Source organism: Triticum aestivum, chromosome 4B (genome assembly GCF_018294505.1).
Source record: "Triticum aestivum cultivar Chinese Spring chromosome 4B, IWGSC CS RefSeq v2.1, whole genome shotgun sequence".
Lineage (NCBI taxonomy): Eukaryota > Viridiplantae > Streptophyta > Magnoliopsida > Poales > Poaceae > Triticum > Triticum aestivum.
In genome coordinates, this window is record NC_057804.1 from 665,992,956 (window position 1) to 666,065,044 (window position 72,089).

Genomic DNA, 72,089 nt, shown 5'->3' on the forward strand with positions numbered 1-72,089 from the left:
TATTTTTCCTGCGAGAGAAGTATGCCATCTTTAATTCTCTTTACTTCTATTCCAAGGAATTAATGGAGGTCACCCAAATCTTTGAGAGCAATCTCCAACTTTAAATCCTTAAGCAAGCAGGTAGTAGCTTCTGCACTTGAACTAGCAACAATTATATCATCAACATAGACAAGCACAAAGATAGTAATACTGCCTTTTTTTAAAAGAAGAACAATGATGTATCTGCCTTGGATGGTATGATCCCAAGGTGTTGTAACTGCATGCTCAATCTGGAATACCAAGCCCTTGGTGCTTGTTTCAGGCCATATAATGCTTTATCCAACTTACAGACATACTTTGGTGTGCTGTGATCCTCATAACCTGGTGGTTGCCTCATGAACACTTCTTTCTCAAGAACACCATGAAGAAACGCGTTCTGAACATCTAGCTGTCTTAAACTCCAACTTCTGGAAATAGCAATAGACAAGACAAGTCGAATAGTGGCAGACTTAACAACAGGACTAAAGGTATCTTCATAATCAATTCCAAACCTTTGTTTAAATCCTTTGGCAACTAATCTGGCCTTATACCTGTCTATGCTTCCATCAGACTTTCTTTTTATCTTGTACACCCACTTACAATCAATAATATTGTCTCCATGTTTTGGTGGTACCAAGTGCCAAATTTTGTTTTTCATAAGTGCATTATATTCAGTATCCATAGCTTCCTTCCAATCCTTATTGGGAAGGGCATCATGCAAATGAATTGGTTCACCAGTGGTGGTAAGAAAATCACGTTTGATTTTGTCATACCTAATTGTACCATCATTGTACTGTTTTTCCTTCACAATACCTGTCCGTGCCCTTTTTTGCCAAAGAGAGGGCGTAGAATGCACAGGAACAACCGTTGTAGATGGTAGTACAAAAGATCCTGGTGAAGCCTCATCTGCCACAGAAAATCCCGCCGGCTCCCGATCCGATGCAGGGAACGAATTGGCCAGTTCCCGATTTGAGGCGGATCCTGGCACGGATCTTGGCGACTGGTCGGCCGCTGAGGAGGCCCGTGCTGAGGTGGGACCGGCCATGCGCCCGGGGTCGGCCGCTGCTGAGGCCCGCGGCACGTGGCAGTAGGGGACTCGCCCTCTCCCGCACATGCGCTGGCGTGCGAATCGAAGCGAGGAGGCGTGGCGTGAGGCGATACAACGAGGCCAGTGGGCTCCACCCTGGCAGAGCGGTCGGCCACAGGCCCGCGCGAGTCCAGCCCACGGGCGAATCAGCCTGGGATCGTGCATCGACAGCGGCAGGAGGTTGAGCGCGCGGATCCGCCTGGGATCACATGCTGTCAGCCAGATCAGCAGCATATTCCGTGCCTGTTTTGTCTGTTTCTTCACACATACAGTGACGATTCAAATTAGCACAAATATCAGCTGAATCAGAATTTCCTTGGGATTTTTGCACATGATCAACCTTAGTTAATTCGCCACCGTGATCACAAGGTGCAGAAAGATCAGGTAGGAGTGCTATTTCAGCACGAAGTAAGGCTCCCGCATTTGGATGTAGTTTGGCAAAAGGAAAAAGGGTCTCATCAGAAACAACATCTCGGGAAATATAGATGCGTCTAGTGGATATTTCAAGACATTTATACCCTTTATGGAGGTTGCTATAACCAAGAAAAACACACTAAGTGGATCGAATTCAAGCTTGTGATGATTGTATGGACGCAAATTGGGGTAGCAAGCACACCCAAAAAATTTCAGATAGTTATATTCAGGTTTTTTATGATACAAACGTTCTAATGGAGTGGAATTGCCAATGACTTTGCTGGGAAGCCTATTGATGAGATAAGTGGCAGTAATGAAAGCTTCATCCCAATATTTAAGAGGCATAGAGGCATGAGCTAAGAGAGAAAGGCCAACTTCAACTATGTGACGATGTTTGCATTCAGCAGAGCCATTCTGCTGGTGGGCATGAGGGCATGACACATGATGCTCAATCCCAATGCTACTAAAGAAAGAGTTGAGTTTCTCATACTCCCCTCCCCAGTCACTTTGGACTAACAGAATCTTTCGATCAAATTGTCGTTCAACGAGTTTTTGAAACTCTTGGAAGATAGAAAAAACTTCAGAATTATATTTAAGCAAATAAATCCAAGTAAACTTGCTGTAATCATCAATGAAACTGACATAATATTTTTTCCGTCCAAAGGAATCACGGGCATGGCCCCATACATCACTAAAAATAAGCTCTAAAGGAGCATGAGACACACTATAAGACTTAGGATAGGGAAGCTGATGACTCTTGGCACATTGGCAAGCTTCACAAACAGGCTCACTAATGGAACTATGTGACAAAGGAAGAATCTTTATTGACTACTTGTTTCACAATGACCGTTGATGGATGTACTAATCGTTGATGCCATCTTTCCAGAGAGGGTTCGATGGCGGAGTAGACTTGACGACATCGGCGACTAAGTGCTCCGGATGTGATGGGGTAGAGACCCCCAATGCATCTACCGTGATGGAGAAGTTCCCTCGTTGCCCGATCCTTAATGAAAAAATAACGAGGGTGAGTTTCAAATAAGACATTATTATCGGTGGCTAAATGAGACATGGATGCAAGATTTTTGTCAGCTTTTGGAACATGAAGGACATCCTTAAGAACTAGATCACGTTTAAGGTTAGGGGAATTAATTGAGGCATGACCAATGTGGCAAATATCCATACCTCCTCCGCTTGCGGTGTGGATCTGATCAGCGCCATGGTACCTCTCGTGAAGAGCTAGTTGCTCGAGTTCATTGGTAACATGGTCGGTGGCGCCAGAATCAACATATACCAGACGCCATCGCCTCCCTGTTCACACATGGCAGCAGCAACATGGCGAGCATCAGGGACAAAGTTCTCGTCGAAGCGATGCCAGCAATCCATAACCTCATGGCCAGACTTCTTGCAGAGCTGGCAGCATGGACGAGGACGGGTGGCAGGGGGACGACGGCCATTGTTGGAGTTGAAGCCGCCGTCGTTGGTGAAGTTGTCGCCGTTGTTGTTGTTGTTGTTGTTGTTGTTGTTGTTGTAGCTGCCCCCGTTGTGGTTGTTGGAAATATGCCCTAGAGGCAATAGTAAAATGGTTATTATTATATTTCTTTGTTCATGATAATTGTCTATTGTTCATGCTATAATTGTGTTATCCGGAAATCATAATACATGTGTGAATACATAGACCACAACACGTCCCTAGTGAGCCTCTAGTTGACTAGCTCGTTGATCAAAGGATAGTCATGGTTTCCTGACTATGGACATTATATGTCATTGATAACGGGATCACATCATTAGGAGAATGATGTGATGGACAAGACCCAATCCTAAGCTTAGCTCAAAGATCATGTAGTTCGTTTGCTGTAGCTTTTCTGAATGTCAAGTATCATTTCCTTAGACCATGAGATTGTGCAACTCTCGGATACCGTAGGAGTGCCTTGGGTGTGCCAAACGTCACAATGTAACTGGGTGACTATAAAGGTGCATTACAGGTATCTCCGAAAGTGTCTGTTGGGTTGGCACGAATCGAGACTGGGATTTGTCACTCCGTATGACGGAGAGGTATCTCTGGGCCCACTCGGTAATGCATCATCATAATGAGCTCAATGTGATCAAGTGGTTGATCACGGGATCATGCATTACGGTACGAGTAAAGTGACTTGCCGGTAACAAGACTGAACAAGGTATTGGGATACCGACGATCGAGTCTCGGACAAGTAACGTACCGATTGACAAAGGGAATTGTATACGGATTGATTGAATCCTCGACATCATGTTTCATCCGATGATATCATCATGGAGCGTGTGGGAGCCAACATGGGTATCTAGATCCCGCTGTTGGTTATTGACCGGAGAGTCGTCTCGGTCATGTCTGCATGTCTCCCGAACCCGTAGGGTCTACACACTTAAGGTTCGGTGACGCTAGGGTTGTTAGGAAGACTTGTATGTGATTATCAAATGTTGTTCGGAGTCCCGGATGAGATCCCGGACGTCACGAGGAGTTCCGGAATGGTCCGGAGGTAAAGATTTATATATGGGAAGTTGTCATATGGTCGCGGGAAAGTTTCGGGGGCATATCGGTATTGTACCGGGGCTACCGGAGGGGTTCCGGGGGTCCACCGGGAGGGTCCACCTCTTCCGGAGGGCCTTATGGGCTGTATGGAGAAGGGAACCAGCCCAAGTGGGCTGGGGCGCCACACCCCCCTAGGGCCCATGCGCCTAGGGTTGGGGGAAACCCTAAAGGGGGGCGCCCCCTTGCTTGGGGGGCAAGCCCCCCTCCCCTTGCCCCCTCCCCCCTCTAGATCTCATCTAGAGGGGGCCGGCCCCCTTCCCCTTTCCCCTATAAATAGAGGGGTGAGGGGAAGGCTGCAGACAACATCCAAGGCGCAGCCCCTCCCCTCCCCAACACCTCTCCTCCTCCATAAGAGCTTGGCGAAGCCCTGCCGGAGTACTACAGCTTCATCACCACCACACCGCCGTGCTGCTGTTGGAGCCCTCTTCCTCAACCTCTCCCTCCTCGCTGGATCAAGGCGCGGGAGACGTCCTCACTCCGTACGTGTGTTGAACGCGGAGGTGCCGTCCGTTCGGCACTAGGATCTTCGGTGATTGGATCACGTCGAGTACGACTCCATCAACCCCGTTCTCTTGAACGCTTCCGCTCGTGATCTACAAGGGTATGTAGATGCACTCCTCTCTCCCTCGTTGCTAGATGAGTCCATAGATTGATCTTGGTGATGCGTAGAAAATTTTAAAATTTTGCTACGTTCCCCAACAGTGGTAGCCGTAGGTGTCACCAGAGCGAGCGCCGTCGCCCTGAGGAGCACCGCGTCCACGCCCACCGCCATGACTCTGCCCCTGGTGACCGCGCCCATGGCGGCGGCCATGGGACGCGGAGTTCGCAGACGACTGCCGAAGATCGCCACCATGAAGGAGGGTGAGGCGGGCATCAAAACTCGGAAGCTGATTGTACAACTCCTGGACGGTGATGGGTTCCACATGAGCGGTGAGTGCAGAAACCACTGGATTGTACTCCATGTCCAAACCAGCGAGGATCTTGGAGACGATTTCCGGATCGGAGAGTGCCGCGGCAGTGTACGCGACTTTATCAGTAAGGCTCTTGATCCTGCCAAGATAGTCAGCCATGGTCATGTTACCTTTTTTGAGATTGGTGAGCTCGATGCGGGTGTTGATGGCCTAGGCTTGACTCTAGGCAGCGAACATGGCATGGATGGCGCTCCAAACTTCGGCTGGCGCCTGTAGCGTCGCAACCTGAGCGAGGATATCGCGGGAAAGAGATCCCATCAAATACCCTTGAAGCTGTTGCTGTTGTGCGTAGGTGAGGGATCGGGCGTAGTTGAAGACTTGTTCTTCCTTGCAGTCCTTGGTAACGGTGAGGGTGGCCGGTGGTGGCGGGCTCGTCCCGTCGAGGTGGTGTTCCATCTGAGCGCCTTTGATCTGAGGCAGCACAATGGCCTTCCATAGAAGGAAGTTTCCCCTCGTAAGCTTCTCCTGTGGTGGCGATCTGAGATACCCCACGGTGGTGGTGGAGGAAGACGACGCGAAGGCGGAAGATGACGAGGTGATGAGCGCGCCAGCGGTGGTGGACAACGATGCGGCAGCGGTGGTCGACATGCTCTCGGTCGAAGGAGGAAGATTGGTATAGTTTTGGGAGGTAGCTAGATGCGATCTATGATCTTTGAGGAAGAGACTCTGACTACCATGTAAAATAGGTTGGAAGCGTTAAACCCTTGTCTCGGGCCGCATTGATATATATTGGGCATAAGCCTTGGCGTACAAGTTTAGGAGAGATCGATCTGATAGATCGTTACAGGAGACAGAGAATAATTGCTATGGGAGAGAGAAGAAGAGATAGAATAGGATTACAGGTTTAAACACAAGTCCTATCTCTATCCAACTATTCTAACAAGATGATCATGATGATTCTATTACATACCAAAGGTAACCAGTTAGATTGAGGTTGCTCCGACGGTCCATCATCAACCAGGAATCTCTTTTCTCCAACTATGTCGCCACCACAGACGATCACGCCATGTATCGACCATCTTCTTGCAGCACGCACGATCACACCATCTTCTCGCAGCACGAACGATCGCACCATTCTAAAAATGCACCATATGAAGAAGAATAAATATGTACTATCATTTAGCTTATATCTTTGGAACTCCGTCATTTAGCTTATGTATAGCGGTTCACTCAAAGGAAACTTAAGCGTACCAAGTAACCCTTTTCCTAGAAGAATTTCTCCCGTTGGCTACCACTTGTTCACAAATGTTCACACTTTCCTACACTTGCTCTCTCTATTGTTTTCCAGTTTTCGTACTTTAATTCATGCAATCTACTTAGTCTCTTTCAGTCTAGTAGTAAAATTAATCATTGTTTATATATCAATGCATGAATGACAGTACAAGTTTGTTATAGGGCTTAAAGAATAGATGGTTTACATTCAATTCCTCGTCGGACCGGCACTCAGTACTTATCATTACATGGTAAAACTATCAATTGCACTTGGTGGTTATCACAGAGTTGAGATCAAGATACTAACACAAAATCATAGTTTGGTGGTGGATTACTTCATATTCATCATGGAGGCAGCGGAGAAGTTAATGGAGAGGTCGGAGATGTGACCAAGAGAGTTTCTGGTTGCAGTTTCCGGTCTAATCTTCGTTCGGCGGCAGCCTTCTAGGTTTTTTGTCTCATATTGCCCAACCTATTTTGCAAAAAATCCTGAGGGATATATATATACTGGGTTTTTGGTTAAGACAGACTCGTCGCGCTAGGGCAGTGCTCAACGTTGATATAGTGCACTTATTCGCTCCATGTGGTGGCTGGGGGATGGCCGCATTGATTGGACCTATCATCCACCAGATCAACTCCTTGTGTGGTTCTTATTTTCTCCTCTTCATTTACAAAATATAGTTGTGTGATTTTTTTTCCCAACCAATTTAGATCCAGGAAGATTTTTGAAACGCAAAAAAAGAAAAAAAATGGATGAGTTCATGCCTTCTAGAATTTAATCACGAAATAGTGAGATTTCTTGGAAAATCCCGTAAATCAATAAAACATTGAAGGGAACAATACAACATTGGGAAATAATAGGGAAATTAATACAATAAACTTCAAAATGCGTAGATAAGTTTTAGATGTATCAACACAACATATTGATCGTCGAATATATTTTGGTCCAAATTCCCCGGAAGAATTCTTCAGAGGTTGCTAGGGTTTGTATGTATGAGAGTCCTACTTTCGGAGAAGTTCATTTGGTACCCCCAAGTGGGAGGGGTGATGTAGACTTGTAACAAGTATTTCCTCGATTGAGAATTAAGGTTTATTGAACCAGTAGGAACTAGTGAGACGTCGGCCAAGTTAACAACAACTGCACACGATCACAAACAATCTTGTCCCCAGCATCTCAAACTGCCCATGCTGCTAGTTGCCATAAATAAGTACTCCCTCCGGTCCTTTTTAGTTCGCATATAAGATTTGACTGAAGTCAAGCCTCGTAAAGTTTGACCAACTTTATAGAAAAAAGTGCCAACATTCATAATGTGAAATCAATACCACTAGATATCTCATGGCTTAAAGTTTCATACTATATAACTTTAGCATGGTAGATGTTGATATTTTTTCATATAAATACGGTCAAACTTTGTGAAGTTTGACTTCAGAGAATTCTAATATGCAGAGTAAAAAGGACCGGAGGGAGTAAATAAGTAAATTGACTAATATGCAGATGATATGCACAGGAGGATGGAAACTACGCAATGATAAGAAAAGATGGGCTGCGGTGGCATAGGTTCACTAGAGGCATCTCTGAAAATAATCATAGCAAATGTTGGGTTAACAAATTATAGTTGGGCAGCGATTAAATTGTACTCCGTCCGTCCAGAAATACTGTTCCAAGGAATGGATGTATCTAGATGTATTTTAGTTCTAGATACATCTATTTGTATCCATTCTACTACAAGTATTTCCGGATGGAAGGAGTACTTATCTTTACTTTTATTACTATGATTATTTTTTTTGCAAAGCATTCATAATTCTATTATTCATCTGCCAACATATTACAATCATTTTGGATACATCTTGCAAGGAAAGGAGGGCAGTACCAGTCCACAAGCTACACACGTTCTCACTACTAGCATGGTGCGCACATAAGTGGGCAGCAAAATTATCCTCACGTCTTACAAAGATTAAATTACAATGTAGCAATTGTGAAGCGATCTCTTGAATCTGATGAAGGATTCCCATAATTTCAGACCGCTGATGTTGACGAGCCTCCCAAAGCTGCACCAAATTATGACAGTCAGTTTCGACCGTTACCCGCTGGAAGTTCAAAGTATTTGCAAGATCAACACCATCACGGTATGCGAGCGCTTCCACCGACAGAGCATTGGCCACAGAATTGTACCAGCGACTTCTTGCAGCAAGGATTCGACTCATACTATCTCGTGCCACACATCCAGTAGCACCAGGATTAAAACTTCCATCTACATTTATCTTTATAATATTTTCAGGAGGAGGGTTCCACTTAACTAGTTTCTTCTCATGGTGATCAGTGGGATGAGTGGCACTAGATACCTCCTGTAGCACCTCTGCTACCCATCGGGCAACTTTGCTTGGTGAGAAGTGCTGATCTCCCCTTTTTCCATGTTTCGGCTGGTCCATATGGCATACGCCGCTGTTGTAATAGTCTCAGCATCCTTCGCAGAACATACCTTCCCGCTGATGATATCTGATGCCCATGTTTTCGGGTGAAGACGAGGGAGTTTGACGCCCGTTGCCTCATTTACAGCTTTCCATATTGCTTTAATAGATGGACACCATATAACCGCATGGAAGATAGACTCGTCATTATTTCCACAGAATGAACATGCCCCAATATGTTCAATATGTCTTCTCTTTAAGATACCCATGGTAGGAATGAACTCATGAAGTACTCTCCACCAGAAATGTTTTATCTTTGGGAGAACTTTGAGTTGCCAACATAGCCTCCACATAGGGTGATCATAACCTCGTGATGATGTTGGATCAATGTGCCGGCGTGCAGCTGCATTACTCGATAAACAGTGATAAGCTGAGCGCACTGAATACATACCATGTTTCTCGAATGCCCAGGCTAAAGTGTCACAGTCCAAACCACCAAGAGGAACGGAGAGAATTGCATTAGCATCCAATGGGAGGAAAGAGTTTCTTGTGAGATGATCATCCCATGTTCCATCTTCGTGAATGAGGTCACACACTAGAGTAAGGTGAGTATTATCAGGTTTCCACAAGGGGCGTAGTGACAGATTAGACGGGATCCATTTATCTTACCAAATATTGATGTCTGTGCCCGTTCCCACCCTTTTGATGAGACCCATGTTTAGGACAGTTCGCCCACTAATAATCGCTCGCCAAGTATGCGATGAATGTTTCCCTTTCTTAGCTTGCATAAAATCGCAATGCGGGTAATATTTTCCTTTTAATACCCTAGCAAATAATGATTGTGGCTTCATCATTAAACGCCATCCTTGTTTCCCAAGCATCACCAGATTGAATGTAGGGATATCACGAAAGCCCATACCACCATGCAGTTTGGAGCGAGTCATGTCCGGCCAATTTAACCAATGCATTTTCCTCTTCTCTGGACATCCCTCCCAATAGTAGCTGGCTATTGACGATGTAATTTTCTTACATGTAACCGAACTAAGCTTGAAACAATTCATTGAATAAATTGGCATGGCTTGCGCCACTGACTTGAGAAGAACATCTCTACCGGATGCATTTAGCTTCTTTTCACACCAACCTGATACCAATGAGCGTACACGTTCAGGAATATGCTCGAAGGCTTCCTTAGTGGATCGACCAACAGCCGTAGGTAAACCCAAGTATTTAGCACCAAGGGCTTCATTTTGGATACCCAAACCGTTACACACTTCCATCTTAACATCATGTTCTGTATTTGGACTGAAGAAAACTGATGATTTTTGTTTATTGACTAGTTGGCCTGAAGCTCGGTTATAATTCTCGATCACAGTCTGAATTCTGTCCGCTCCTTTCTTGGAAGCTTCAGAGAAAGTAATGCAATCATCAGCGAACAAAAGATGTGACACCCGGGGGGCATGGATGCCAATTCTGATTCCTTTCGCTAAGTATCTTGGACCAGAATTCTTCAATAAAGAAGACAACCCTTCAGCGCATAATAGAAATAAATACGGTGATATAGGATCACCTTGTCGAAGTCCTCTAGATGGCTTGAAGAAACTTGAATATTCTCCATTCACACGCACAGAAAAAGAGATCGTACGTACACATTCCATTATTCGTTGTGTCCAAGCTTCACTAAAACCCAGCGCAAGCATTATTTCTTGAAGATATTGCCATTCTACACGGTCATAGGCCTTGGCCATATCAATTTTGATAGCACATCCACCCGTCTTTCCTTTCTTCCTTTTAAGGTAGTGAATACATTCATATGCCGTTAGAACATTATCATCTATGAGTCTTCCTGGTATGAAGGCACTCTGTTCTTCCCCAATAATATCATCGATAATTATTCTCAAGCGATTAGCGAGCACTTTTGAGCAGATTTTATATAAAAGATTGCATAAAGAAATAGGGCGATACTGTGACAGAAATTGCGGGTGTTTAACTTTAGGAATAAGAACCAGTACCGTCTTATTAATATCTTCGGGCATCACTCCACCATTCAAGAAATCTAGCAGAGCTGGTACCACGTCATCTTTGACTAGATCCCAATGTTTTTGAAAAAATCCGGCCGTGAATCCATCTACACCTGGGCTCTTATTTGGTCCCATACTAAATAGAGCTTTTGAGATTTCATCCTCTGTAAATGGTGCATCCAGGATCAAGTTCATGGCAGTAGTCACTTTCTTCTGAACAAAACGAGTGACTAATGATGGGTTCAGTTCCTCTTGAGCTTGGAAAAGTTGAGCAAAGAAATCCTCAGCCATTGCCTTAAGTTCAGATTGATTAGTAGTGAGAGAACCATCTTCTTTAGTTAGAGGACCAATACGGTTTTGGCGGCTGCGTTCTTTTGCTTTGGCATGAAAAAATGCAGTATTTCTGTCTCCGTCTCGAAGCCATTGCACCCTAGACCGTTGCCTCATCATTGTTTCCTCACGGCTTAACATATTATTTAGCTGACGGATAAGGTTATGCTCCTCCACTGTTGGTCCTCGGTAGGAAGATACAGAACGAAGCTCCTCCAATTTTTCCCGAATCACCTTGATACTTTTACGGACTGAACCAAATTTATCATAACTCCAGTGTTGCAAATCATTCTGAACTCTCCGTAAGGTGGATGCAATACCATTCAAATCATTCTGAACATTGTTCCTCTTCCATGCACCCTTAACAATATATTCATAGTCCTCATATGAACACCACATATTTTCATACCTGAAGGGTTTAGATGCCCTTTTATAAGCACTTGGATTATGGCCTCTTTTAATTTCTATCACCAGAGCTTCTGACATAGTGGTCTGCACATGCTGAACCCATGAATTTGGAAAAGCATCTACAAATTCAACATTGGCTAAGGCTCGGTCCAGACGGATCTTAACATTTTTGTTTCCGTGTTGCCGATTATCCCAAGTATGTGGAACTCCAACATAACCAAGATCAATGAAATCACAGTAGTTGACGGCCTCACGAAAACCATCCATTTGCCATTCCTCCCTTGCCCCAGAACCAAAATATTGAGAATTGGAAATCACTTCATTGAAGTCCCCAACACATAACCAGGGGCTTTTGAACTGTCTCTTTAAATACTTCAGCAAGTACCAACTATCTTTTCGATGTTCGCGACGAGGCTCTCCATAGAATCCTGTAAGCCTGAATTCTTTCCATTCCGAATTATCCAAAGAGATAAACACATCTATATGGGCTTTAGCAAAAGATTTCAAGCTCACACACATTTCTTTTTTCCACCACAGTGCAATACCACCACTTCGCCCGTCAGACTTAACACACAGTCCATGGGGAAAACCCATCATCCATTGCAATTGTTCACACTTCCCCTTGCTCATCTTTGTCTCCATTAAGAATATGATATCAGGACGATGGTAATTCACAAGATAGCGGAGTTCTGGAACTGTTTCAGATTTCCCATTATTCATGGCATGATTCATATAGGCATTACGTCCAAGATATATAGATTGTTACTGAACTGCATTTATAACTAATACTCCACTCGAAGACCCCTATCGAGCATGCATCTCAAGGTATTATGTTCATCCGGAGCCGAGGCCGGATGTGTGCTCGTTCTGTTTGTATCCATTTAATAATTCATTTTAAGTTATCGACAAACTAAAAAAAAGGGACAAATTATATCAGGTATTGTTTTTGAAAACCCGAATTTATTTCAGGTAAACCCGAACGCCCAGCTGAAAGAAGTAACTCTGGCCATCAAGTGGTACGTACCTACCACACACCTATGCATATATAGTTGGCAGGCAGGCAGGCGACTCATAGCCAAGGCAGGCATTATGGAGTGCTCCAGCCCACTCCTCGGGTCACCTAGCAGCAGCAGCCATGCCGGGAGTCGTGAGCTGGAGGTGATTCTGAGCAACACGGCGGCATCGTGGGGGCGTCGGGCATGGGCGGGCGCCGCGGTGGAGCTGCCGCTCCTGCTGCGGCTGGCGCTGCCGGCCGTGGCTGTGTACCTCATCAACTACCTCATGTCCATGTCCACGCAGATATTCTGTGGGCAGCTCGGCAACCTGGAGCTCGCGGCGGCGTCGCTGGGGAACACGGGCATCCAGGTCTTCTCATACGGCCTCATGGTACGTACCAGTACCACACCGATCCAGTAGTAGAGTAGCTAGAGAGATGCATGCATGCATGCATGGCGCTTATCACGACCAACCACTGTGCCACTTATTGATCGAGTCTAGACAGGAGTCTCATACGTTTGCCCGTGAGCAACAAACACTTCCTTGTGATTTCGGTTACTGTATGATTTCCACGCGATTCATTCGTTCGTTAAAATGCTACTTTCATCTGAAACGCTTTTATATTATGGGATGGAGGGAGTACTTTCGTCTGAAGAAATTTATCGCTTAAATGTATGCCTGTATCTAAACGTATTTCAATGCTAGAATAGCTTAATAATAAGAAGATGGGCAAAATTAAAAGAAAATAAATGTTCATGTGCAGCTTGGGATGGGCAGCGCGGTGGAGACTCTATGTGGACAAGCCTACGGCGCGCACAAGTACGAGATGCTGGGCGTGTACCTGCAGCGCTCGACGATCCTCCTTGCTGCCACCGGCGTCCCCCTCGCCATCATATACGTCTACTCGCGCCCCATCCTCCTCCTCCTCGGTGAGTCAGAGCGCATCGCCGCCGCCGCTGCCGTCTTTGTCTACGGCCTCATCCCACAGATCTTCGCCTACGCGACCAACTTCCCGATCCAGAAGTTCCTCCAGGCGCAGAGCATCGTGGCGCCCAGCGCCTGCATAGCGGCCGCCACGCTGCTGCTCCACCTGGCGCTAAGCTGGCTGGCGGTCTACAAGCTCGGCCTCGGCCTCCTGGGCGCCTCCCTGGTGCTTAGCCTCAGCTGGTGGCTCATCGTGCTTGCCCAGTTCGCCTACATCTTGGCCGCCCCTAGGTGCAGGGAGACCTGGACAGGGTTCACCACGCAGGCTTTCGCCGGCTTGTGCGGCTTCGCCAAGCTCTCCGCCGCGTCTGCGGTCATGCTCTGCCTAGAGACGTGGTACTTCCAGGTCATGGTGCTCATCGCCGGTCTTCTCCCCAACCCTGAGCTCTCTCTCGATTCCCTCTCCGTCTGGTAACTACTGCTCCCTCCCTCCGTAAAGAAATATAAAAGCGTTTTAGACCACTACTCTTATACAGCAGTATTTACTACTTTGATTTCCTCATCGATCACCATCTGGTATTCATTCTTTGTTGACATCTTAATTAATTTGCCAGCATGGCCATATTCGGATGGGTCTACACCATCTCCATCGGGTTCAACGCGGCAGCAAGGTACTACGTACACTACATACATACGGGAGTATAACAATATTTATTTACTCACCTCCGATCATGTCCTGGCTGTTGTCCTTATAAGATAGTACCTTTATTTTCCTAGTGTCAAAGATTTCCATGTCAGACCAGGCTAGCTAGTACTCACTGTCTAACATTTTATAAGACGTTGTTACATTTCATGTCTGTGTCAAAAAAACGTCTTTTATATTATGTTACGGAGGGAGTAGATGCAAAAAAAAAAAAATACTACGTACCAAAATCTACAGTATGAAAGCGAAATCATTAACCTCATATATTTTTATTTATTTAGTTTTACAGATATTGATGGTTCTTCTTATAAACTTGATCGAAGATAGAAAAGTGGATTTTTTTTATTCCAATAAAATATTCACCTTCAAAGTAAAATAAGCAGTGTGAATTTATATAGCATCTGTTTCATGTTTCATTCTTAGCGTTCGCGTGGGGAACGAGCTTGGTGCCGGCAACCCGAGGGCGGCAGCTTTCTCAGTCGTCATGTCGACAACAATGTCGTTCATTCTGGCTGTTGTCGCGGCAGTCATTGTGTTGTGCCTCCGTGATCGCATTGCCTACGTCTTCACAGGTGGCAAAAACGTTGCGGAAGCAGTGTCCGACCTCTGCCCGCTGCTTGCCATCACCCTCATCCTCAATGGCGTTCAACCCGTGCTTTCTGGTAAGAACCATGTCTGTTGGTTTCCTTTTGGCAAAAGGTAAGAACTGGTCGATGGTAACTAACTTGCTATCTTCTTGTGGCATGCTGAACCGTCGTGACAACCTATTTGTCGTGATAGCTAAGAGACTCTCATTAATTAAGTATAAGAGACCTCAAGTTCAAAATCTAGCCAACCCACATATCAACCAATGGCGGCACCAGTGGCGGGCACCAATGGGGAACGATAGCACATGTTTTTTCCTGCCACAAGAAATGTTGATTTGAACTATAAACTAGTAGAAATCTCTTCCGGAAGAATATATAACACAATTGTTAGCTACGTGGCTACATAATATGCATTGTGATAGCAATCTATCCTTTGATAAAAATACCATCTTAATTCGATGTATAATTATTTAAAAAAGCATTTTTAACCAATCTAATCTATTTTGATAAGCAGCATAAGTTAGTCATTGTTCCTGGTCAAACGTTGTAGTGGTGTACACTAATTTTTATCTCAACTCATGAAGTATTCTTGAGCCACTAGACAGGAAATGAATTTTTTTACTCAAAAACATGATATCTTTTTTTTTCTTAGAAGAGAAGTAGAAACACATGTATGTTACTAGCTAATAAAAAAGACCAGTCAAACTATGGGCAAGTTTATGTCGTACGACTTAGAGTGGATTTGGCGATTGGCAAAGTCCTAAATGACTCCAAGGAGACACATTGAGATGCTGTGACATAGCCTATATACACATCTGGTGCTGAATTTGTTTTTCAAAAAGGAGGATAGCCACAAGCCTCTGCAATGATTGATGCACACAGCCATATATTATTCATTATTCAAAATGTCGCAGTGCATACAAAGTCGACCGAGAAAAGAAAACGCGACGTCGTATGCGTTGTGACAATAACACCACCAAGCAACCACTGACCGTATGCTAACAGGCTAAAACAAACAAAACATACACAACTCGTAGTCTAAGCCTTCAAGAATGAATGGTCGCACTTGCGTCAATGATGACGAGTCCAACCATAGGTCCATCTTTCGATTTTCATTCCCAAAGCAGAGCTTGGCATGCCATAGCCTATTTGCAGACCTAGTGCTGAATGAGAAGAATTGATAGGATACATGAAGGTGAAGGCGCGATAATTTGTTATTAGGCATGGAGAGAGAGAGAGAGAGAGAGAGAGAGAGAGAGAGAGAGAGAGAGAGAAGAGAGAGAGAGGAGGTAAAGGAATGAGGGAGTCAGTGAACAAATCAACCATTTTAGAAGTCCCTTGCATTACTTCATCTTCGTTATTACTAGCCCATACTTGGAAAACGTTTTTTATTCAAATAATTCATTTGATAATACTTTTTTCTTTCTAACTTACTCCCTCCAATCCAAAAGAAAAAAGTGTTCTGGCTTTAGTTCAGCCTTAGGTCAAATTTAAACTAAAGGCACGCCACAGTTTTGGTTCGGATGGAGTATTCTTTAAAGTTTTTTCATTTATACAACTATAAATCTTAGAAAACTTTTCTATGAACTAGTTTGTACTCAGTTTATAAGGAAAATATAAAATTCTCCCAAAAAGAACTACTTTCGGGCAATGTGTTCCATGTTATCGGGCGACTGCATATGACGTTGTTCTTGCCTATACAGAACCATACCTATATGCAATAAAGATACCAGGACACAAACTCATTGCACCATCCATGATTCCCTTGAGAAGGCCATGGAATGTGTTATCGGTGTGCTGCAACTTCGTGTCACGTCTACTATATATTAGAAGTAATATACGGACTCACCAGAAAAAAGAGAAATTATCTAGAAATTATCACAACATTAGAATCATCTGACTTTTTATCTATCTATTATATATTAGAAGTAATATACGGACTCACCACAAAAAAGAGAAATAATCTAGAAATCTAGAAATTATCACAAAATATAGAAACATCTGACCGTTTATATAATAGACCAAGATTTTAGAGCCATTAGATATACTTAAGTGGAATAATTACCCACCAATGCCATTACTAATGAAAAACTGTTTTGTTCAGCTATATACCTTGTACTAATACTAACTGAAAAAAATAGGATGTAGAAAAAAACTAACGGACTATTCCCTCAGAAAAAAACGTAGTGTGGGACTGTTAGAGTACGTAATGGGCCTAATAGCCTGGGCCGGCGGTATAGCCCATTAGTCTTAGAGTTAATTAGAGATAAGGGTCGCTTTCCTAGGGGTCAAGTAAGCCTTACTTGGAGTCAAGTAAGCCTTACTTGGGAGTCAAGTAAACCTCTCTATATAAAGAGAGGAGATGTATAAATCTAATCAAGCAAGAATTAAGAAGGAAATCCCTTCCATCTTGCCCGGCCATGGGCAAAAGGCCCCCGGCCGGCCCTCTCGCGCCCTCCTTCTAGCAGCGCCATAACAATTTGGTATCAGCTAGCTTCGGTTTGATCATGTCTTCACCGCCGCCCAACCCGTCTCTTCCGCTACCGGTCACGACCGTCGCCCCACTCCTGCCCGCGCCGGGATCCTCCGTCGCACCCGCCCCCGTCGTCCTCACCCCGGAGGTGTCCGGGGCGCTGCGGGACCTAACACAGGCGGTCCAGGAGATCCACCTGTTCTTGGCTGGGTCCTATGGGCCGCACCCGGCTGCGCCGCCCATCACCGCCACTGCGCCGCCGTGGCTGCCTTGGCAACCGCCGCACCAAGCGGCCCCCGCCGCGCTCGTCGGGCCGCTGCAGCAGCCGCTGCAGCTGCCATCCATCGCCCCGTCCTGGCTGTCCTGGCAGCCACCGCACCAGGCGGCCTTCGCCGCGCTCGTCGGGCTGCTGCAGCAGCCGCTACAACTGCCATCCACCGCCACCACCGCCCCGTCCTGGCTGCCGTGGCAGCCGCCGCACCAGGTGGCCTCCGCCGCGCTCATCGGGCCGCTGCAGCAGCTGCCATCCACCGCCCCGCCCTGGCTGCAGTGGCAGCCACCACTCCTGGCGACCTCCGCCACGCCCGGCGCTCCGCCGCAGCAGCCGCTGCAACTGTAGCAGCCATCACCAGTCAGCTCCGGCTCCGCATGGACCGCGCCGACGGGAGTCCCGATCCACCATATCAAGTTCCCACCGTCGCCATCACCGCTTCCCCAGGGCGTCCCCATCCAGCAGATCAAGCTTCCGCCGTCGCCGTCACCGCTTCCAGCTTGGATCACTACCCGCCACGTGTCGGCGACGGTGAGACTACAGGCTGCTGCACGCGGCCTCCTAGCGCGTCGGCCTATGCGGGAGTTGCGTGGTCTGCAGCTGCCGCTCTTCCCAGTTGCGCTTCACTGCGCAAAGGACCTCGATCTCGTCCATTGCGTCGGGGATCTTGGGCATGCTGTTTTCCCCACGGATAACGCCCTCAAAGTCTGCAACATCGGCGGTTGGGGAGGCGCACCCCTCCTCGCCATTGTCCATCGACAACCCTCCACTCTTCTATGTGCGGTGCCGACCAACAGCCGTCCGGCGGGGAGAAGGCATGGTGTCACTGACAAGAGCGCACCGCGTAGCACCATTGCATTCCGCCGCCGGCCGCCGCGAGGGCGCCTCTGCTGGTCGCTCTTGCGACCACTTCCAGGTGGCCATACACATGCACTCCTTTTGTCCAGATGGTGTCCATGGGATCCAGGTGGCTGTACACGTGCACGTCCGACGTGCGGATGGTATCCACTTTTTGTTAAGAGGTCCAAAATAAATCATCCCAGTCCATTTCAGGTTGAGAGTAATAAAACAAGCCGAGATGTAAAAGGCTTGTTTCTAGGTGTTAGGTTTGTGTTGCCTCGAGTCATGGTTATAAGTTAGTTAGGCTGCAGCTTGAGGACAAGCTGCATATCCAGGTGGGGTGTAGTGTTAGAGTACGTAATGGGCCTAATGGCCTGGGCCGGCGGTATAGCCCGTTAGTCTTAGGGTTAATTAGAGATAAGGGTCGCTTTCTTAGGGGTCAAGTAAGCTTTGCTTGGGAGTCAAGTAAACCTTTCTATATAAAGAGAGGAGATGTATCAATCTAATAATCAAGCAAGAATTAAGAAGGAAATCCCTTCCATCTTGCCCGGCCGTGGGCAAAAGGCCCCCGGCCGGCCCTCTCGCGCCCTCCTTCTAGCAGCGCCATAACAGGGACTAAGTTCCTTCAAAACAATCCACGTCAAAAAAAAACAGTGTGAGGCTAAAACGTGGCGGTCAAAAAAGGATTATACGGACGTGTCGCTATCTGGCAAAAAAAGATGTGCCGGTCATAATATTATTAGCGTGGGCTGATGCCTTATGCATGCACACATTCATTCCACCATAATGGGCGCTTCATAAGAAAACATACATGCATTTTCCTGAATATTATTGGCTGAAGAATCACACGCACGTACAAAACTAGCGATGCATGATCAGTCCACCAGGCCGCTAGCTAGCAATGTATGTACATGTACACAACTAGCAATGATGATCAATCCACCAGGCCGCTAGCTAGGTTGTGCAACAAGCCGATTGTGTACACGGGGCAGCTAGCTTTGTACTATATTGTATCTGGCCGCAGAAAGCATTCTACATGCCTAATAAATTCGTGTACAAACCGCGCCGAATAAAGTCCGCCAAAAAGTGTTCTGAATGCTGGACCTTCGCCAATAATTTCTCGATATTTGAATTTTATTATGTATTGTGCAGTTCAAGGAGACATAACATATTCAAAAGGTGTGTACTACATGTAGCTCACAAAAATGTTCCTTCAGGATTGATTTGACAAGTATGAATCTGATTGAACCTTGAACTCGAACAATCGAAATATATGATATAATTTTTAAGGAGTGTGTTCAATTGTCCTATTTTGGATATTGTAAGTATTTTACAACAAAAATAACTACTTAAAGTTAACCCCTAAAATGCTTAAAGTGATGTCTAATAGATGTCAATTGACAACAAAGTGGAAAATTTATAGAACGGGAAGGATTACAATTTGTTAAACAAAGGATCATTATAAGGTATTGGTATTAATTAATTAAAGAATCATTATAATATGGTGCATACGGCTGGCTACGTAAAGGAGAAAGTTGAATTAGTCTTTTGAAGTTCTATAGATGAAATTTGGACGGCAATTGTCCATACCTTGGTCCAATGTAAATGATTATGAAGGAAAAAAACACATAGTAAAATCATGCCACATGAGCAACAAATACATCCTCGAGAGAGCATACTGTGTGTGAATTGAATTGGCGGGTTAAATAGCATTGAATTTAAAGGAAATCGATAAAAATAGTACTACGTGCTTTACCACATTAAGAAAATAGAGGAAATCCTAAAAGGTGTATCATGAAACCTTTTAATTTCACCAACTATCAATAAATATGTTTATTTTCATAAAAAACATAGGTGGAGAAGGGCATCACTTTAGTGTATTCAAAGTAGAGTTCATGTTATAGGTCTGGTGATTATTTGCGAGGGCATTCTATAACCATCCCATATGTGGAATACATATCGGAGTCGAATGACATAAATAATTCCGTACCCGTGATTGTTGGATACACCATATTAATTAATGGCTCTATGTGTTGTGCGTGCATGATACTACTCTAATGCAGAGAATTGAACTTTAAAAAGTGACCTAGCTGATATTTTGTATGTGACACATATTAGATCAGTAGGTGCAGCTACAACTCAACTTATGTTTGATATAGTTCCTACACAACATTAGATGTAAAAATATGAATATTTATGTGTTGACGTCTATTAATAATTAGATTCCATGAAGCAACACCCACACAAAGTTCATAGTCATGAACACTATAGATTGTGATCCAAATACTTCCCTATGTTCCTTAATTGTAGTTGCATTTCTTGGGCGTGGTAACCAAGATAGGGAGGGTAGAATGATAATTCAGGGGAAAGAAAAAAATAAACCTAACAAATTAGATTTTGCCTTAAAAAAATACAATTAACATCATGGAATAAAAAGAGAAACAATATCAAGCAGATCTATATCATGAACCTACTTTGAATACACTAAAGTGATGCCCTCGCGTTGAGAGGGCCATTGTGCTAGTTAGGGAGAAGGTCGGATGAGACTACGCCCTACAACAATGGAGGCTTATGGCCTTGAACTTTTTCCAGGAGTATGCATGTCCGATGCTTTAAAAGACCAAGACTTCGTCTCAATCCAAACTTGACATGAAAGCACCAAGCGAGTAGAAAACCAATCTCGGGGAACAATCATCAAGTGGATCTTCGAGTTCCGTGTGCAAAATACATAATGAGTAAACCATGTGAGAGGGCTCACTTTGCACTCCAACACACAAATATGCGAGTAGTTCCACCTCCAAACCACATGATGATAAGCTTCTACACTTTGGTCTTGCTTGACTCTATTATGCTCCTAATCTATATTCCTGGTAGGCTCAGTGACAAAGATCATTAGATCGGACCAACCCCTTGAGTATTGTGGATTTCAATGCTCATTATATTATCTTCTCTAGCCGTTGATTCCAACAACTTTGATGTGAAGGTCATGCTTTTGATTATTATTTTTTTGATAAAAGAGAGCTCTCCTCTCTGATTTCCATTAATAGAAATCACCAAGTCTTACAACTAGCAGAAAATAAAAGCAAAGAAACTAAGCTGTCTCCCCCCTGGTCCCTGTCAGCACTGCATTGAGGTAGGAGGGAAGCCATCCCTTGCCCTGCCCACATGTCCTCAAAAAGTGCAGAGCTTCCCAAGGGAGAGACTTAAGGCCTGGGCTCAAAACTGTTCCCGGCACCAGCATTACAGAGTTTAAGAAGTCTTTAGAACAGCAACTAAACAACGATAACGGAAACAGCCTCAACACACTAGTCTTCTCTGAAGGACAAAGACAAAAGCAGAAAAAACAATGGGAAGGCTTGAGGCAGTAGAGTTCTTTGCAGCGTCAGCGAATCCAGAAGACCCTTGAAGCTTTTCACCCCATGATCCTTCTAGTCGCCAGTCGCCACCCATGAGCTGCTCGAAACACTTCTTCAGCCACCACACCGATCTGCTTTAGTCCAGCCTCCATCATTTTATTTCTTATGGGATTTTTCTGCAAGAGATTCCAATCATGTAAGTTTTTAAGCAACAAGTTGACAGGCACACAGGGATCATTTACCCTGTTATTATCAAAAATCACACTGTTTCTCAATTTCCAAATAGTCCAACAAATAGCAGAAATACCTATCCAAACTAAACCCCTTTCCTCTTTTCCAAAAGTTTTAGCCCAGCCCCTCATCACCAGATCCAAATCGTCTGGTATATCTTTGAGATTGAAAGCATATTTCAAAATAATCCACAGAAGCCTAGCTACCGAACAGGTCAAACATATATAATACTTTGACAAATAAAAAATTCCAGATGAAGACATGATAAGAAGACAAAACTGACCGAAATAAGAGCAAACAAGACACGTGAGCTGCCTCGTGAGACACATGGCATTCTCACACATGTCCGCTGATGCTCCCCAGTTGAGTGCATGTTTCTCCAAGTGCCCCCCTTCCCACATTATCTTAAGTGATGTCTATCCACAAGATACAGTAGTTTTGAAAAGTCGTGGTGAATCAAGAAAGAAGTTGGCACCAAGCCGTAATAGTGAACTGCGTGCCAGTTTCCACGACTCATGTTTGTACTGAGCCAAGCTCGTTCTAAAATCATGGCCAATATCACAAGAAAATATTAGTTCGTATTGAGCCAAGCCCGATCTCAAAATTTGTACAGTCATGTAGGTTTCCTGTGTGCATTATGTAGATCTCAGTAAAAATATTTTTGAAATTTTTGTAAAATCCATTGAAAACAACTAGCACACATATATAATGACTTGAAAACTTACCAACGAAAATCATCATCAAATAATTTGATAATTTGCAAAGTTTAATGAAAATGAGAAGATGAGAATGTACAGTTTAAGCTCCAAAAGTTAAATTCCAGCACTCCCATATTATATGTTTGTTGGTAAGTTTTAGATGAGGGTTCCGGTGTACCTTGGTTCTAGAAAAACGTTCCCACATTGGAAAGTGGTACAATGGCTGAGACATAGAGAACATACATTGCTAGGTTCTAAAATCCTCTATACAATATCATAGTTGTTTTCATATTGCATAATGTAGTCTATCAGACTATTAACAAAAAGTCTATGATGAAATAATTAAACTGCCCACAGAATGTAATATGTATAGCAGGATTAATATGTGAGACTACAATCTTAAGCATTGACGATGATGTGCCTTATTTCCTGAAAATTTTCATCTTAGTATTTCATAGTGTTCTCCGCATATCTGTTTTTACATTGTTGTTGAACTCTTGAAATCCAAAAAAAACACTGCTTAAAAGATAGATAGGATTTATGCGTATTGATTTTCGAATTTTACGATTCGGCCCAAAGAATTTTATAGTAAAAAATCAGAGAAAGCAACAAATGTTAAATTTTACTTTCATGTAAATAGGGACATCTGAGGTTTATATGGTTATAGGAGCAAGTTTATGTTTTGCAAAGCCTTCATAAAAGGAGGAAGTGTGTAATTAAAGTTTATGAAAATAACTAGAGTTTATAAGAAGCTCATCAATTCCGCAACAAAGAAACAATCGGCGGAACTACAGGTGTGGCCATGGGGTGCAGTTTAGGAGGGAAGTGTGTAATTTGAGTTCTACGTAAACTATCTAGAGCTTAAGTTTAGAAGAGAAGTGTGTAATTTAAGTTTATGTTTTGCAAATCCTTGATATAAGGAGGGAAGTGTGCAATTTATGGTAATATGAGACTATAAGGATTTTTTTTATTAATTACAGGTGTGGCCGTGGGGTGCGGTTGGCAGGTGTTTGTGGCGTACGTGAATGTTGGGTGCTACTATTTCGTTGGCATGCCGCTTGGCTTATTCCTTGGTTTCTATCTTGGTCTGGGCGCAAAGGGGGTTTGGAGTGGCATGGTAATCGGCGGAACACTACTACAAACACTCATCCTATTATGGGTGACCTTCAGGACTGACTGGCAACATGAGGTAAGTACTCCCTCCGTTCGAAAATACTTGTCGCAGAAATGGATAAAAATAGATGTATCTAGAACTTAAATATGTCTAGATACATGAATCTCTGCGACAAGTATTTCCGGACGAAGGGAGTACGAACCTAACCTATATTAACTGCTTCTGCTTCTGGGTGTAGTTACACCCCTGCATGTTCCACACAATCTAGGTAGTACCTATCATACATGAGAGTACGTATAGATGGTATGCGGTTTATAAATTTATTGCGGTACAATATATACTACTTTTTATGTACTATATGTATCAGTTTTTTGCATACTCATTCTATATGTACAAAAATGAAGATATTACAAAAATACAGTACAAATTATGCTCCGACTTGCATTTTTTTCATGTACTTCACTTTGAAGTATGTTTAATATTGTATATGAACATACTCAAACCTATAAAATATTACATATAATCCCCCATGGTTGTATATGAGACGTCGGTGTACCTAGGAGTAAGAAGGATTTTCCTATACAAATGTTTTCTGCCACCCAGTGATAGTTACCACCACGTGTGTTTTGTGTCTTGTATATAGTATGTGCCAAAACCAAGAGTATGTATGTATAGTATGTTGTATATAAGAATATTTGGTTAGGTGTATATCCCACTATGTAGGTAGTTTGTACTATTTTTTGGTATATTGTTCTATACGTACAAATGTGAAGGTATTTTTAAAATATACAAAAAACATTATGGACTCACATGCAATTTTTTATATAGCTCATTTTGAAAAATCTTAGATATAGTATATGAACATATTTATAATGATAAAGTAGTATATGTACTACCACATGGTAGTATATGAGACATGAGGTTAACTACCACCGGGCTGTAGGATGTATGAGTGAGAAAGGGAGAGGGATTACGTTCAAGGACGAAGTTTATGAATTGTCTACCAATCTACTCCTTTAGTCCCTACATAGGTAGAATATAAATTCTGAAAGTCAATCCGTTCAAACTTTGACCAAATATGTAAAAGGGAATATCAACAACTACAATTTTGAATAAATACATTATAAAAATATATTTTATGATGTACTCCCTCCATCACATAATATAAGATGTTATTACATCCAATATGTGTATATTCGAGGTAACTACATCTTATATTATGGGACAGAGGGAGTATTATTGCTTTTGTTTTATAAATATTCATAATTTTTGTATATATACTTGGCCAAACTTAGAAATTATTGACTTTCTTACTCAGTTTCTAAGCCACTTACTTGGGAATGGGGGAGTTATGCAAAAAGAAAGATCTATGATATTAAATCAGCATATCTTTATATTGTCTTTATGCTGTGCTTTAGATGTTTATATTTATATCTATAATTTTGGTAACTTTACAAAGTATGAATTTGAAAAATATATATATATGAATTTAGAAATGAGGGAGAAAATAGAAGGGAAGGTGACAATAAAATTTATGTGAAGCAATTAATTAATGATGTTGCACATATTTCTCATTGTTTATGTGTCATATGTGTAATTTGAAGGTGGAGAAGGCGCATGAGAGGATTGCCATGTGGGAAGACAAGAAAAAATCATTGCAGCAGGATTGATAAAGACAAATATGCAACTACAATTACTGAGCATGGTCGACTTCTCTGAATAAATAGACCATCTTGGTTGAAAATTCTGAGTTTTATTTCTGAATTGTATTTTTTGTTCTGTTACGGGGCAAAATTATTCACGGACTTAGGACGTGATTCCAGTTTTTCCTAGAACATTATCCAAAGGAATTTATTTGAACTCTGAAGATTGAGGAAAGTGTAAGCAAGCCAATTATTGTGCATTGTGATAATCCGTGACAATAAAGGTTGCTCACCATCGGATATTCATTCTCTGTTTCATAATTTAGATACATTAAAACTGAGCACATTCCCTGCCCTCCCAGACCATCAAGATTTTTGGCCGTCGGATGTTTGTTCCGGGTCGTTGCTGGCCATCAGATGACTATCTAATCCCGTAATTAACCAATGGGCCGGGTGACCTAGGGAGGCTATTCCAGTGGAAAAATCGGGTGGCCTCTGGTTGATTGGGCCAGGCAGCCCGTTTAGCGGTTGGTGAAAGAACAGCCCACCAATTAGATGGTGTGCGACGTCGCTTCAGTTCAGGTCAGGTCAAGGACATCGAAGGGGCGGCAATCCCTCCCTTCATTCTCCCTCGCGGCCGCCGACGAATCATCGCGCCTCCACGACGTTGACCAGCCACCGTCTGTCTTCCTTCTCCAGTTGCAGCAGAGAGGGGCTCAACTCTCAGACTAGTGAGGCGTGACACCATTGCCACATCCGACAGCGCCATGGCCCAGATCTCCACCGATCCGGAGGCGGCTCTTGGAGAGGCCATCGGGTTGGTGTTCGGGCGGTGGACAGCGCTGCAGGTGGCGGTGGGGCAGCAGCGACTCCCATGCCAATGCTGATCAATTCAGCGAATCAATCCTCTACTGGTTCTATCCCTCAAGGGTACGTACAGCTCCTTCAGCAATCAGCATCCTCAGATAAATAAAATAATATGTTCTTTCTTGTCTCCTTGAGGCGGGATCCTATAGTAAAGTTGATATTGTTTACTTTAGCATCTGAATTCTCCTAGATCTAGCGGCATGATCGTCAACTACTTGGCTTTCAGACCGGTGCAGCAAGAATGGTCTCCACTTTGTGGCTGCATGGGGCTCGAGCCTTAACGAATGATCATTGGCAGCGACCTAGGTTTGCCTCTACAAGAACAATTCGACAAGGGAAATGGGGGTACATGTCAACATTCGATGGAGTCCGCTGGTACAGATCATTCCCTTCCCTTTATCTTGCATATAATCAGTGTTCTCTGCTGGTTTGGATTTGTCCTTTCAGAGTGCCTAGGACTAGCATTCCACAACAATCAGGATGTCACCCAGTTGATTGGAATTTTGAGCACAAAATCACAGACGTGTGTTCTTTATAGGAAAATTATTATGTCCAACTACTACAGTGGATCTATCAATATATAATGAGTAATGAAGATGGACCTTTTTTATTGAAGAGATTATAACATATAAGAGGATATTATGTTCACAAAAAAGAGAGTATATGTTTTTGGTATTCTTGTCGGTCATTATAGAATTGCACTATTACTATCAATAGGTCAACTGGTTCAGCTTTTCCTATAAATTGAACAAAATAAGGTGAAGGCTTTGAATTTACTTATCTACTTTTCGTGTTATCAAAAATAAAAGATAGTTCTCTACTTTTCGTCCACTGATTTCCTTTATCTCTATGTTAGAACCTCACTTTCTTCATGCTAACTTATCAGCGACTTGCTCCTCCGCACAAGATTCTGAATGACCCACTCTTGTGCAGGTCCTGACATTCAGGTTATTTTTTCTATTTATCATCTGATAATCATGATATGGCACACGTTGCACATCATGAATTAGTTACAAAGAGAAGATACCTTTATTTTTTTTCCGACTACCTCTTGAATGTTTCTAATATTGCTTGTAGAAAATTGTAAAAATTGTATACATGTCACTAACTCATCTCATTTGTCGGTTTATTCAAGGACATCTAGAACAGATGTGTTACCTTTTCATTTCTGCAACAGTAATTTGCAAAAAAAAATTATCTTGGCAGGTCATGTCTCCCATTTGTTCTCTTTAGCTTTTAAGCATAGCAGTTTAGATATTTTAATATTGTAAACATGAATGGGCATGATGATTTAAATTTCATTATAAATCCATATCTTCTTCGAATGCGTTAGTATATATAATGGCCACAATGGCACATTCAATTTCCACTTATTCAAACGATCTAGCTTTCAATACAAGAAGAGACTTACTTACTCCCATGTTTGTTGAGATGCTCAGAAACCACACTGAGAGGGCTATTATCATATCTATGTTCAAACATGGAGTCGCTAGAGGTAATAGTTTTGGTTTTCAAATATACCTACAACATACATATGTTGCCAGAAGTATATCTACGCACATGTATCTTGTGTTTACTCAACGCTCACCATAACTGTTGAACTGCAATTCTTTGCCCAAGTAGCTAATGTCTCCACCATTAACATATGGAAATATATCATTACAGACACATATACATGCATGCATATACATAGAGTCTCAACACAGTGAATTCCCACTAATAAATCTGCTTCCCTGCCCTGCGTATCATGTAGTTGTGGAAAATATGCTCATGTGTGACATAAAGCTACCAATGTATGATATAGGGCATGAGAAATTTCTGTTTGAGTTAGGCATTTGATTTCTAACCTATTGCAAATTGTATCACAAGTAATGCCATCAAGTTTGTTATCGGAGTAAATAATCATATTGATAATTGATTTTCTTTCCTGATTTCATTGGTCTATTCTATCTTCAATTCAAGGGGAAGTTCTCTAGAAATAGCATTACGATTTTGAAATTTGGCATCGTAAGGCTACGGCATGGGAGTAGCCCTGTTAACTTAATTCAACATGATAAGTATTTGTCTATGGCTCCATATAATTACATCAACCCCTAACATTAAAGTGTAAAAATGGATAGGCGCAGCAACGCGTGCCATCAATGATCTAGTTTCTTTTACATGGCAGCAAGGTGTACACTCACCATTGGGTTCAATACCGGGGCAAGGTGCACAAGATATAGCAGTATTTAATTCCCAAAAAGAGTATATATAACAATATTTAATCGCCTCCTGTCTGTTTATATGATACATTTACTTTTCTTAGAGTCCAAATTTTACATCTCTGACCAAGTACATAGAAAAAAATACTATCAAAATCTACAATATCAAAGCATCATTGGTTATATTTTAATTAGTTTTTGATAGATATTGATGATTCTTCTTATAAACTTGGCCAAAGATAGAAATTTATTTTTTTAATAAATAAAATACACCTTCGAAGTAGAAGAAACAGAGTGTGATTTTTTTTAATTTCATGAAATTAAGTATATAACATCCTAATTGTGCCATTGTTACTGTTTGTGTGGGGAAGGCAACCTGAGGGCCGCATCATTCACAGTTGTCATTCATTTTGGCGGTTGAAACGTACTAGTGTCCTACCTCTGCCCGCTACTTTCCGTCACGCTCAGGTGGTCAGATTTTGTACGAGTGCCGAAATTCAGCAAACCATTGTCCTGAAACATATGCCGAGCTCAGAACTCGGCAAAAGTTCATTCGGTAGCTTGCTGTTAACATTTGTCAAGTTTCTGACCTCAGCACATGTTTATTTATTATTAGATAAAGGAATTTGTACTGTAGTAGACAGGCAAAGAACACTGAATATACATGCACCCACACTGGCAAAGCACGAATTTCTCATGTAGTTCAGGTTCAGGTTCAGAGCACGACGGCTCAGGATCTACCTATGTCGATCAGCTCGTTTTTTTAGAAATGGAGGTATACCCCCTGCCTCTGCATCATGATGATGCATGCGGCTCTTTTATTAAAAATTTAGAAAATATCAACATAAAGGTCTTACAGCTCACAAACGGAGCAAAGTCATAGTACATAAATCTAAAAAATACAAAGGGCCTAAAAACAACCGATATGGTGATAACAAGGACAAGCTCTCTAGCCCCATATCCTGTTATGCGAACGCCATCTGAACCGGTTGAATATAGCCCGAGCCACGATCTCCCATTGGTTGCACCCAGTAACCAAAGGCTCCCTGGAGTCCATAAGAGTGAGTAAGGACCACGTACGGATCCAAAACTGTAGCTCTGAAGATAACCTGCAAAAAAGTTAAGTTGTTTTGTCTGTTAAAAATCATATTATTTCTGCAGTTCCATATAGCCCATAGTAACGCACATATTCCAATCCAAATACGAGCTGCCGTGATCTGTTCAAACCCAGCTAACCACGTCCCAAACAAAGACGCAATATCTACTGGGGGATTAATATTAAAAGCTATATGAATCGTTCTCCAAAGTAACTTGGCAAGTGGGCATTCAATGAATAAATGTTGTATTGTCTCATCCGGAGCACAAAAACAACACCGCGAGTTGCCTACCCATCGCCTCTTAAGTAAGTTGTCCTTTGTGAGTATTACTTGCTTGTGGACAAACCACATAAAAAAATTAATCTGCAAAGACATCATCTCTCCGCGGCCACGGCCGGATGAAACTTCGACACAACACCTGCATCTCACAAGGCAAACACATATCGGACCGCGACACAATCAAGCATAGCGCTTGCTGTCCGCTAGAGAGATGTGCAGATTACATTACCTCGCCCCTCCGAAAAGAGAGGGATAATGTCATCTTCCACCTCCGGTTCAAAATCTACAGAAACCAAGCCCTGTAAGCACACTGACTGACGGAGGTTCCGTTTCAGCATCTCTTTCTTTGAACAACTCAAAAAACATACAGACCGATCCAGTTCAGGTTCAGGTTCAGAGCACGACGGCTCAGAGGTCTACATCAGCTGGTTGCCCACGAGGACAGGGTTGACGACCAACCAAATGCGACTCGAGGCATCTCTCCACCATTGGATGAAACTTGGATGCCCACATCTGCATCCCACAAGGCAAACACAAAGAAAGAACAGTGAGATGGAGCTTGGTTAGACATCCGCAACACAATCGAGCATAATGTGCTTGCTGTACATTCTTGCTGTCAGCTACAGCAATGGGTAGAGCATAGTATCTCCTGATCTTAACTACTAATCGTCATCGCCCTTATGTGAGCCTAGCTTGAGGTTCTGGTTTTGCAATGCACTAGGTACAGGTAACTAAGATGAGAGATCCCAGTTCTCGGAGCAATTGTACGTTTAATGAACTAAAGTCATGACTGAATGATCAAAATTCAGAGCCACTGTTTTCAGAGCCCCAGGAAAGTAACCGCAATTGGTTCTGAGCTGAAGGTATAAATTATCTAATTTCGTTGGGTAAGAATGATCCAACTTACTGAACTGAAGTGGCACAAAAGCGAAGCGATTTTTCTGAGCATTTTGTTAACATCTTATTATTGTCTTGTCCTTGATGAAAAATAAATCTCCCCTTAATTCAAAACAAAATTGACTGACTCCCAGATTTACATGGATGCAAGCACAGAAGCCTTACATCCTTGTACGCCATGCTTTCCTTGAATAATTTGAAGTCGTCAACTGCAGGAAAGAAGAAAAAGGTAGTAGTAATCAGCCCTGGTGATTAGTGAAGATGTCCATCATCTATCTTTGCTCTACAATCTACATGGTTTAGGGATTCTCAAATGGAACAGGAACAAAATGTAGTGAAACCTTACTGGAAGGAAAACATATAACGGCAGTGTGACTCTACATATTGTCCATATGATCCTGGCAACAACCTGATTTCAAATATATCATCAGGAATTGTTCTTTCAGACCGAGGACAAATTATGCAGGGGAATGTTTGTGCAAATTATAAGTCGTCAAGCAGATCAAGATAGAGGGTGCAGTCAAGTGCAGTGGAGATTCAGAGTCATGGCAGAAGCAAAAGAGACCCGTTTTCGTCATACTTGAGATTACCTGCACTGTAATGGAACTCCAGGCATCTCTCCGCAGCCAGACAAAACTTTGACGCCCACATCTGCACGATTTCACAAGTCAAACACAATGAAATTATATTCATGTGGAACACGATTAGGCATTCAGGACACAATCAGGCATAGTGCTTGCTATTTATTATTCTTGCTGTCAGCTAGAGCAAATGGGCAGGGGTTTCCAGATTTTAGCTAACTAATCATCACCATTATTCTTTGAGCCTAACCTAGCATGAGCTTGAGCTTCCGGTTTTGCAGTGCAGTAGGTAAAGGTAACCAAGATGAGAGATCCCAGTTTTCAGAGCCATTATTTACTCAACTGAAGGTATGACTGAATGATTCTGTTTCAGAGGAATTATTTTCAGAGCCCCAAGAAAGTAGCCACAGCAAGTTCTAGTGTCTCGAACTACGGATGATCTAGTAATTTACCGTACTCTTGTTAGTCTCTTAGTATTGTCTGATCCTTGGTAAAGAAAAGTTCCCCTTCAAAATCCATCGAAAACAGAATTTACCGACACCCAAATTCCTATGGATACAAGTGCAGAAACCTTACATCCTTGTACGCTGTGCACTCCTTGAAAAATTTGAAGTCATCAAAAAAAGATAGTGATCAGCCTTGGTGATTGCTGAAGATCTTACTTCATCATCCTAGCTTTGCTCTACATCTAGATGGTTTAGGGATTCTGAAAAGCAACAAAAACAAAATGCAGTGAAAACTTACTTGATGTAAAACGGATAACAGCATCTTGCCTGTGCATATTATCCATATGATACAGACAACAACCTGATTCGAAATACAACATCAGGATTTACGTTTTCAGACCAAGGACAAACTATGCAGGATAATGTTTGTGCAAATTATAAGTTGTCAAGCAGGTCATAGTTAAAATCCTTTTGGGAAAACTTATTTCTTTATCTGACATTTTTAGGCCGAGTTGCACAAAAAAGGAATATTTTGCCAGTAGTAATAAAATACTGCTTTCTACACCAAACTTATGAATGGAACAAGTACATTCTGAAACAAAGAAGTACAGTACAGCTTAAAACAGCTTCTCATTGCAAGTTGGCGCAAGAAGATCAGTTGTATGCATACTCGTGTTGTGAGTTGTGACAACATAACCAAGCAGCACTACACTACAAGCTCCATGCATTTTATCAAACTTCCAAACAGGCTAACAACAAGATTATATACCAAACAACATATTTCACTGCTAAACTCTTGGAATAATAAAGAGACAGTAGCATTAGTCGCAAGTGTTGTAGATTTGCAAGTTCAGATGACTATCGCTAAATTAGACTGAAGAACAACACTGTCGGCCGTCATGCTGGACTCAGATATAACGACGAGACTTGAAGAGAGATAGTGATAAAACAAACTAGACAGCGACAGTAAAAAGAAGGAACCACCATTTGCCATAAATTCGAGACAAACTAAAGAAGACTTCAAGGTGATAGCCTTCTGCCCAGGGATGCAGAAAAGAGCAGATCCAGCAGGCAAGATACATATATCCATGTATTGGTAACTGCTAGCTTGTATTGGTAACTGCTAGCTTGTATTGGCTCTGCTAGCAAGAGTAGTATTTTGTTTTTAACTCTAGTAACTGAAAGGGAATACATGGTAAGAAACTAAAGAAGCTCACAGATGGCACAAGGAAATTTACTTCACTTCCTCCAGGGATTCGACCTTTTCCCTGAAAGACATAACTGCTGCAGATATGCAACAATGTTCAGTTCATGGCCAACCAAAATATACAAAGTGCACAAACAAACCCAACCTTCTCAAGATCATTATTTGGGACATCAACCTCGGGTGCACAGATAGTGATAATGTCCTTAAATTTAAACCTTCTTCCACATTGAGGGCACTAGCAAACAATAATTTGGGGGCTGCAATAATATTTTTTTTCAAATAAAGATGAACAGGCTCTAAATTAATTAGCAACAATAAACCATATGCCTAAATGTTAATGTGCGCTTTCTCCAAAATAAATCCTCCACGTCAATTCAACGTTTAAACACAGATAAGTCACAGTTCCTAGATATAAGCATTAAACGATAACATAGGTAGTGTACAATGATTAGGCTACATCCTACGTCCTCCCATGGCCGACTTGACGAAATTCAAGATTCTGACATAGTCATAAAACAAAGCTGAGTGCTTGCCCTCCAAGCCATCACGGTGGTGTCGGTTGCTTCCGGCAAGATTGTTACATGGGCTGCCCCCAATCACCAAGTCAAAGCCACCAAATTGACTAATAAATGATGCAACTCTATCATTTGTGAGAGATTTCACATCAGTAATCTCAATCAATGTGCCTGTCTGGGTCTGATCCCACCAACTTTTGAAAATCTTCTTACTAGCTTCACCTATCTCAACCGAAACCACTACCCTCATGTGGATCCCAAGCTTGTGCAGAGCTACCTCTCCTCCTCCAATACCGGTGAATAAGGACAGCACACGAACACCATTGGGAAACATGCGCCTCAGCACTGACAAGTGGTAAGCAACTGTATCAACTTGAAATGAGTTGCCGAGAGACTTGTATCGCTGTGTCTTGCCAACCCCCCTTGTGTGGTCCCTAGGGAAACCAAGTATATATTCCATCTCATCAGGCTCCAATGGGGCAACCTTGTTTTTCCCAACCCAGACAAGATTCCATTTTTTGCACTCGTCCATGACATATTTTTGAACACTTTTTGTCGGCGGATTGCTTGAGCTTACAAGAGCACGCTGGATCCGGTCTGTCAGCTTTGCACTTGCTACACATGTTTGTAAGCAATTGAGATGTGTTCTCGTGTCCCAGGAAGGCCACCACTTCTTGTAATGAGGAAATGCCTCAAATATTGTCTTTGGGGGCAGAGGAAGAAGAGGCGATCTGTTCTCAATTGGCAAATTGTGGATGTAACCCCTTTTCCTTGCAGCTGCACACAGATGAAGAGAATCCACAAACTCTGGCTGAATGTCAAACAGATTTCTTGAAATTTTCGCCCATTCACCTTTTGGAGCTCGGGCCACATTTTCGTAATAGAAAAAAGGTGGTCCGGTATCTAGTTTAGAAAGCATTCGGGTCACTGATGGTCCACTGTAACCAGGCAGGTTAAATCCAACCATTGGATTTGGTAGAGGCATTGAATCCTCATCGCTGCCATCCAAGGAAGGTCGATTGCCTTGTCCTCCACCCCCATACCTCTTCCTCTTTTTCCTGCTCTCTTCCATCAATCTTGCTTTCTTTCTGCCTCCAAAGGAATTGAAGCATCTGTCTGTAACCTGCCAAATGTACACAAATTGTAGTGTCCTTACATCAAATTAGAAGAGCGAAAGTGGCTTCTTATTCCAGTGTACGTCAAACCACACGGTACCTGATGGTCAGATAAGTTTCTGGAATGACAATCTTCTGCGACCCGAGATGCACTAACCGAATCAACTAATACACAGATATCAGCATCCACACCTAGGAGAATTTAAACAGAAATATATATAATAAGGTGCTCTTTCCTTGAAAGAATGACCATCAAGGCAACAATTTCAAAAAGAGGCATACCACATCTTATAATAGCCTCATTTGCTTCATCTTCAGAAAAGCCCATGTTTACCAATGACTTGATCTTCTCATCCCTCTCTGACATCTCTCGCAGAAAATCCTGCACAAAAGTACCACGAAAACCGAGATTAGAAAATACTTGATATATGTATCTCACTGATTTCTTAATGCCAAACTAAGTGGCTGCTGATAGGAAAATACAACCATGAAGTGACATGTATATGGCCAGAGAAAAGAAGGGGGCCTATGATAATCAGTGGTCAAGAGATGAATAGCACAGACTACCCAAGAAATAAGCGAACAAAACTGACAAAAAAATTAAATTAACGAAATAATTTAGGAACTCAACTTTCTAAGGTGCTGTTTGAGAATGACATTAATACAGTAGCAAGTAGCAATATGAAGTACCGGTTGTGATGGACTGGAATAAACCAAACGTACAGGTAAAGTTGTGCAGGTTGTGCTGGATGCATAGCAATGGTGAAACACAATCATCTGGTCACTCCATGCTGCTTTCGTGACAGAACTTTAAATACTGATGGATGGATGGTGAGGCAAATGCGTGCATCTTCAGGAGAAGATGATGATATTCACATCCCATCCTATTTCAGATTCATCGCTTCGCTAGCAATCACGATATTTTTTTGCTGAGCAGGTGTAGTACATATCAGACACTCCATACTGTTTCCCTACTTGCTGTTTTTAGTCTTTACATATATCTTGCCATGAACAGGTTTAAACCATACAATAATTATCTTCATAATTTTATTTGTATAACTAATACAAAAATCGACTATCACATCATATATAACATTATGAGATTTCTAAACTAGTTACTTTGTGTATGCATTTCTAGCTGAACAGTAATGGATTGAATCCCTAATTTTCCTAAGCTCTAACAGGTAAAAGTCTTGGAGAGCAGTTTGATGCAACTAATATGGTAAGTGATGCTCTTCTCCAGTATTATGATCATTTTGCGTAGCTGAAAGTCAAAAGAAGAATCTTGAGCTATGCCATTTAATTCTTGAAGAGCTTGTTCGTCCTAACCTGCATGCTAGTTCTCAACACTCCTTTATGGAGAAGTGATGAGCTGGGTTGCAGCAAAAACTTTACAACAGTGCAGGATTGAATTATTTAGGTCAGTGTTCAGCATTCAAGTTTAGCTTCTATTTCTTCCAAACTCTTCTGAGCTCAGTATGATTGTATACTATATCTTGGACTACAAAATGTATCAAAAACCATAACCGGTGCATGAATTTGGATTTCTGCATGTTAAAGCGCCTGTAATATAATTTTCTTGTACCAACATAACTCCACAAGTCGCAAGCCTTGTTACTAATACTCAAATGCATAAGAACCGAAGAGAAAACGAGTGGTGTCTAACAAAAATAAATTTTCAGATCATGAAAATCACACACAAGCAGAACAATAATACACTACGCGGGAGATATTGTCTAATGTTATTCAACTCACTCCTTATATTACGCTGTTAAAATGATAAAATTGTAACATGGTGAAAATTCTATGTAAAAAAAATGAAGTGCTCAAACTACACTGATGAAATCTCAAAACAGTAAGTAACAGGGGTGTTCAAGGTGTGCATGGCAAAGATTTCACATATATCAGCATATGATCAAAGAATTCTTGGCTACTGAACTGAAGATAAGTAATCATCTACCTCATAACCAGAATCATCAGAGCTTGACTCTCTACCACCAGCATCATCATCGCCATCCCAGTTCTCAAAATCAAGATCATCGTCATCTTCAACAACAGGGAGGATGCAGCCAGAAGTAGAGTGATTATTACCCCCTGCATCATCGTCATCTAGTGCCTGCATTTCACATCTCAATTGGAATAAACAATCCTTGCCATGAATCAAGAGCACTATAGAATAAATTCGGTAATAAAGCACATGGATAAATAGTCAAATACCTTATATGTGAGCAGTAGCTCGAGCAGTGCATCTGCATCAATATGTCCTGAAATCAAAAGGTGTTAACAAATGGTACAAACACAAACAACTAAATAAAATGGAAATGATTACTTTTATATTACCAATCTCCTTAATACTCTTCATGACCATCTCTTTGGGGAAGCCCATTACCACATATCGCTCGATCAAAGAAGTAGGCAGCACTTCCCCGTTGATCCACTCATTAGAACCCTTTGCACAGTTACACGAACAAATATCAGACCATGATCATAATTATAACAAATCATGGATAGCACTTGTGCTGAAATACAAAAAATTATATATGGCTTACAAGCGTGGATGGGCCAGGAGAATCGAAGTTCCTCATAGCCGGAGCCGATGAGGGCTCAGCCACACCATCATTGTCCCACTCAAACTTATCACTGTCATCACTATCACTGGTCCAGCCCTGTGACATGAGTTAAGCACAACTCGATTAATATTGAAAGCAAACCACCAGAAAAGCAATTATAGAGAAAAAAATGATGCGAGAGAATAATAATAATTTTATTATGCCACAAGTCCACAACAGCCACAAGACATCGCAGTTAAAATCTCCAGCATGAAGTCAGTATAGCTGCATTTGACTCTAGAGTTTAGAATGCATCGAAAAGGAAGAAGGGAAAACCCTTTTTTTATTGAACAAACTCCCCTAGACCACTGTCACGAGAAGAAATTCAGCTAATGCCCGGAGAATATACATCAGCTCAATTTGAAACAGTTTGATTTGTAGTTTTGGGGAAGCCTAACTAACTGAAGTATGTTATGTTTCAGATACTAGGAAGGATAGATCACTGGGAAGTAGGACACGACATGCATATCAGGGCTAAAGAGACTTTATGAGAGTAAACTAAAGCCATCAAGTAGGTAAATCTAAAAAAGGAAAGCAGATTGACCAGGGTTGCTCATTATCATGCCTAGAGTAAGATTAACTAAACAAGCACTGCTGCAGTACCATTTGATGATGCTTTTACCAAATTGACAAACTACTGCAAGCATCTTATTCGGCGCCATCCTAATACACGAACAATATAAGAAAATGCAGAGAAAGACAAACAGGTTGAGTGGTTAACAGCCAATGCAACATGATGCGTGGTCACAAGAGAGTCAATGTGTCTGACTTGTTAAAGCCATGTCTGACCACAGGGAGAGCCAACATGTCGACATGAACAGCATATGAAATGAAGTACAATGCGACAGTAAAAATGCGCATCACGGAATCAGCATTCTCATTGCTCTGCGGTCCAGAATACATCCAGTAAAATTAAAGAAAACATATATATTAGATCAAAAGGAAGTTAAGAAAAAGGATTCAGATGAGATTCTGCTATACAGCTCTGTATTTTGACAATCTGACAGGTAAATGCAGACAATGACAACTACTAAAACTGATCCCACACTATGAGAAACGGAGAGGAGGTGACAAATCCCACGCTATCTATGCAACATAAAATCCGGTGACTGCTAAAATCAACAAGTTGACTGCATCCGATTCTAGTGTCTGTAACGCATCCAGCAAGTTGAGGAAAAAAACCATTTTTTAAGCGAGCGAGAAAACCCCCAAAACCCTCATATGCAAAACTAAATCACACGCATCTTTCTTGAACAAACACGAGAGTTTGCCCCTGCATCGGAACGGAGAGCGGCAGGGGAAAAAGAATCTTCCCAGAGTTTCCAGTAAGTGGAAATTCCTCGTACGGACGCGGTGCAGAGTAATCGCCGAAGATTCTGCGGAACACAATCCATGATTCCTCGGAAAAACTTGGAATCGGAGAGGCTGTGAAAACGAAAAGGAGGTGAGGAAGGAGAGGGAGCCCACCGCCATTGTTGGTGCCGGAAGAAGAGGCGCCCCCGCTGTCTTTCTCCCTGCCGCCAGGAGGAGGAAGAGGAGGACGAGAGCTCGAGGAGGAGCGGGGGCAGAGGCGGCCGAGGAGGAGCGGATCGCGACGGTGAGCGGCGGCGGGCTGGTCCGGCACTCGCTGGCCCGGACGAGGAGGAGGAGGAGGGGACGCGGCTGCGGCCGAGTGTGCTGCTGCTCCGCTGCTCTGCCGCGGCGTGTATGCGGGCGCGTGGTTTTGTAGAAGAGAAGGGGCACACGCGGGCGGGAATGTGTCTCCGACGTGTGGGCCCTGGTGGGGTGCTTCCTCTGATTCTATGGGATGTGCGGCCGCACACAAAACTGGCCACACAGTTTTGTGCGCAACGCACATCCCAATAAAAAGAGAGAGAAAAAAGGAGGTGAGAACTAGGGGAGGTGTATTGGCGATTGCAATAACGACGCTAGTTAGGGTTGGTGTCAGGCTGTTTGACAGCTTTGACCGGTCCTGGCACGATAATTAATATCATAATTAATGTGATATTTACTACTTTCTTTGTTTCTAAATATAAGTCACTTTAGACATTTTATATGGACTACATACATGCAGATGTATATAGATATATTTTAGAGTGTAGATTCACTCGTTTTGCTCTATACTTAGTGCATATTAAAATCTATAAAAGTTCTTATATTTAGAAACAAAGGAAGTACCATTAATTTTAATAGTCTTCATTTATACATAATACTAAATAATTGCATGTCTATATCAATGCGATTGTGCAAAAGTATAATTTTATTTGGTAAGCATTTATTGACTTATCAAAAAGTATTATTTTATTTGGTAAGTCAATATGAGGTGAGACAGTTGAGTCACTTTTTAAGTAAAACCCTGAGATGAGAGAAAAATCAAAAGGAGGAGATGGAGGAAGGGCCAGTTCTTCTGTTGGCTTCTAGAATAAGATGGAATAGTCTGGCCCTGCTCAATTTATTCTAGAAGTCCAAACCAAAATTATTTTTTAGAAGCCTACTAGTCAAGTTTTATTTAGTAGGTTTCTAAAAAGAACTGGTTGAGCTTCTTGAATAAGTTGAGTAGGGGCAGGATATTCTAAAAGCTCAAAAAAGTCATTAAAAAACTTTTGTAAAGAATATAGGTAAAATTGGACGAACAACATACAGTGGACATAACCTTATGTATATTTTATTTAGGTTGTCACGAGGGCCAAATATTATTTTATCTCAATCAATTTGGTAGCATGTGTTGTGCATGGTAAGTAAATTAATATAATTGGACGGCGCATGCCAAGGTGCAGTAAAATATGACATGAAATTGAGCTTTATAATCCCACATATTTTTGCAAGAAAACCCCAAAACTATATTAAAATTAAGCAGTGATGCAACGCAACCCAAAAAAGCAGATTACATCCAAGTCCCTGAGTAACCGATCCAGCATCGACCCCTACGCGAGATGAGGGCGCGCCGCCATCGCCACGGCTACCGCTCCCTCTGGAGCTAGCGAAATCCTTGGTTGTGCGCGTGGATTGTTGACGGCAGGAAGTCTCCACCTTCGGTCCAAAGGACCAGCATGCCGAAAAGGAGCCAAACTAGTATTGTGTCAGCACTTGCGCCGGACATATGTCGACGAGAGCACATAGATCCAGAGTCCAGCAATCACTCCTAAACATATAATGAAGCCAACTGCTGAGCCAAACCAGTACTTCGTCACCACTTGCGTCGGACAAACACCGACGAGAGCACATAGATCGAGAGTCCAGCAATCACTCATAAACATACAATGAAGCCAACTGCTAATTCTTGAGTTTGCGTTGATTTTTTCCTTATAAAGGAAAGGGTGATGCAGCAAAGTAGAGATAAGTATTTCCCTCAGTTAAGAATCAAGGTATTAATCCAGTAGGAGAAGAACGCGCAAATCACCAATACCTGCACACACACACAATCAAACACTTGCACCCAACGCGATAAAGGGGTTGTCAATCCCTTCACGGTCACTTGCAAAGGTGAGATATGATAGCGATAAATAAAAATAAAAAAAGATATTTTTTGGATTTTTTGGTTTATAGATATGAAAATAAAAGATTGCAAGAATAGTAAAACCGGAAGCTAATATGATGGAAAATAGACCCGGGGGCCATAGGTTTCATTAGAGGATTCTCTCATGAGGGCAAGTAATACAGCGGGTGAACAAATTACTGTCGAGCAATTGATAGAAAAGCGCAAAGTTATGACGATATCCAAGGCAATGATTATGTAATATAGGCATCACGTCCGTGTCAAGTAGACCGACTCCTGTCTGCATCTACTACTATTACTCCACACATCGCCCTGACTCCTACCTGCATCTAGAGTATTAAGTTCATAAAGAATAAAGTAACAATTTAAGTAAGATGACATGATGTAGAGGAATAAACTCAAGCAATATGATGTAAACCCCATCATTTTATCCTCGATGGCAACAATACAATACGTGCCTCGCTACCCCTACTTTGTCATTGTGTGAGGACACCGCAAGATTGAACCTAAAGCTAAGCACTTTTTCCATTGCAAGAAAAATCAATCTAGTTGGCAAAACCAAACTGATAGTTCGAAGAGAAATACAAAGATATCAAATCATGCATATAAGAATTCAGAGAAGATTCAAATAATATTCATAGATAATCTGATCATAAATCCACAACTCATAGGATCTCGACAAACGCACCGCGAAAGAAGATTACATCGGATAGATCTCCAAAAACATCGAGGAGAACATGGTATGAAGAATCAAAGAGAGAGAAGAAGACATCTAGCTACTAGCTATGAATTCGTAGGTATGTGGTAAACTACTCACGCTTCAGATCCATAGGCCATCGAAAGGAGGAGATGGAGAAAGGGCCAGTTCTTTTATTGGCTTCTCGAATAAGTTGTGTCCAGTTTATTCTAGAAGCCCAACCAAAATTAATTTTTAAAAGGCTACTAGTTAAGCTTTTATTTAGTAGGTTTCTAAAAATAAATTTGGTTGGGCTTTTAGAATAAGTTGGGTAGGGGCGGGATATTCTAGAAGCCCAAAAAGCTCATAAAAAACTTTTGTAAGGAATATAGGTAAAATTGGAACGAACATTATATAACCTTATGTATATTTTATTTAGGTTGTCACGAGGGCCAAAATATTATGTCATCTCAATAAATTTGGTAGCATGTGTTGCACGGTAAGTAAATTAATATAATCGGACGGCTCATAGGAAGGTGCGGTGAAATATGACATGAAATTGAGCCGCGTAATCTCCACCTTCGGTCCAAAGGACCAGCATGCCCGAGAGGAGCCAAACCAATACTGCGTCACCACTTGTGCCGAACAAATGCCGGTGAGAGCACATAGATCCAGAGTCCAACAACTCCTGAAGATACAGCGAAGCCAACCATCGACGAACTCTAGCAGGCTGCTGCACCACCCCCAGCAGCTCCATGGCAAGCACAAAGTAGCACTCACCACGCGCGAAGACGAGGTCAGGGAAAAATCTCCATGATGCCGGCGTCACCTCCACCACAACACCCGCACCAGGAGAACACCACACCACCGACTGCACCCACAGATCCATCTCCGTCATCATCAGAACTCCGACGAGAGGGAGCACAGATCCGGGAGACCTTATTGGCCCAAGCGTCGCCCCTACTCCCACAAAAGCGCCGCCGCCAGCCACACATACGCACACCCTATATACACACCAGAAGCATAGATCCAGGGTTCCCCCACCCTTTCGCTGCCAGAGCAGTCGGAGAAACGGGAGGGGAACCCACAGCAGCGCTGTGGAATCGGGTTGGAAACTGACTCCATGTGACTCCACTTGTAACTGTAGTCCCTTCTCGTCTTCTTCACAGTCAACACTCGAGCAAAATTAAGTTCCTCATTACTCTACTTTGTGCTCCAAACTTTTAGAGAATCTGTTCAACATCATCACACATCGACCACTGTCTGCGTGAAAGTGAACAACTCACATATTGGGCGCCACATATAAGAGTTACCTGAACTCAACGCCCCCGCTCTTTCTTGACTGCTTGTCTGAAACTTGAAGGAATTTCACTGTCGCCCTGTGTCACCCTGAATCAAATTCGCAGTTGTCTCACTCTTCTTCCAGATAGTCCCTGGCATGTCCCACAACTATAGCACTCTGCCTCCTTCTGTATTTGTCATCCGTACTTTTTCATGTGCACTGAACACCACAGAATATACGGCCATGTACTCTCCCAGCTTTTGACAATTTCACTCTCCGCCACTTTCTCAGATTCTCCATGGTCAACTCCTGTCCATCTTCCGGCACCGATAGACCCAGTCACCAACTTGAATCCGGTACTCGTCAACACTGCTTCAGCACCCCTTGCACAATTTGTCTGGCCACATGTCTGACCACCGGTGCCTTGGCCTGTCGCTGTGTCCCATGCTTATCGCACGTCTCGCCGCTATCACCGCGTCGAGCCTCTGCTATCTTGGTCGAGTCTCCTGGGTCGCGAACCCACACCACTCAAACCCCTACTGCAGAGAACCACCGACCGACGCCGAGTATCACGCCCCCATCAGACCATTGGGCCCCAGTCCGATCCACGTGTCTCTCGCTTTTCCCACTGAAATAGGCTTCGACTCTCCATGCATTTACGCCGTAGCCCCTCCATCAGCACAAAGTGTAGTCGTCCATCAAAATACAGGCCCACCTTCAAGATGACTTCATGTAGTTGCGCTATGCTACCCGCGCTTTGTCGACTTCAAGCTCTCTCATGTGTACACTGCGTTGAATCAACCCCGTGCCATAGTCTTTGTTGAAGACGCACAAGCCCTTAGGCATGCACTGTTGGAAATATGCCCTAGAGGCAATAATAAAAAGATTATTATTATATTTCCTTGTTCATGATAATTGTCTTTTATTCATGCTATAATTGTGTTATCCGGAAATCGTAATACATGTGTGAATACATAGACACCAACATGTCCCTAGTAAGCCTCTAGTTGACTAGCTCGTTGATCAACAGATAGTCATGGTTTCCTGACTATGGACATTTGATGTCATTGATAACGAGATCACATCATTAGGAGAATGATGTGATGGACAAGACCCAATCCTAAACATAGCACAAGATCGTATAGTTCGTTTGCTAGAGTTTTCCCAATGTCAAGTATCTTTTCCTTAGACCATGAGATCGTGTAACTCCCGGATACCGTAGGAGTGCTTTGGGTGTACCAAACGTCACAACGTAACTGGGTGACTATAAAGGTATACTACGGGTATCTCCGAAAGTGTCTGTTGGGTTGACACGGATCAAGACTGGGATTTGTCACTCCGTATAACAGAGAGGTATCTCTGGGCCCACTCGGTAATGCATCATCATAATGAGCTCAAAGTGACCAAGTGTCTGGTCACGGGATCATGCATTACGGTACGAGTAAAGTGACTTGCCGGTAACGAGATTGAACGAGGTATTGGGATACCGACGATCGAATCTCGGGCAAGTAACATACCGATTGACAAAGGGAATTGTATATGGGGTTGCTTGAATCCTCGACATCGTGGTTCATCCGATGAGATCATCGAGGAGCATGTGGGAGCCAACATGGGTATCCAGATCCCGCTGTTGGTTATTGACCGGAGAGCCATCTCGGTCATGTCTACATGTCTCCCGAACCCGTAGGGTCTACACACTTAAGGTTCGGTGACGCTAGGGTTGTAGAGATATGAATATGCAGTAACCCGAAAGTTGTTCGGAGTCCCGGATGAGATCCCGGATGTCACGAGGAGTTCGGAATGGTCCGGAGGTGAAGAATTATATATAGGAAGTGCAGTTTCGGCCATCGGGGGAGTTTCGGGGGTCACCGGTATTGTACCGGGACCACTAGAAGGGTCCCGGGGGTCCACCGGGTGGGGCCACCCATCCCGAAGGGCCCCATGGGCTAAAGTGGGGAGGGGAACCAGCCCATAGTGGGCTGGTGCGCCCCCTTGGCCCACCCCATGCGCCTAGGGTTGGGAACCCTAGGGTGGGGGGGGGCGCCCCACCTGGCTTGGGGGGCACTCCACCCCTTGGCCGCCGCCCCCCTAGGAGATCCCATCTCCTAGGGCCGGCGCACCCCCTTGGGGGCCTATATAAAGGGGGGGGGAGGGAGGGGCAGCCGCACCCTTGAGTCTTGGCGCCTCCCTCTCCCCTGCTACACCTCTCCCTCTCGTAGTAGAACGGCGAAGCCCTGCTGCGGTGACCCCTGCATCCACCACCACGCCGTCGTGCTGCTGGATCTTCATCAACCTCTCCTTCCCCCTTGCTGGATCAAGAAGGAGGAGACGTCACGCTGACCGTACGTGTGTTGAACGTGGAGGTGCCATCCGTTCGGCGCTAGGATCTCCGGTGATTTGGATCACGTCGAGTACGACTTCCTCATCCCTGTTCTTTGAACGCTTCCGCGCGTGATCTACAAAGGTATGTAGATGCAATCCGATCACTCGTTGCTAGATGAACTCATAGATGGATCTTGGTGAAACCGTAGGAAAATTTTTGTTTTCTGCAACGTTCCCCAACAGTGGCATCATGAGCTAGGTCTATGCGTAGTTCTCTTTGCACGAGTAGAACACAATTTGTTGTGGGCGTAGATGTTGTCAACTTTCTTGCCGCTACTAGTCTTATTTTGCTTCAGCAGTATTGTGGGATGAAGCGGCCTGGACCAACCTTACACGTACGCTTACGTGAGACCGGTTCCACCGACTGACATGCACTAGTTGCATAAGGTGGCTGGCGGGTGTCTGTCTCTCCCACTTTAGTTGGAGCGGATTCGATGAAAAGGGTCCTTATGAAGGGTAAATAGAAGTTGACAAATCACGTTGTGGCTTTCACGTAGGTAAGAAAACGTTCTTGCTAGAACCCTATTGCAGCCACGTAAAACTTGCAACAACAATTAGAGGACGTCTAACTTGTTTTTGCAGCAAGTGTTTTGTGATGTGATATGGCCAAAGTTGTGATGAATGATGAATGATATATATGTGATGTATGAGATGTTCATGCTATTGTAATAGGAATCACGACTTGCATGTCGATGAGTATGACAACCGGCAGGAGCCATAGGAGTTGTCTTTATTTTTGTATGACCTGCGTGTCATTGAGAAACGCCATGTAAATTACTTTACTTTATTGCTAAACGTGTTAGCCATAGTAGTAGAAGTAATAGTTGGCGAGCAACTTCATGGAGACACGATGATGGAGATCATGATGATGGAGATCATGGTGTCATGCCGGTGACAAGATGATCATGGAGCCCCAAGATGGAGATCAAAGGAGCTATGTGATATTGGCCATATCATGTCACTATTATTATTTGATTGCATGTGATGTTTATCATGTTTTTGCATCTTGTTTACTTAGAATGACGGTAGTAAATAAGATGATCCCTCATAATAATTTCAAGAAAGTGTTCCCCCTAACTGTGCACCGTTGCGACAGTTCGTTGTTTCGAAGCACCACGTGATGATCGGGTGTGATAGATTCCAACGTTCACATACAACGGGTGTAAGACAGATTTACACATGCAAACACTTAGGTTGACTTGACGAGCCTAGCATGTACAGACATGGCCTCGGAACACAGAAGACCGAAAGGTCGAGCATGAGTCGTATAGAAGATACGATCAACATGAAGATGTTCACCGATGTTGACTAGTCCGTCTCACGTGATGATCGGACACGGCCTAGTTAACTCGGATCATGTTATACTTAGATGACTGGAGGGATGTCTATCTGAGTGGGAGTTCATTGAATAATTGATTAGATGAACTTAATTATCATGAACTTAGTCTAAAATATTTACAACATGTATTGTAGATCAAATGGCCAACGTTGTCCTCAACTTCAACGCGTTCCTAGAGAAAACCAAGCTGAAAGACGATGGCAGCAATTATACGGACTGGGTCCGGAACCTGAGGATCATCCTCATAGCTGCAAAGAAAGATTATGTCCTAGAAGCACCGCTAGGTGATGCACCTGTTCTCCCTGCAGAACAAGACGTTATGAACGCTTGGCAGACACGTACCGATGATTACTCCCTCGTTCAGTGCGGCATGCTTTACAGCTTAGAGCCGGGGCTCCAAAAGAGTTTTGAGAGACACGGAGCATATGAGATGTTCGAAGAGCTGAAAATGGTTTTTCAAGCTCATGCCCGGGTCGAGAGATATGAAGTCTCCGACAAGTTTTTCAGCTGTAAGATGGAGGGAAACAGTTCTGTCAGTGAGCACATACTCACTATGTCTGGGTTACATAACCGCTTGACTCAGCTGGGAGTTAATCTCCCGGATGACGCGGTCATTGACAGAATCCTTCAGTCGCTTCCACCGAGCTACAAGAGCTTTGTGATGAACTTCAATATGCAGGGGATGGAAAAGACCATTCCTGAAGTATTTGCAATGCTGAAATCAGCAGAGGTAGAAGTCAAAAAGGAACATCAAGTGTTGATGGTGAATAAAACCACTAAGTTCAAGAAAGGCAAGGGTAAGAAGAACTTCAAGAAGGACGGCAAGGGAGTTGCCGCGCCCGGCAAGCAAGCTGCCGGGAAGAAGCCAAAGAATGGACCCAAGCCCGAGACTGAGTGCTTTTATTGCAAGGAAAGTGGTCACTGGAAGCGGAACTGCCCCAAATACTTAGCGGACAAGAAGGCCGGCAAAACGAAAGGTATATGTGATATACATGTAATTGATGTGTACCTTACCAGTACTCGTAGTAGCTCCTGGGTATTTGATACCGGTGCAGTTGCTCACATTTGTAACTCAAAGCAGGAGCTGCGGAATAAGCGGAGACTGGCGAAGGACGAGGTGACGATGCGCGTCGGGAATGGTTCCAAGGTCGATGTGATCGCCGTCGGCACGCTACCTCTACATTTACCTACGGGATTAGTTTTGAACCTCAATAATTGTTATTTAGTGCCAAGTTTGAGCATGAACATTGTATCAGGATCTCGTTTAATACGAGATGGCTACTCATTTAAATCCGAGAATAATGGTTGTTCTATTTATATGAGAGATATGTTTTATGGTCATGCTCCGATGGTGAATGGTTTATTCTTAATGAATCTCGAGCGTAATGCTACACATATTCATAGTGTGAGTACCAAAAGATGTAAGGTTGATAATGATAGTCCCACATACTTGTGGCACTGCCGCCTTGGTCACATAGGTGTCAAACGCATGAAGAAGCTCCATGCAGATGGACTTTTAGAGTCTCTTGATTACGAATCATTTGACACGTGCGAACCATGCCTCATGGGTAAAATGACCAAGACTCCGTTCTCAGGAACAATGGAGCGAGCAACCAACTTATTGGAAATCATACATACTGATGTGTGCGGTCCAATGAGTGTTGAGGCTCGCGGTGGCTATCGTTATGTTCTCACCCTCACTGATGACTTGAGTAGATATGGGTATGTCTATTTAATGAAACACAAGTCTGAGACCTTTGAAAGTTCAAGGAATTTCAGAGTGAGGTTGAGAATCAACGTGACAGGAAAATCAAGTTCCTGCGATCAGATCGTGGAGGAGAATACTTGAGTCACGAATTTGGCACACACTTAAGAAAATGTGGAATAGTTTCACAACTCACGCCGCCTGGAACACCTCAGCGTAATGGTGTGTCCGAACGTCGTAATCGCACTCTATTAGATATGGTGCGATCTATGATGTCTCTTACCGATTTACCACTATCATTTTGGGGCTATGCTTTAGAGACTGCCGCATTCACTTTAAATAGGGCTCCGTCGAAATCCGTTGAGACGACACCGTATGAATTATGGTTTGGGAAGAAACCTAAGCTGTCGTTTCTAAAAGTTTGGGGATGCGATGCTTATGTCAAGAAACTTCAACCTGAAAAGCTCGAACCCAAGTCGGAAAAATGCGTCTTCATAGGATACCCTAAAGAAACTATTGGGTATACCTTCTACCTCAGATCCGAAGGCAAGATCTTTGTTGCCAAGAATGGATCCTTTCTAGAGAAGGAGTTTCTCTCGAAAGAAGTAAGTGGGAGGAAAGTAGAACTTGATGAAGTATTACCTCTTGAACCGGAAAGTGGCGCAACTCAGGAAAATGTTCCTGTGGTGCCTGCACCAATTAGAGAGGAAGTTAATGATGATGATCAAGATACTTCTGATCAAGCTCCTACTGAAATTCGAAGGTCCACAAGGACACGTTCCGCACCAGAATGGTACGGCAACCCTGTCTTGGAAATCATGTTGTTAGACAACGGTGAACCTTCGAACTATGAAGAAGCGATGGCGGGCCCGGATTCCGACAAATGGCTGGAAGCCATGAAATCCGAGATAGGATCCATGTATGAAAACGAAGTATGGACTTTGACTGACTTGCCCGTTGAGCGGCGAGCCATAGAAAATAAATGGATCTTTAAGAAGAAGACAGACGCGGATGGTAATGTGACCATCTATAAAGCTCGGTTTGTCGCTAAGGGTTATCGACAAGTTCAAGGGGTTGACTACGATGAGACTTTCTCACCGGTAGCGAAGCTGAAGTCCGTCCGAATCATGTTAGCAATTGCCGCATTCTATGATTATGAGATATGGCAAATGGACGTCAAAACGGCATTCCTTAATGGTTTCCTTAAGGAAGAATTGTATATGATGCAGCCGGAAGGTTTTGTCGATCCTAAGAATGCTGACAAGGTGTGCAAGCTCCAACGCTCGATTTATGGGCTGGTGCAAGCATCTCGGAGTTGGAACATTCGCTTTGATGAGATGATCAAAGCGTTTGGGTTTATGCAGACTTATGGAGAAGCCTGCGTTTACAAGAAAGTGAGTGGGAGCTCTGTAGCATTTCTCATATTATATGTAGATGACATACTTTTGATGGGAAATGATATAGAGCTTTTGGACAGCATTAAGGCCTACTTGAATAAGAGTTTTTCAATGAAGGACCTTGGAGAAGCTGCTTATATATTAGGCATCAAGATCTATAGAGATAGATCAAGACGCCTCATAGGTCTTTCACAAAGCACATACCTTGATAAGATATTGAAGAAGTTCAATATGGATCAGTCTAAGAAGGGGTTCTTGCCTGTGTTGCAAGGTGTGAAATTGAGCTCAGCTCAATGTCTGACCACGGCAGAAGATATAGAAGAGATGAGTGTCATCCCCTATGCCTCAGCCATAGGTTCTATTATGTATGCCATGCTGTGTACCAGACCTGATGTAAACCTTGCCGTAAGTTTGGTAGGTAGGTACCAAAGTAATCCCGGCAAGGAACACTGGACAGCGGTCAAGAATATCCTGAAGTACCTGAAAAGGACTAAGGAAATGTTTCTCGTTTATGGAGGTGACGAAGAGCTCGTCGTAAAGGGTTACGTCGACGCTAGCTTCGACACAGATCTGGATGACTCTAAGTCACAAACCGGATACGTGTATATTTTGAATGGTGGGGCAGTAAGCTGGTGCAGTTGCAAGCAAAGCGTCGTGGCGGGATCTACATGTGAAGCGGAGTACATGGCAGCCTCGGAGGCAGCGCATGAAGCAATTTGGGTGAAGGAGTTCATCACCGACCTAGGAGTCATACCCAATGCGTCGGGGCCGATCAAACTCTTCTGTGACAACACTGGAGCTATTGCACTTGCCAAGGAGCCCAGGTTTCACAAGAAGACCAGGCACATCAAGCGTCGCTTCAACTCCATTCGTGAAAATGTTCAAGATGGAGACATAGATATTTGTAAAGTACATACGGACCTGAATGTAGCAGATCCGTTGACTAAACCTCTCCCTAGAGCAAAACATGATCAACACCAGAATTCCATGGGTGTTCGATTCATCACAATGTAACTAGATTATTGACTCTAGTGCAAGTGGGAGACTGTTGGAAATATGCCCTAGAGGCAATAATAAAAGGATTATTATTATATTTCCTTGTTCATGATAATTGTCTTTTATTCATGCTATAATTGTGTTATCCGGAAATCGTAATACATGTGTGAATACATAGACACCAACATGTCCCTAGTAAGCCTCTAGTTGACTAGCTCGTTGATCAACAGATAGTCATGGTTTCCTGACTATGGACATTGGATGTCATTGATAACGAGATCACATCATTAGGAGAATGATGTGATGGACAAGACCCAATCCTAAACATAGCACAAGATCGTATAGTTCGTTTGCTAGAGTTTTTCCAATGTCAAGTATCTTTTCCTTAGACCATGAGATCGTGTAACTCCCGGATGCCGTAGGAGTGCTTTGGGTGTACCAAACGTCACAACGTAACTGGGTGACTATAAAGGTATACTACGGGTATCTCCGAAAGTGTCTGTTGGGTTGACACGGATCAAGACTGGGATTTGTCACTCCGTATAACGGAGAGGTATCTCTGGGCCCACTCGGTAATGCATCATCATAATGAGCTCAAAGTGACCAAGTGTCTGGTCACGGGATCATGCATTACGGTACGAGTAAAGTGACTTGCCGATAACGAGATTGAACGAGGTATTGGGATACCGATGATCGAATCTCGGGCAAGTAACATACCGATTGACAAAGGGAATTGTATACGGGGTTGCTTGAATCCTCGACATCGTGGTTCATCCGATGAGATCATCGAGGAGCATGTGGGAGCCAACATGGGTATCCAGATCCCGCTGTTGGTTATTGACCGGAGAGCCATCTCGGTCATGTCTACATGTCTCCCGAACCCGTAGGGTCTACACACTTAAGGTTCGGTGACGCTAGGGTTGTAGAGATATGAATATGCAGTAACCCGAAAGTTGTTCGGAGTCCCGGATGAGATCCCGGACGTCAAGAGGAGTTCCGGAATGGTCCGGAGGTGAAGAATTATATATAGGAAGTGCAGTTTCGGCCATCGGGAGAGTTTCGGGGGTCACCGGTATTGTACCGGGACCACCGGAAGGTTCCCGGGGGTCCACCGGGTGGGGCCACCCATCCCGGAGGGCCCCATGGGCTAAAGTGGGGAGGGGAACCAGCCCATAGTGGGCTGGTGTGCCCCCCTTGGCCCACCCCATGCGCCTAGGGTTGGGAACCCTAGGGTGGGGGGGCGCCCCACCTGGCTTGGGGGGCACTCCACCCCTTGGCCGCCGCCCCCCTAGGAGATCCCATCTCCTAGGGCCGGTGCAACCCCTAGGGGGCCTATATAAAGGGGGGAGGGAGGGGCAGCGGCACCCTTGAGTCTTGGCGCCTCCCTCTCCCCTGCTACACCTCTCCCTCTCGCAGTAGAATGGCGAAGCCCTGCTGCGGTGACCCCTGCATCCACCACCACGCCATCGTGCCGCTGGATCTTCATCAACCTCTCCTTCCCCCCTTGCTGGATCAAGAAGGAGGAGACGTCACGCTGACCGTACGTGTGTTGAACGCAGAGGTGCCGTCCGTTTGGCGCTAGGATCTCCGGTGATTTGGATCATGTCGAGTACGACTTCCTCATCCCCGTTCTTTGAACGCTTCCGCGCGTGATCTACAAAGGTATGTAGATGCAATCCGATCAGTCGTTGCTAGATGAACTCATAGATGGATCTTGGTGAAACCGTAGGAAAATTTTTGTTTTCTGCAACGTTCCCCAACATGCACCACGTGTTCCCACGCCCCAGAAGTCGGCCACCATCAGCATCACGCTCCTATGTCGTCATCGCTGAAATCAACATTGTCTTCTGCTTTGAACGACATCCACGTCGATCCAACAGACTGTCCAGTCCGACCCAACCAAAATTATCGGGCTGCAACCATGCTCCACCCTACATCGTGTCCGCCCGCACATCTTCATGCATTTCTTTGACGCCCTGTGTATGCACGATCCCGCCATGACGCGCTTCAAACTCCTCTGAGCCTTATACGCACGTCGTCATCCTTGCCGCACACGCTCCAAGCCCTCCTGGCAAACTAGACCCACTAGAAAAATCTTCCATGCAAAACTGACCCTGATGATTTGTATGCACAATTTCTATTTCTTTACAGATGGAGTACATATACATGGCTACACATGAAAGGGCTTTTCTTATCCTAGATTTTTTGGTGCTGAAGACTAACCGGGTGCTTGATCTACACGTGCATAGTCCAATGGCACAAGATCTAAAAAAAGTACACACGGTAGTACGTTGTGCTAGGGGGTAGTACGCTCCCCTATGGGAGCAATGCTCTGACCAACACTACCAGATAGGTAGTACCGCTCACCTAACCGATGGTACTAATCCCCTATTCGGAGCAGCACTACCGCCCCTAGTAACTCCTCCCATCAATCCAATCATTTCATCTAACCCATCTTTGATGGATTCTGTCGAGGCACCAGAAAAAGGGAATGAGTTTGACAAGTTCATGGCCAAAGTTAAAGGTGAGCCAAATAAGCACTTTGTGGACCTCTTGGAACAACTAGGCAAAGCAAATGCTCTTCTTGAATCTGAAGATGAGACAATCATGAGTTGGAAGGGCATAGTCATGAGTGTGCCGATGATATCACGTGTCTTTCTCTTGCTCTTGAGGAAGAGCAAGGCCTTATTTTGGCTGTTGAGGAGACACAAACTATTGGCCTTGCTAAATTAAGAAAATATCATGATCATGCTAATTCTCTTGTTGTTGATTTTAAAATTAAACATGATGAGCTTGTTGTTGGCCATGCTAGACTCCTTGAGGATTATGAGATACTTGAAAAGGCCCACAAAGTCCTGAGGAGTGCTCGCTCGAAACTCTTGGAGTCTCATGATCAACTCCAAGCTAAACTAACTAAAGATATTTCAACTTGTCCTCATTTCGTTGTGAATTTTTTTGAGGAGAAAGAGTAAAATTACATTACTCTTGGGCCAACCAAACAGTCGGCAGCCAGCACTGCTCTCAGGTCATCCGGGACGTTAGCCATCCATTGCGTGTCCCCTTTACTTCTAGCTCGGCCTGCGAGACAGTGCGCCAGCTTGTTTTGCTTTCGATTTGTGTATCTCACCTGAGCTCCTTGGAATTTCTTTAGCTCCTCTTTGATGTCAAAGCACCGAAAAGCAAGCAGAGCGGTTACAAGAATCAGGCTGAAGTTCCTTCATCAGAAAAGAGCAGTCAGTTTCAGCAATAATAGGCCCTCTGTATAGCGCCGCCAAGGTCTGCAGACCACAGAGCAGAGCCCGAGCCTCAGCTTCCTCCACTGAAGAGCAGCGATCAATTCCTTTGGACATCGAGAATAAAATAAGTCCTCTGTGATCACGAGAAACAGCGCCCACATGAGACACTCCGTTGTCAGCTAAGAAGGAAGCATTGGTATTCAGTTTGACAGTATCGCCGTCAGGGGGAATCCACTGAATTGCAGCACCCGAAGCAGGATCCGAACCATTTTCCTGCTGCATTGCCGCAAAAGCTTCAACTTCAGTCCGAACTTTCCCAGCCAAAGAAACCTCAGTATGCCCCAAGGCATGTTTGTCCTTTGGACCTGATGAAAGCACCATGTAGCAGATGTTCAGTTCGTCCTCATATTGCTCCAAAAAATGAACTGATCTGCTGATTAATTCCTTCCATGTACTATGGATGCAGTCATCACGTAGGAACCAACACCTCCACAGCAGCAATAAGGTTTTGACCCTCATTTCCATATTGCAAGTTCCTAGGAGATTCTGAAGCCAGTCCACCCCAGTGTATCTAAACTGCAACTCGCTAGGAAGATCCCAGATTTTATGCATTTCACTCCTTTGAGCCTTGCTTTTTGTACAGGAAATCACTGCATGATATTCATCTTCATCTCCGTTGCCACAAATATTGCAGGTGCTGTCAACTTCCAGGGTACGTTTCCATTTGTTCATTTTGGTTGGTAGGGTGCCTGTCGCGATTCTCCACCCATAAATCTTAATTTTTTCAGGAATCTTTGCTTTCCAAATAATATCCCAGATGCACCGGTCATTGGCTGCATTTGCGGAGCTCGAAGCTGGCCGGTTTTCCTGGTTTTGAAGGGAAGCCGCCAGTCTGTACGTGCTCCAGACCGTGAAGTTGCCCGATTTCTCAAAGTGCCACGCCGTCGTGTCCTGCACCTTCGAAATTGGAAGTTTAATATTGCAAATCGCTTCAGCATCAAAACAATAGAATAGTTGGTGGATCAACTCCGAATTCCAACCATTGCCGTCAGTATTCATCAACTGATTAACCCATCTTAATCTAGAGCGGCGAATAAATTGTGCAGGTTTCAGTCCTTCCTCACGCGGGATCCATTGATCACGTTGAATATTAACCTTTCTTCCATTTTCGATCCTCCAAAGAAGGCTCGCCTTAAGAAGCTCAAGCCCGTGCTCGATTCCCCGCCAGGCCGGAGAAGCATTTGATGCAAATACCGTGTCCAAAAGCTCGCCATTGGGGTAGTATTTGGATTTCATAATTCTGGCACACAAGCTATTCGGTCTTTGAATCAATCTCCAGGCTTGTCGTGCGAGCAGAGCTTGGTTGAAGAGCTTCATATCTTTAAAACCAATACCACCACCTCTTTTTGGCTTGATCATGCGTTCCCAGGAGATCCAATGCACCTTCATGTGACCATTTTCATTGCCCCACCAAAAGTCTCGAATCAGTTTCTCGTATCTATCGCAGAAACCCTGGGTCATTTTGAAAACCCCCATACAGTAGGTGGGAAGGGCTTGGAGGATAGACTTAATTAGGACCTCTTTCGCTGCATGAGACATAAACCTCTCTGACCAATCCGAACATCTCTTAATAAATCTCTCCATTATTGGCTGGAACATGGAGTCTTTCATTCGTCCTTCTAGCATGGGAAGTCCTAAGTACTTGCTTTCAAAGGTCGAGGCCGTGATATCGAGCACACTTTTGACGTCTTGCTGGACCTCCACTGGGCAAACCTCGCTGAAAAGAACAGAACACTTGCTATAACTGAGCAGCTACCCCGAACCCTTTTGGAATTCAATGAGGACTTGTTTCACTCTTTCGGCCTCTTCTTTTGATGCTTTGAAAAAGAGTAAGCAGTCGTCGGCAAACAGAAGATTTGATATTCCAGGGCATCCCCGGGCAATCTTAATAGGAGTTATATTTCCCAGACAGATCTGCTTATCCAACAGATAGGTGAGTCCTTCCGCGACGAAGAGAAACAAGTAAGGGCTCAAAGGGTCACCCTGACGAAGTCCCCTCGAAGGGGAAAAGGTTTCGAGCAGTTCACCGTTGTATTTGACAGAATACCTCATAGATTCCACACAACACATAACCCAATCCACCCATTTGCGATCGAAACCAAGTTTCAACAGGGCCTCTTCCATGAATCCCCAGTCCACCCTATCATATGCTTTCGCCAAGTCCAACTTGAACGCACAGTGGGTATTAGCAGCCTGTTTGCTATACTGGATCTTATGGAAGCATTCGAAAGCAATGGTAGCATTGTCCGTAATTAAACGCCCTGGGATGAAGGCACTTTGTGTCTCAGAAATGATTTCATCCAAGATGGGTCTCAGACGGTTTACCATGCATTTCGAGATTACCTTGTAGATTACATTGCACAGACTTATGGGGCGAAAATCTTTCAAATGCTCTGGGTTGTTTTTCTTGGGTATAAGCACAATGACCGTGTCATTGGTTCCCTCCATCATGATACCCTCCCTGAAAAATTTCAGAACCGAATTCACCACGTCCTTCTTTACCGTGCTCCAGTTCCTTTGAAAAAACCTAGCCGGGAAGCCATCAGGTCCGGGAGCTCTCAGAGGTCCAATTTGAAACAACGCATCACTAACCTCCTTCTCTGAGAACTCCTTGAGCAGCGATGAGTTCATATCATTGGTCACTCTTTCAGTAAGACAGTCCACAATAACTTTGGGGTCCAGACCTTCTTATTTTGAGTACAAAGAAGAAGTCTGTGGTCATATCCTGCAACTTCGTTCGGTCCTCCACCCAGTTACCTTCTTTATCCTTTAACTTGTTTATGGTATTTTTCCTCCGCCTCCATGATGCCTTACGCTGGAAATATTTCGTATTTCTGTCTCCCTCTTGCAACCAGAGAGCTCTTGACCGCTGCCTCCACATCATTTCCTCGCGATGAAGCATCTCGTCGAGCTTTTTTGCCACTGTTTTAATTTCTTTATCCCTAGCATCTGAGGTTTGTTGTGACCACAAGTATTCCAACTGTTTCCTGAGCGCTGAAGTTTGTTTAATGATCGAGCCGAAATTCTTCTTTGCCCAAGCATTCAGCGAGCTTTGCAAGCCTGACAGTTTCTCTGTTATTTCCGATAAGTTCTCAGCAGTCCTCTTCTCTTTCCATGAATTCACAATCGCATCAGTGAGCGAATCCATCCTTTCCCACATATATTCGTAGCGGAAACCTTTGTTTAGGGGTCGCCATTCATTCCTCTGTCCAAACCTAAGTAACAAAGGGAGGTGATCAGATCTGGAAGAGCATATATGCTCGATCGATGCATTCGAAAATGTTGAACTCCATTGCAGGTCTGCCACACCCCTGTCTATTCTTGCCTTTACATTGTTCCCTCCATCCTGCTTGTTGTTGTATGCCCATTTAGGCCTTTTGAAACCGAGGTCCAGCAACCTACAATCAGCTAGAACTTCTCTGAAATTCTCCATGTTTCTTTCATTCCTATGTGTTTTGGAGAAGTGTTCATGTTGCCAAGCAGTTTCATTAAAATCTCCTATGATAAGCCAAGGTTCATTGGATGCTAGTTTGATTCTACGTAGGAGATCCCACATGTGGTGCCTCTCATTGGCATTTGGTTCGCCATAAACAAAAGTACCCCGCCATTGACGACCATGGGGATTGAGACGAATTAACACATCAATGTAACGGGGGCCAACAGCGAGCTTTTTTATTTCAACTTGCTCATCATAGAAGAGAGCGATTCATGCACCCTTCCCTTTTCCAACATGGGAAATACAGTGCTTGAGACCTAGTCTCCTACGAAGTTTATTTACATACTCCTCGCTTTTCCTAGTTTCAGAGATGAAGACGATCGAAGGACGGTACGTGCGCACTAGGCACACGAGCTCCTGAACTGTCCGGGGCTGCCCCAGGCCCCGACAGTTCCAGCTAATGATCATCATGGCTCCTGGCGGGTGCTGTCTGTCGCACCCACCAGTAGACCGGGAGCCCCAGGCCCGGTAGCTTCCTGACCTCCATCCGTGTCGTTGTTGCTCATTCCATCCGCTTGCCCAGTCTCTTTCTTCTTCTTGTTCTGATCAGAAACAGCCCCATCCTCCTCTGCACCAGCATACTCTGACCCTTCCTGTGTACGAGCCTCTCTTTTACCCAGCACCGAGCCAACGATCACAGAACCTTTTCCGTTGCCCTTGGACGCCTCCTTTTTCCTTTTGTTACCCCCCTTTTTCTCTGTATCAAAACCTGGCTTTGAGCCCATGTCCACCACCTGAATTTCTTCTGCTTTGTTGGCTACCTGCACTTGTACTGCATCTGTCTTCACCATCTCATTCCCTCTTGCCTGCGTACCATGGTTTTCCCCTTCCAGACCACCAACCTCCACAGAGTGGGACGCATCCGCCTTACCAACCACCGGCCTCGCAGCAATCTCTACTCCTAATGTCTCAGTTGGTAGGTCGCGTTCCGGGTTTTATTTTCGTCCCACCTTACCCGGTCTTTTTTGGTACTTCTTTGGTACTTACTCCCACCTCCCGCTGACCCGCCACGAACCGACAAAACCACGTACCGAGTCCTGCACCAGCCCCCGCGCTCTTCAGGTCGTAACCACCGATCGCGCCCGAGACAAGCTAGGAAAAAAATCTACAAAAATTAACCAGCGATAAAAAACCTACGAAAAATAACCAGCGAAAAAAACCCGCACGTACGAGCGACGTCACATGCCCTCGAGCGAGAACGACTCGCACGCTAGACTCCCTGCCCTCGTTCGTCGCCGCCTTCATCCCTTCGCCGCCGCCGCCCTCGGTCTTACATCAAAGGCGCCCCACTCGCACAACGAACCCGCCGCCCTTCTGGAGCCGAAAGCCGATCCATAGATCCCCATCTGGACGCGCACGTCCGCCTTCTTGGATCCATCGCTGCCATCGTGGATCCGCCGCCTCCGTCACCGCGGAACCCCTCGGACGCCTCTGCCTTCGTGGATCCATTGCTGTCGTCACGGATCCACCTCTTCCTCCTCTGTTGCTTCCCCTCCGCCCCACCTGCCTGCATCGACCTCATCCAGCATGCCTACCTGGTCGGGGCCCCTGACTCGTCGTCCGCCACCTGGTCGTGTGCTCTTGTCTCTTTGGATGCCGCTCCGACCCGATCCGGCGAGGAGGCAGCCTCCGTCTGCGACAACGAGGGCGGCGGTTGGCTGCGCGAGAGGTTGATGCCTTTGTTGCCGTTTCGCGCTGCAGGTCGTCTTCACGGAGCTCTGCAACATGCTGGATCCCGGGAAGCCGGCCTTCACCCCCAAGAAGGGCAAGCCCAGCGCCGTCATGTTCGTCGGATTGCAGGGTGAGTCTCACTGACTAACCTTGGTTACTTGCTCTGTTTTTTTGTTCTATGCATATATATATGTACCACTCTATGTGTAGTACTTCTAGACCATCTACAATAAACTTGATGTTTAAGCACATGTGATGCGCTCATAGGTGTCATGGGAACTGTATGTTTCATGTTTATCCAAATTGTCATGATAGCCAAGCAAAATTGAATGGTCCAAACCTTGTTGAATTGATGTAAATTTAGGTTATCATTGCGTGTAGAATTGCGGTTAGGGTCATCAGTTGCCTTTCACCAATAGAAGCTGAACTTGTTTAGTTTATTGATGTAATCTTATCCTCTATCTATGTGCTTTACTTCATTAATTGTGATGGCAAGCAACTATAGCAGTCGGTATTATACACACGGGAGCTCTCAATTCTGTATTGGGATGCATGGCAAGGTAGATACATTGTTTTGTTGATCTGATTGTGGCTCCATGACCGCATCGTGATGCCCACCGCCGAAGGCGCTGCGTCGCGACCAAAGGGGCACCCGGCCACGGCCGGGGACTCACTGCAGTTGAAGCACGCCATCTCGCCACCATGTATGTTGTGTGTTCTTGTGCTGCAGGTCCTTGGGGTTGGGTGTTCTTGTCGCCACCATGTTCATGCAGGCACGAATTGGACTGAGAAATGCTAACAGAGGAGGAGAAGACCATGCAAGTACGTATGTGCCAAAATTGATAGATTTAACTCTAGGTATTGCATTATTTTGCTGCAATGTAGTAGTACTCTTTAAAGAATTTGTAGGAGATAGCAAAAGGACTAGATGAAGGATCCATTGATTTAAAAACACGTGGAAAGAATTCAGTTTTGTAAATATTGTATATACCCTTCCCCTGAAAAGTTTGACGTTGTTACTTGGGAAAAAGGAAAATGCCCATAGATCAAATCCTTTGATACATTGATTACTTTTTAGTTATGCAAAGTTTAAACTTCAGTCATGCTTTATTGGTCGTTTTCCCCAATAAATATCTACCAACTGCAGGTCCTTGGGGTTGGGTGCGGCAACTCGCGGCTCGAAGACAATCTTTTGTGGTGGGGCGTTGCCGCCGCTGGCGGCACCTGCATAGACCGTCTCGCTGGGAACGAAGAGATGCTCCCCTGATTTTTTTTTGAAATGATGCTCCCCTGATTTGGAGCTGTAGAAAGGAGGTGGTTGCAGACACAAAGTGGGGACACACAACTCCCAGTCATAATATTCTTTATCTTGGCTCGTTGTTTGGGGATGGACGCATCAATCTGATCGCGCTCTCCTCCATGCCAAATGGATCCTTCGTTCGGAGGTGCGCGGCGCCGACGATGACAACCTTTCTATCGACGCAAGGGAAGCAGGAGCTCATGACGCTGTTGATGCCACCACCATGCACGGGGTTGATGCAAGGCGGGACAAGTATGTATACTAGGCAAAGTACTCAATCTGTTTGGCATTTAGCTTTTTGATTCTGTTTTTAGTGAGCTTTTTGATTCAAATTATTTGTTTACCTGATGCCTTCACTCCAGGTAATCTGTTTGTCTGACATTTTGCTTTTTGATTCAGTGCGATCACTAATGGGGAGAACATAAAACTTCAATTGAGGGCACTGTGATTCTCTAGCTACATGTATCATGTAAGTGACGTCTTTTCATGAATCTTCTATTCATTATATAACCTCTCAAGCCCTTAGAAAAGTATCTCTGTTAACTCGATTTCTTTCTGTTGATTCTTATAGAGCTTCTGCAGGAGGGCGTCACCTGCGGCATCACTTGCATCGACCTCTCACTGACCACCATCCCGAGGATGCACGACAGACTGGCGGAGCAGGGCACCAGTGATTGTTTCACCAATTTGCTCGACTCATAGTTCCCTTCCTCTCTCCACGCAACGTTGCCCATTGTTGCTAAGTTGTTAATTCATCAGGCCCATTATTGCGGCTACATAGTCTGTTCATCTTGCCTGCCTTCTTAGGAGAAACCAATTTACTGAAGGTAACTGTTCTTTATTTACATTTTATTTGTTTCTTCCTCCTACTTGTACGATTTGCGTCGGAAATATTCTGACTACTTGCATGAATTTTAGACCCTACTTGCACAGTTGCTTGCATTTTGTGTTGAGAAACATCTGCTACTTAAATGTACATAATACTTGCAAGTTCTATTTGTTGACTGTGCCATGATAACTTTAGGCCTTTAGTTGTACAAAACTGCCAAAGTAGGTGACAACCACCTGCAGCTCAATCCTTGTTTAACTCGACAGACAAGCTAAAGTAAATGCGGAGCCAAGATAAATTGTTGTAAGCCTTTTACTGACTAGGAACGAGGGGTTGTAGGAAGGAACACTACACTATGAGTATGCCCTTTGTTAGCTCTTTGCCCTTTTCTGTAACACTAGCCTATATAAGGATGAATGGTGTCAAGCTCCGGGCAACAAGTAGGATTATCTCAGTAGTAAGCAGTCAGCACCACTATCTGAGATTGCACATTTACGACCATGGTGGCACACAGAAAAGGAAGGTTGGTCTGAAACAAATTGCCAAATGCTAGGATCAACATTTCTTTTCTAGAGCATGTCCTTCTCGGGAAAGTTGTTGTCGAGAACTCAGTTGTGTGTTCCTTTATTTTCAAGTAACTCTATATAGACCTTGATAGCTTGAATATAATGTTTAGGTATGGTGTATTTTTAAGGTACAATCCATTCATAATTATTGGTAGTAACATGTGTGTATGTGTATCTTTAAATGTACTGTCGCTAGATCAAAATTTGGACATACATAGATAGCTCCAGATGTAGCCTAAATGTTTTTTTACTCCCCATATAATCACTGTTGTGAATCCTTGTGCCGTTGTGCCTAGATATATCTAAATGCATCTGCTGCTATATCTCTCAATACTCAATAGCATGGTTTCATGGTGAATCAGTTCCACTGTTATGTGTGTTGATGTTTGAACCGAACCAGTGATTTGTTAGAACTTATATTGTTTCTTGTATAGGATGTCGGTTTTCCAAATCATAAGAATATTTGCTTTGCTTTGCTTTTTATATTTGCAGGTTGGCAATTCCGAAGTTATTGCCTTTCTACTTCAAACTGAAATAATTCCTCTTTGTCTTTAATATGGAGATGGGCACTGTACTTTAAAAAACAGTATGAACTCAACCCCTTCTGTAAATCAAATATTTCATTTGCGGGGACAATGTGGGGCTCACGTCGAGCACTTCACATGCAATGGGTGTGGCCTTCTCCGTCTGCCAAACATGCTACAAGTACGAGCACCACGAGGGAACTTCCTGGAGTGCAAGACCCGCCACAAGCTCCTCAAGGGTCAGTCAGCCTCCACCCACGGCCGAAGGCACTTGCATATGTGAAGAATATCCATGTCCGATTACATCGTCAGAAAGCAAAAACCATGAGCCCACACTAATCATCAAGGTAAAAATTGTCCTGTAGTCTTTTCTAATATTTCATTTGTATGTTGGTTTGGTAAACTTAGCATGCTGCGAGCTATTTTTAAGAAAGTTCAGTCATACCTAATGCTTCTATGAAAAATACATGTTAGGACTATTTACATGCCTATAATTAGGCCCACCAGTTTGGATGGCAAACAATTGCAGCTGCGAAGAATAGGATATCTTCTCGATCTCAGGGATCAGCCCATCTGATCTTTTGTTTGATTGGGGTTGCGGTTTTGTTGGGCATATAAATTTGTGCTGGGTATATGATCATATTTTTGTTGGCACTGATGTATGGCCTTCCTTATGGTTATTTTTTATAAAAATAAATTGTGTCAGTTTTGCCGTCGATGATAGTAATAGTATCAAGTTCATATGGTAAAATAACTGATATGAAATACTACCCTCGGTTTAGATCTATTTCATGAAGGTCTCATATTAACACCTATGAGTGGGAGTTTCATAATATAGAGTTCCTTATAAGATTGTATACTATTTTTTGATCTGAAAATATCTATTGCTGATAAGAACGTATTTCACATAATAAATTGTTGGTTCATGCTGGAGCTTGAAATGTATTCCTTTTTTTTCTGTAGGGATTTTTGAAACGAGCAGAAGATTAGTAACTTCTACTACATCAAAGATCTGACCTTTTAGAGTATGCACCATATTGATTTACTTATTAATGTATTCACACTATATCAGATTTGTCTTAAACATGATACTTTATTGACTGTACTAGACACGGGAAGTTAACTGTTTTAATTATATAGGATTAGTCTGCACCAATTGCTGCATAAGTTCTCCTTGATACCAATTTACATACTTGCACTACTAGGCCTTTGGTCAGTTTGCAGCTGGTATTTTAGACATGTACGAGTATTCTCATGGTATTTCTATATGTTTTAGTTAGTACCAGATGGAATTTGGGAATTAGTCTTACAAAGAGAAGAGAAAAGGAAACATTATTCACGAGTTTGCAGGAATATGGAAACTCAAGGTAGTCTGTTAGCATGAGTAAAAAATAAATTTCATTTTATTTCTTGGTTCGACCAAATTATATTTTATCCGAACGTATGGATGATCGACACAATGGACATACGTAGTTTCTGGTTAGCACTACTCGGATAACAATTATGCCTACTATTACCATTTTTGTGCATTGTTTGGTCTTATGCATTTTAGTTAAATACATCCTTTGTGACGAATAATGATTTTTGAGCATACTATCTTCTTTTCATGTGGGGGAGATCGCTGATAGAAAAGAAAATTGTGTTTCTGATATGTTATGCCTATTTCTAAGTGCTTCCACTTTCCAACTACTAGGTATGCAACCTTAGATGAACAACTACCTCTTTATTTGCTTGAGGATGATTTGATTGTGCAATTAAGACTACATAATTTCACTTTTCATTTATATTTATTGGTGAGGGCGAGCTGGCGGCGACATGGCGCGCTGGTGCGCGTGATCGCGGGTTCGGCCAGGGTGCGAATCGATCTGGCATGTGCGCTGGCGAAGTAAGGCGTAGAGGTGCTCCGGCCGACTGTGTGCATTGGTCCGTGGCGGAGGTGCAAGGTGGGCGTGGATCTGGCGCCTAGCATGCGCGAGGGTGGACATATGGGCGTTGTGTGTTTCTTCGCGGCGAGAGGTGTGACTGTGCAGCTCTGTAGATTGATGACGTTGTTCTCCTGGTTTCGTGGATCTGCAGCGGGGTAGCCGGTGGTTGCGGCGCCAGAGAATGCTGGGGCAGCGGCCTTGGGCTGATGTCTGCTATGGCAGGGGCGGCTGCACCGGCTCGGGATGGTGGATTTGGAGCGATGCACTCAGATCTGACCCTGACAACCCCATTGTTTCTATGTCGCATGAGTTGCTGTAGCTGGTCGTCGCATGAGGGCTATGCCAGCTGACGGCAGGGGGGTGACCTACACAATGTGCTTGGCTCTGATGGCCTGGGTACCATTGCATGACCAGATTTGCAAGCAAGTTCAATGGTAGGAAATCAGGGACTCGAGCGAAAGCTCCGTGACCTTCTTAGAGGCATAGTCGTAGACATCTTCCTATCCTTTCATGTGCTTGGGCTCTCCGGGTGAGAACCTAAACTCTAGTTTTCTAGAGTGGGTGGCGGCGGCGTTTACGTCGTAAACATCTTCGGAGGCGTTGCCTTGGAGGGCCAGCCTTTGGATGTCGTGTGGGGCTCTTTCATTTTCAAGGGCGGTGTATGTCGGGGCTGCGGCTCCGGGATCTTCTATTAAGTGTCGAGGCTGCGGCCTCGGGCAGTACTACGGCCAAGAGGTAGGGCTGCTTGTCGGCATGGCTTGGGTGAGGACCTTGAAGTGCGGAAGCAGCAAGGTTGTCAGCTCCGTCAATGTGCCGCAGTCGGGACTGTTGGACGACATGTTGGGGCAGCGGCCCAGGATGTGGTGCAGTGTTCGTGGTCTATGTGCGGTTGGCCTGAGCAGTGTGAGCTGCGGGTAGCTGTATCGTTCGACGTTAGTGCTCGAGGGACAGTGTTGGGTGTAGCGGCATCGGAAGGTGGATGCGGCGTTCGTGGTCTGTGTGCGGCTGTCATGAGCAGCGTGGGCTACAGTTAGTTGTATCATGCGGCGTTGCTGCTTGAGGAAGAGCGGTAGCATGCCGGGGTTGTGGCGCGGGATCCGTTCGTTCGAGTTCCTTCTCTTTTGTTTTATCCTTTGTAATCTAATTTCTGCCTAACTACGGGCTAGAAAAGCTGTTGCATGATTAGGAGTAGAGATTTGTTTTCTGGAACTTGCTTTTAATCAGGATGGGTTATAGGCAATTACAGATTGATGACTTGCATTGCTGCTCATTACTGAAAACAAGTAGATTACCTTGCAAGCATCCAGGTATTCAAAAGCATGGAGGAAATTACCTAAAAGCAGTATACAGAGAGACTGATTCTATAATATTCTTTTTGTTGTAGACGGAAGAGAAAGCAATATGAAGTTTCTGAGGCAGGTAATGTTCCTTGCATCCTTAGCTTAGTTTGATCCAATTTTATAGTGACATTGGAGGCCATGGATTCGTAGTCCTCATGCATTGTACTAAAATAAATAAATCCTCAACCATGTTTTTCAGTATGTTGAATTATGTGAGGATAGTTTTCAGTTTATACGCATGTCTATGAACTTTGGTTTCAGTCTAGGTAGGTCACACTTTGATTGGATATTTGACATGTCAGAAGACACTTGTTTGAAAAATAATACCAGCCAGTCACACCTGTTCGACATAAAGAATATGAAATATCTTCTATAGTTACTCCTTCAGGGAATCCTTTGCTTCTGGTATAGTCTCATATTCAACCTTTTGAACTGACATCAAACACATCCTCTGAACTACCAGACTGAATGGTGATTTTGTAGGTAAACTAATTTTAAGAAAAGTAGATTAGTTGCAACAAATATTTTAGTCTTTCATCCATATTCTCTTGTTTTCTGCAACTATTCCAAGATAGGTCCCATACTTTCCATTGCAATGCACATCAATTTCATTTGGAAACATACAATGGTCCAATTGTTTGTTTTCTTTACCAGTTTTGCATGGCCATTGTGTACGACCATGTTATCTGTCGCTTGATGAAACAATAATATGATGTTTATGATTATAGACGAGTGAGTCATATCTCATGATGAGCCATTTCGCCTTCCTTTATGTAGTGTAAATTTAACCATTGACATATCACTCGGAGAAACATTTTTAGCTGGGGTAAGGAAGAGAAGAAGGGTGCTTGAATGGTAAAAAAAAGAAGTCGTCAATGCAACCCGTTGCAACTCACAGGTGTTCTACTGATGCAGAGGTACCTTTCCTTGCTTGGGAGTTATATGTGGTTCTGTTTGCTAAATCTGTTTTAGGTTTAGACTGATCTTGCATGCTAAGCTTTTTAGTGTATAACCAGTCTGTAGGTCCTACTATTTGATCACCGGATGCAACGGATGGGTGCCGGATGGCGTCTTTGGCGTTTCGTTGAAGTACGACCAAACTACACTGCAGTTCGGTCTAGCCAAAGTTATGCATGCTATTTACCTCTACTTTGCGTGTGAATGTCCCTGAAACATGGTTTTGTTTGACTCTAGGTTCAGGACAATAAACATGATAACTCAATCACTGTTATCAGAACAAGGTATGCACACTGATGGAGATGAACCCAGTGACGGCGAGCGCGGGGGGCACGAGCACCAGGCTGAACAGCACGACGAGAGGCATCACAGTGCGACACCGACGAGGCTATCTACCAGGACGAGGCCGGAGAGGTCCAGCAGCATGCTGCCAACACTATTGTATGAATATGATCAAGTGGTGTGTTGTGGGTGCAGTTTGCCTGTATCCTTTTTTATTTGTCAGGTTTCTGTCTTCCTGGCTGGATTATGTCACTTCCATTTAATCAAAAGAGTTTTAGTTGTTCCCCGAAGACACATCTCACTCACTGTAATTAGGAACTAACTGTTGTTTGCCTCAAACATATACATGATCTATTGACTCCTACCAAAATTTCAGAACTACCCATGCAGAAAAAAAACATCTATCGACTCTTAGCAACATCGACTAGCTTATTGGCATGGCAAAGGCTCTAATTTTCCATATATTGGAATCTTTTACCGCTTCAATGATAAAGGTGCAGATTTATCCTTTCCCCTTGTTTGATCTACTCTATTTACCTTTATTTATTAGTGGTGATGGTCTGCCGAAGTGTTGTGACTTATGAGATATAGCGGTCGAACTTCTGGTTGATCATACTGTAGTCAAAAATGAGAACAAGAAAGTTTTTTGACAATCTGTTGTTTATCGCAGCATGGGACACATGTATATAGAGTACATTTTGAAGCTAAATGAATGAACGATAATGAACTCTAGATTTCTTGAGTATAGATTAATTATCTAGATTTCTTGAGTAAAGATTAATGTGCGTAAACTTTGCACCTTTAGCTCTATAAATAAAACCAATGATGGTTAGCCTGATTTTTGGAGTTCTATTTGGAGCTTAGTAGGCTTGAACAAACTGAAGCTTATTAAGATGTTTTTTGGAATGTGCTTTGCTCTTGATGAGACAATTTTTTGGTAGCAATGCACGCGCAGCCCTGAGCCTTGGGTGTTAGGCCGCGGCATCCCCGGCGATGGCGCATTAGGACTTCACCAAAGGTGAAGATGATGTGGCATGCCATCTTGCCGCCGGTGAAGGAGAGGCACCTGTTAATGCAATGGAGTGTGGAGTGCGGGGAGGTTGCATGCCCTAGATATGCTGGTAGGGTTTAGAGGGTTGGCTGGCGATGGAGGCGGCGACTTTTGATAGGGGGCGACGGGATAGTGCGTGACAACACTTGCTGATCATGGATGTCGGTGGCAAGTGGTTGGGCACGTAGAGGTGGGCGGGTTGATAGAGTGGATGAAGAAAAAGGTGGGCGGTGGGAGTAAGAAGAATAGTAGCACCAGCGGGTCGTCGGTGGTGGAGTAGAAGCCAGGGGTTGACGGACTCAAGTGCAGTGTGCGAGCGGTCATGGGCACCGGAGATGGTGGTTGGGTTTAGAGGGATGGATGGTATTGACGCCGGCAGAGGTGGCGACTCAAGCATGGGGCGGCGTTCGGTAACACTCACCGGCTATAGGGTGGCAGTGGCAATTGGTTAGGCACGAAGAGGTGGGCGGGTCAATAGGATGGACGAAGAAAAAAAGCAGAAGAGGGAGGAAGAAGAACCATTAGCAGAGATGGATCGTCGTTGGTAGAGATGGGCAGTTGATTAATTGATTTGAATGTAGGGTACGAGAGGTCTCGCGATTTGAATGTAGGATACGAGAGGTCTCGGGTGGCGGAGAGATGAGGAAGAATGCAGCTCTCATGATATCAATTTCATCGTCAACATATTAGTAACATTGTGATTATAAGAATGCTGATTATCTGCATTGTCGCCCGTAGCAACGCACGGGCGCTCTACTAGTCATGACAGTTTTGGTGTTCGTGTCTTCCTGGGATGGATCAGTTTCCATTTTGTCACCCACCGTTAGACGGGCAACGACTTCACTCACTTGCTCAACCGCCTTTGACTCCACAGACTTGGCCGGGCAATGAATTGCGGAGTTGCTGGACGGCATGGGAGCACGCCAAGGAGAACTAGCCGCTTGACCAAGCTTGGGTTTTCCCATCTTGTCCGGCAGGAACCAGGCGCGTGGGTCATCAAAGTGGACGGCACGCACACTGATATCTTTGGAGTATCTCAGTTTCTTTTCATTCTCAGGAAGGTCACACCTAGCTTCCATATGCCCTATGAAGCCGCAGAACAAGCAGAAATTTGGTAATCTTTCATACCGCAGAGAGACAGGCACCTCTTCACCAGTGATCTCATCCTCCAGGGTGATATCCTTTAGCAGAGCAGAGTACATGGGAATTTGCACCCTTGCACGAAGAAATTTTTCGCAAATGTTTCCCCTCGAGTGCTGGTCAATCATCACCAGTTTCCCAACCTGTTCACCCAGAATACGGGCCAATTCCTTGGTTAGGAGGTAGAAAGGGATATCCCTGAACTGAACCCACATCGGCACGTGAGAGAACACTGCCGATGCAGGGTCCGCTCCGGCCTCCAGGCCAACGACCAAGAACGGGTCGCCATGGTACTGCCATGGGCCGCCCCTGATGACATGTTGTCGATCTCCATCTTCCGAGAATTCCAGGACAAATTTACGTCCTTCCTTAGCAGCCAACTGAAATTCGCCCAGCGCCCCACGAACCTTCCAAACTCCCTTCATGTGGTCGATCAGTTGACGGGGATTCACTAGTGTGATGGATAGGAAGAGTCCGACAGCCAGGAACCGAGCTTGCATAGCTTTGCGAGCCCCCGAGATGTTGACCACTAGAGTTTTCTTTGCCGGCCCCACAACATCGAGGGCCGGTTCCTTCCCCGGCCACCGGGAGATGTCGAGGACAAGCTACGCAGCCGAGCTCCCTCCAGCAGGCATGGTCGCAGGCACCTCCTTAGCAGGCGAGGACACCGTCCCCTGATCCCCCAGGGGAGCCATCTTCTCAGTATCGACTGGCGCAGCCATCAGGCAAAAGGACAAACACCTCCTGTGCGTGGTAGAGGAGCAGTCGAGGTTTCTCACGGATGGGTATGGGATCCGCAACAGGAGCTTTCCTCTATATAGCAGGCCATCTAGAGGGATGATAAAACCAGCTTTAATCCCTACATAACTCCCATTGAGTGGGATCCAATTCTTCTCAAACTGAAACGGAATCCACGATTTATTTTGTTCTTCAAGACTCTTAATGGCGGGGAACGGATGGGCTTCTGGAGACAAACAGCGACCTGGGTCAGGCGGCCCCTTGTTTCCTTCAACAGGATGTGGTGGTAATCTGGCTCTTACGATCTCCACACGCGCCCTCAAGGATGAGAGCTGAAACTTCAGTTTCTGGATGGTTTGCAGAGACGCTCTGAAACGGGAGGTGAGGGGAGGGAACGGGGAGGAAACTGGCTGGAAGGGGGTACAGGAGGAGGCTTCGAGATTGGTTGTCGAAGGTTTTCGGGTTTCAAGGATCCGCCAGTGGCGATTCTCATGGGAGAGGGGAGAATCGCCAATGGAGTCGCCATTGGCAGGTTTCGGGAGGGGAACAGACATCGTTTCCGTATTGCAATAGCCGTTGTGATTGATAATGCTTGTGCAACTAACCCTTATTGTGAGCATACACATCTTGTTGAGGAGAACACTAAGTTGAAGGAATAGATCGAGAAGGGCCTTGTGTTGTTCATACAAGGAGAGAAGAATCTCAACGACCTTTTGAGCAATCAAAAGAAAGTTGTGGCAAAAGAGGAACTTAGGTTTGCCCCAAAGTCAAATAAGAAAACAACAAGAAAAAGAAGAACAAGAATTCTACCCCTCTCAAAGAAGTATTTGTGAAGGAGAAGACTCCTAAGGAGAAGAAGAAGAACAAATGTGTGGGGAGTTTATTACTGGAAGATTTTAATGAGGCAACTACTAATAAAGCTCAATATTTATCCATATGACACTTTACCTCTTTTACATTTTTCTGTACGTTTTTCATAATTTTTAAGTTTTTATTTTATTTTTAAAATTTAATGGATTTTTTTTCTGTATTTTAAAATATTTTTCTGTATCTCTTTCTTCATTTTCTTGTATTTATGGATTTTGAAAACACAAAAGGCCCAAAAGGCCTTAAATGAATGAAGGCCGGCCCACAGACGCGCATGCCTTTTTAGGTCGTCCGCCAAGCTGATCCGGGAGCAACTAGTTAACGAGCACTCTTTCGGGAGCCACACAACGATCATCGCCACTTGGCGCGCTCTCAGCCATTCGCCATGTGTTGCGCTCTGGACATTTCCTTCGGTGTTTTTCCGGGTTTTCCCGACGTTTTGGTTTTCCCCTGGTCTTCCTTAGCTTTTCGATAAAAATATCAAAAAATGGTTTTTGCATGAAAAAATGCGTTTTCTTTTTTTCGTGAAAGTCACGATTTTTTCCGCGAGAGGCATGGTTGTGCTTTAGCGAGAGTCACGGTCGTGCCTTTTGGAAACGGAAAAAACGCGTTTTCTGTTTTTTTTCTTTCGCGAGAGTCACGGTTTTGCTTTCGCGAGAGTCACGGCCGTGCCTCTCGGAAACGCGTTTTTTGTTTTTTTTTCTTTCGCAAGAGTCACTGTTTTGCTTCCGCGAGAGGTACGGTTGTGCTTTCGCGAGAGTCACGGCCGTGCCTCTCAGAAAGGGGGAAAATACACGTTTTTTGTTTTTTTTTCTTTAGCGAGAGTCACAATTTTGCTTCTGCGAGAGGCACGGTTGTGCTTTCGTGAGAGTCACGGTCGTGCCTCTCGAAAACGGAAAAAAAACGCGTTCTCTGTTTTTTTTTCTTTCCACGAGAGTCACGGTTTTACTTCCACGAGAGGCACGGGTGTGATTTCGCGAGAGGCATGAGCGTGCCTCTTTCGGAAAGGGAAAAAAACCATGCTCCCGGTTCGGTTTTTTCACCCGGTTTTTTTCGTCCGTTTTTTTCGTAAAAAAAATGTTTATCAAAACCTATCAAAATGGGATCTAGTTTTAAAGATCTCGACGCGAGGATGATGAAAACGGTTAAAGATTTGAACACACGATTTAAAAGATAAAACATTTTGAATAAACGGATCTACGAAAAAAAAAAGCTCTCAGGTTGCGACAAGCGGCATGCTGCATGTGCGCCACTTGTCGCAACATGAGAAAACGAAGTGTTCTTTGCAACGAGTACTCTTTACCTATACGGGTCGGCACAACCCATGTAGGCTTTATAAAATGGCCGACATGGATCATGTGGTGCCTGGACTTTTTATAGGTGTGTCGGGCCGTGCCGATTCATAAAAATATGGTTAGGTTTCCTTATGTGAAAATATTCCGTGGATGTTGTTTCCTCGTGTGAGGCATCACCGAGCAGATTAGACGTCTCTCCTATCCTCGAGTCAAGTATCTGGGGGTGAAAACTAAGATCTGTCTTGTCAAATCGGCATCGTTCTTCGAAGCATCGTTTTGGAGGGTCGACCTCTTGGCCGGAGCACCTGGTTTGTGGTGGAGTGACTGGTCCGGAGCTGGCGTGGTGTCTGCGGTGGTGCGTCCGTTTGACGGTGGTGGATTGTGTTGGACTAACGAACTCAGGTTCCATTTCAGTATCCCTTCCTTTCAACAGCTCAAAAACTCTACAGACCAACCCTG

General features: G+C 44.1%; 3 protein-coding genes across 4 annotated transcripts; 1 reads left to right on the forward strand and 2 right to left on the reverse strand.

Annotated features, from left to right (window-relative positions):
* The first annotated feature begins 12,696 nt into the window (after positions 1-12,696).
* On the forward strand, positions 12,697-25,555 carry LOC123089800 (protein DETOXIFICATION 40-like). Its single transcript, XM_044511377.1, has 6 exons — positions 12,697-12,816; positions 13,190-13,821; positions 13,965-14,021; positions 14,477-14,715; positions 23,490-23,698; positions 25,228-25,555. The coding sequence occupies exons 1-6, from the start codon at positions 12,712-12,714 to the stop codon at positions 25,291-25,293; spliced, it is 1,308 nt and encodes a 435-aa protein (XP_044367312.1). The 5' UTR covers positions 12,697-12,711; the 3' UTR covers positions 25,294-25,555.
* A 3,691-nt stretch (positions 25,556-29,246) lies between these two features.
* Positions 29,247-33,050, reverse strand: LOC123094029 (uncharacterized). Its single transcript, XM_044516108.1, has 5 exons — positions 31,765-33,050; positions 31,198-31,258; positions 30,954-31,016; positions 30,773-30,816; positions 29,247-30,223 (listed from the first exon to the last, which is right to left on the reverse strand). The coding sequence occupies exons 1-5, from the start codon at positions 31,803-31,805 to the stop codon at positions 30,127-30,129; spliced, it is 306 nt and encodes a 101-aa protein (XP_044372043.1). The 5' UTR covers positions 31,806-33,050; the 3' UTR covers positions 29,247-30,126.
* A 144-nt stretch (positions 33,051-33,194) lies between these two features.
* LOC123094028 (DNA (cytosine-5)-methyltransferase DRM2) lies at positions 33,195-38,905 on the reverse strand. Of its 2 annotated transcripts, none has more exons than XM_044516107.1 (8): positions 38,548-38,905; positions 37,021-37,137; positions 36,812-36,920; positions 36,689-36,720; positions 36,432-36,587; positions 34,754-34,853; positions 34,572-34,663; positions 33,195-34,479 (listed from the first exon to the last, which is right to left on the reverse strand). In XM_044516107.1, the coding sequence occupies exons 1-8, from the start codon at positions 38,551-38,553 to the stop codon at positions 33,295-33,297; spliced, it is 1,797 nt and encodes a 598-aa protein (XP_044372042.1). In that variant the 5' UTR covers positions 38,554-38,905; the 3' UTR covers positions 33,195-33,294. The 2 variants fall into 2 exon arrangements, with proteins under 2 accessions (XP_044372042.1, XP_044372041.1); XM_044516106.1 differs by having other exon boundaries at positions 36,689-36,735; positions 38,548-38,903.
* Positions 38,906-72,089: the final 33,184 nt, after the last annotated feature.

Excerpts from the sequence above, each read along its gene's own strand:
- LOC123094028 (XM_044516106.1), bottom strand. Across the intron at positions 36,588-36,688 it reads AGCTACTGCTCACATATAAG|GCACTAGATGACGATGATGC; the intron begins GTATTTGACTAT and ends TGTGAAATGCAG. Across the intron at positions 34,854-36,431 it reads CTGATGATTCTGGTTATGAG|GATTTTCTGCGAGAGATGTC; the intron begins GTAGATGATTAC and ends ACTTTTGTGCAG.
- LOC123094029 (XM_044516108.1), bottom strand. The coding sequence starts at position 31,805 with ATGACTTCAAATTTTTCAAGGAGTGCACAGCGTACAAGGAT. Across the intron at positions 31,259-31,764 it reads AGTGCACAGCGTACAAGGAT|ATGTGGGCGTCAAAGTTTTG; the intron begins GTAAGGTTTCTG and ends GAAATCGTGCAG. Across the intron at positions 30,224-30,772 it reads AAAGCATGGCGTACAAGGAT|ATGTGGGCATCCAAGTTTCA; the intron begins GTAAGGCTTCTG and ends TGTGGGATGCAG.
- LOC123089800 (XM_044511377.1), top strand. The coding sequence starts at position 12,712 with ATGTCCATGTCCACGCAGATATTCTGTGGGCAGCTCGGCAACCTGGAG. Across the intron at positions 12,817-13,189 it reads TCTTCTCATACGGCCTCATG|CTTGGGATGGGCAGCGCGGT; the intron begins GTACGTACCAGT and ends GTTCATGTGCAG. Across the intron at positions 13,822-13,964 it reads CTCGATTCCCTCTCCGTCTG|CATGGCCATATTCGGATGGG; the intron begins GTAACTACTGCT and ends TTAATTTGCCAG.